Source organism: Apteryx mantelli, chromosome 4 (assembly GCF_036417845.1).
Source record: "Apteryx mantelli isolate bAptMan1 chromosome 4, bAptMan1.hap1, whole genome shotgun sequence".
Taxonomy (NCBI): domain Eukaryota; kingdom Metazoa; phylum Chordata; class Aves; order Apterygiformes; family Apterygidae; genus Apteryx; species Apteryx mantelli.
The window spans coordinates 13,802,955-13,874,722 of record NC_089981.1 but is presented as its reverse complement, the minus strand read 5'-3'; the positions used below and the strand labels follow the sequence as shown (position 1 = coordinate 13,874,722).

The following is a 71,768-nucleotide window of genomic DNA, read 5'->3' as shown; positions in this document are numbered from 1 at the left end:
AGAGCATCCCATTAGTCCGAGCTCTCCCAGGTGTAAACTTTCTGTCAGACAAACTCCATCTACTCTGTAATCTACTCAGCTAGGAAATGATGGCCCAGGGTGTCTGCAAGGCTGCTGGTCACCTGCTGCTGGAAGCAATTGTACCAAAGGCTTCCTTCCCCTTTACTTTGGAGTAAATGCCTTCTTAGGAGTACTGCATTGTCATATGCTGAATCCATGGGTTAGCAATTAAACTGCTGATCTTAGATGCTGGTTGGGTCATTTGCTGATGCAGATGATATGAGGAGAAGCTTCTCCCCTTCCCATTCCAGTGCAACTCTCTGCCTTTCTGCAGTAGTTCACCTATCACTAATGCCCTCCTTCCTAAACATCCCCTCTGCCCTTCATCTCTGCCTCAGATTTTGCATTTTACTGTTTAGACTAATAGAGAATCAAAGATCCAAGTGAAAGATAAATTGCTCACTGTAGGAAATTGTCGCCACCAAAGAAAGCATTTGGGGGCAAGGAAAGCATTGGGGGGCACAATTTTATGTGTCAGTGAAAAAAAAGAGTTATTCAGTAATAATTCCTGTACGCAGGATAACTCCTAGCCCAACAGGGCACATCTACAGGCCCAGGCAAAGGAAGGAACATGTATTCCAAGGGAATAGCTGGAGCAGCTACTCCTGCAGGAGGAAAGAGAAGAAATGTGAAGACGGAAGATTAAATCATCTCAGAGCCAGTCACAGCTGCCACAGGGAGGTTAGTTATAGCAGCTAAGGTTCTCCACAAGGCCAAAGGAGCCACGAGGAGCCACGGGACCCTGACTCCTACCTTGCCAGGAGGAAAAGAGCAAATGAGCTGCGTGAGGGAGAAAGACATCTGTGTAATGCACTGTGAAAGTAACTAAAGCACTTTCTTTTTTTTTTTCCCTCACTTCACGTTCCCTATAAACACTTGCTTGCACTTGTGTTGCACCTTAACGTGGCTTAAGTGTGATTCAAGATAAGAAGGTGTTCCCTGCACAGGAGAGCGGCACATCTACAGACCAAACCCTGGGACAATGTCAGAAATGCTCTGGTTCCCCAAATGTCCTCTGCTCTATGCAGGGGGTGGCAGAGTGGGTTCCCGTTTCACAGGCATGCACCAGTACACTGCGGACGTCTCAGTGTCTTCTCCTCACCGTGGTGGGTTATGTGGATGGCAGCCAGCAGGACGGAACTGGGATAAATCCTGATTCTCAAGGCTTAGAGGGATAGTGTCCCTCAGGCCTGGGCCAGCATGTCCCTCACCCAGCATTCACACTCTGTGGACACAGCTAAAGGTGGGACCAGCCCCACCTATTTGTAGCAGTCTAAATTCTTCATGCAATGAAGGACAGTTGTCTAGCTCAGCACCATTGTCAACAGAGAGGAACAGGCACCTTCAGAGGTTGGTCTGTCTCACCCGGGGTGGGGCAGGTAGAAAGACAGATGGGGCCCACTGACCCCCTTCATACTGAAACTGCTGAGGGGTTAGGGCACACGGCCAGTTCAAGCTAAGGCTTATAATTTAAAAACTGTTTTTTTTTTTTTAATGTTTTGGGGAAGAACGCCATGATTTTTCTGATTTCTCTTCCGGCTGCCGGATGCTAGCAGGCAACAGTGGGACCATAGCTTATGGAAGGCGTCAACAGCAACAACAACAACATTTGATTCCTCTACACATTGGCCCAGATTCTTATAATGACTTAATATGAGGACTAAACAGCTGCTTCTGTATTTTGCATTGCCTGAGTAAAAATACCTGGCAAGTAGTGAGGCCTGACCACAAACATTTTTAAAGTCTTGAAATAATTTCCTCGTTTACTTCTTGTTTCAAATGTGTACAGACCAGATGTCTAAGTGCCAACAGTCATATAGCACAGTTCTGATATTTATTTATGCTGCAAACATGCAATGGTAAGAGCAAGTTAATAAGAAATAAGAAAGCATATGTGAAATATTGGCTTGGAAGGGAAAAAATATCTGACACGTGTAAGAGTCATCTTTACGCAAAAAATGTTTGATTGCAAGGGCAATGTGAACACAAAATCTTGCAAATGGTCAGCCGTGACATTGATTTTAAATAGAAATGTTTCCAAAAGAAGCACATAGCTAATACTAAATGAAGTCCATTTATCTGGACAGCATTGGAAAGCAAGCAAGAACGCAAGCAAACCCCCCCACAATGTGACATGGTCTAGGTGATCATGCTCCAGAGTCACCCTGTAGAGATTACTCTAATAGCTGTCCAAAACATGTATTTTAGCTCCCCGTCCACTGATTCTTTCTGACAAAGAAAACTTCACATGCCTCTGCGATCTCATTGCTTCTGGTAAGCTTGTGCTTCTGCTGTGCAATTTACTTGAAATATTTCTGCCACAACTTCCCCATCTGGAGAGAGGAGAGAGAGAGAGAGAGAGAGTGAGCTGTTCTTGCAGATGCTCTTGGAAGTTGTTTTTGCAGAATGAGAAATGGAGCTAGACATTCAGGCTGTCCGTTTCATCCCCTGTAGTTTTCAGCCCTGGCAGAGGTGTGGACTGCTCTCGTGTCACATAAGAAGCAGCTTGGAACTGAGAGGTTTTGATGAAACTGCCTGAAATGGTCCGAGAGGTCATCAGAGGAGAATAGCAGGCAAACTGTTGGAGACTAGCAAATATAAACTGTGTAAGTTTGGGCCTCCCCACATTGCTTTCCCTCTGCCCATGGAGTGGCATGGAGATAGGGCTGGAGACACGAAAGAATATTTCCTCTGCTGCTGAAGTTTGAGGGTGGAAGAGGCAGAGATCTCATGAGAAAGAACTGATTGACCTGTGATTGTGGAACAGGATTAAGGTCCCAAAGGTCTTGACAGTATTGTGGACACTGTTATGCAGCTCTTGCCGTCTATCTTTTCAGTGTAGAAACTGAACACTAGTGATACTTGTGTACTGCACTAGAGTGCAGCAAAGGTGAATACAAGGGTGTTGGTGAGTAAAGGAGATTCAGCAGCGGTGTATTTATTACCCCAGTGGCATCACAGGTGTGTTTATGGGGGTTTCCATGCCCGGTCCAGAACTTGCCTGAGGTGTACAAAAACCTTACTAACACATCGTTAATGCAGATTATCTCCAGTATTCACCCATGTACTGTAGGAAAGGTGGTCTGAGGAAACACAAGCCTGCTCTTTTGGAGACTGAGGTCGCAACCCAGAAACTCATGAGCAATAACTGGAACCAATCCACACAAGATGTAGCCCAGTACAGCACATATAGGACAATGACTCTCCTGCTTCAGGTTTCCTGGCATGCCTTGAACATGGTCTGATTTCACTTAGGGCGCCTTAAAGACAGTTTGTGCCTAAAGGCACATCTCTGCTAAACAGACATGAGGTAGGTGTCCACTTTACCTCCTCGATAGTTGAAGTGATGTTAATTAGCCAGCTGCCTTGTGTCATGATGTGAATACTGACGGTTGCACAGAAATGCATGGACATTCTACCAGAGTCAGAGAGCAATAGCAAGGACTAGTTCTGTTGAATTCCTTCAGAGGGTTGAAACAGAAGGTACGTTCACTGCTTGAGCAGAATTCCTTAGGGGATGACTAGCGTGTTGAGACTCAAATGGTAACATGCACTATCCTTCTCAGTCGGTTTTTCATTTCCAAATCAACACAACAAAAGTGGATGTTTAGGCAACCTAGTGACTAGTCTTCCTTTTTAAAAGGGGCAAAGATCAGAAATATGAATCTGGAGGATATTTCCACCAACTCCCTCAAATCAATAAACGGAGCTCGCTATTACACACTTCAGTAATACATTCTGAGTTAGATATCAACTGTCACTCCTTGAGAGAAGCATTGACTTTGAAAGGAAACTTTCCCCAAAAGGCATAAAAGGGAATACATTGATATTGAACATACCGGTGATCGATATGGATGTGTACTGATAACACTGTGTTTCTAATGCCATCACAGGTGGCTTTATTCTGTGCTTCAGGTCCTGTCTACGTGACATATATGAAGAACAAGAACGCTGTGACGGAGTTTGTCTTCCAGGGACTCACACAAGATGATACATTAGCAAAAGGATGCTTCACATTCTTCTTAGTCTTCTATGCCACTGTCATTCTTGGAAACCTGCTTAGCATCATCACTATACAGAACAGTTAACAGCTGGACTCTCCCGTGCACTTCTTCCTGAGCTACTTGTCCTTTGTAGATATCAGTTACTCTACTGTCACAGTTCCCAAACTCATTTGTGACCTTCTTGCTGAAAAGAAGACCATCTCTTTTGTGGGCTGCATAGCACAGCTCTTTGGGGTCCATCTCTTTGCCTGCACGGAGATGTTCATCCTCATAGCAATGGCGTATGATCGTTACGCTGCTATATGCAAGCTGCTTCATTATACAAGAATTATGAACAAGCATGTGTGTGGCCGGCTGGTGGCAGCTTCGTGGGTGGGAGGCTGTGTGCACTCCCTGGTGCAGACCCTGCTGACCACTCAGCTAGTGTTTTGTGGGCCCAATGAGATCGACCACTACTTCCGTGATGTACACGCTTTGCTGAAGCTGGCCTGCACTGACACCTACGTGGTTGGTTGCATCGTGGTTGCCAATAGTGGTCTGATTTCCTCGGGCTCTTTTGTTGTTCTTGTTGTGTCCTAAGTCATTATTTTGGTCTCTTTGAGGACACGCTTTTCCAAAGGGCGTCTCGAAGCACTCTCTACCTGCACCTCCCATATCACTGTTGCACTTCTGTTCCTTGGGTCATGCATTTTCATCTATATGCGCCCTTCCACCATCTTCTCAGCAGACAAGAGTAGAACTGAAACTAAATTCAAGCTTTCATGTAGCTCTCATCTTTCTTTGGAAACTGTCAGTCACAAGGATGTGAGGATATTGTCACCAGTCAAACCCGAGCCTTTGGGGTGGTAGTGGGGCTTTTACCTTTAGACACCTTAGAGCTGTGTAAGTCTCAGGTCTAGGCTTCTCCTGGCATTAAGAGGAATAACTAAGTATTTTGAGAGGTTGTGCTTTCCCACTAGCTCCTACGAGCTTCGGAGAGTGGTGTCTGCTCACGTTTCCACACAAAAAAAGTGATGGTGGTGCTAAGCTTCCAAGAGAAAGCAAATCCTTCAGTGTGGCACAGCACAAGCAGGTTTCATCTCACATATATTGGTGTGCTGACATGAGGTGCCTCAACTTGAGAGAGCTGCTGAAGACAGCAAGAGATCTTTGAGGGGACTGCGATTCACTGCATGGTAAATAGGAGCATGAGAGGAGCAGGATGCTGTACTAGGTGTCTGCCTTACAGTGAAGGGTGACATACACTGTACTAGACTTTCCAAGGCTCCCAGGAACACTGATGGACACAGAGGCCATTTCCCAATGCCAGGCATTAACTCCGATTTTCATCAAACTGTGCCAGCCTGGTGTCTCTGGGAACGCTTCATTTAAAGGAGCTCTGTTAACACCTTTCCAAGGCCTTGACCTTATGTCATAGCTGAGCTTTATAATCTATCAGAGCAGCAATCCAAGCACAGTTAAATACCATAGTCAATGTTGGAGCCACAATCCAGTTCAATTGTCGGGACATTTTTCACCGCTTTATTTAGAGACTGGATTTGAAGAGACAGCAGCTCTTTAACATTTTAAATTCCCTAATTTTGTCTGGGTTTCTCGAGGTGGAGACTAAGGGATAGGTGAATGCAGGACTAAGATGAATGCGGGGCTTATGAAAATCTGTTCTTTTTGATGATATTTGTCAGAAAGCATATTTAGGTTTGAGATTGTGATTCTTGATTGAAACATGCTGCCAGTTCTGCTGATGCTTAGCTCTAGATGGCTTTGACTATCTTAAACATCAGCGCAGAGAGAGGTGTGCAGACATGACTCATTGCTGTGCAGGGAAGCTCTTTGATGGCGATCTACTAGACTTTCCAAGGCTCCCAGGAACACTGATGGACACAGAGGTCATTCCCCGATGCAAGGCATTAACTCCGATTTTCATGAGTCTGTGCCAACCTGGTGTCTCTGGGAACGCTTCATTTAAAGGAGCTCTGCTAACACCTTTCCAAGGCCTTGACCTTATGTCATAGCTGAGCTTTGTAATCTATCAGAGCAGCAATCAGTGCAGAGAGAGGTGTGCAGGCATGACTCATTGCTGTGCAGGGAAGCTCTTTGATGGCGATCTACCTGTCTTTTTCTGGAAGAGTAGTAGTGTACATTGCTCTTCCCAGAGACCTGTAAACATACACAGTAAAGTAAAATGATGCCTGTGGTTTCTTCTCAAGCTATTTCCTTCCTTTGAGCTGGGAGTCCACTGAAAGAGACAATTTTGGACAACTGAGAAATCTGGTTTAAAAATCTCTCATCTCTGTTCAAGATAAGGACAGCGCAACATTGATATGTGCAAAAACGGTGAACTTCACATATATGATGATACTTAATAATCAGAAACAAGAGATAAACATTGAGCTTCAGCCTCTGCAGCAACAGAAAGATGACAACTAGCACGACCAAAAGGCTACATTTTCACATTCTTTTTCCCGCTTTTTAGGACCGTCAGGCCAGTGGGATAATAGTGCATATAGTCCAAATGCTTTTACTACCCATGCATATTCTAATTTTAGCGTTACTGAGATAAACGGCTTCTGAGATAGTGATGGCCTTTAATCATCACTACTTGATCAAAATTCAGACTATAACATACTGAAGATAAGTTTTCTCCCCAGCCGTGTGTCTTTGGGCAAAAATAATGATGTTTCGCAGTCATATCACCTCTCTGTAAAATATGCTGGCAGCAGTTTGAAAGAAAGAGACTTGTAAAATCCTTCTTTAAGGTGCCATAGATGATCACAGGGACACAATCTTTGCTATAGTTATGCACAGCTTTAAGGAGAGGAAGTCAGGGGAAATAACAGCCCTAACAGGCTTGCAGTGAAATGCAAAGGGAATCCGCGAGACCTCTTTCCATCCCCCTTTGACTGTAAACCTTATGCAGAGGCAGGAACCTCTCACCTGTCTGAGATTAACCCCCTGCAGCAGTGGAGTTGCCAGAGGGCTCTGTGCCGTGTGAAACGGTACATCATAACATCACAGAAGAAGGCTGGAAACTGGTCACTGCTCGTGGGAGGAGAAAGGCTCCTACTCCTCCTGAAGACCTGAAGCTGAAGAACAGGTTTAGTGCCCTCCAGGATGAGGAGGAGATGGGCATGGCTGCCAGGGAAGTAACCGGGACAACAGACCCTGTGCCCTACCGGAACACCCGGAAAAAGCGGCGGGTGATTGTTGTGGGGGACTCCCTGCTACAGGGGACGGAGGCATCTATCTGCCGACCTGACCTCTTGTCTAGAGAGGTTTGTGGCCTGCCGGGGGCTCGTGTGAGAGATGTCATGCAAAGACTGCCAAGGCTTGTCCACGCTTCGGACTATTACCCACTGCTGCTCTTCCATGTGGGCGCCAATGACACCAAGGGCAAACTGGAGACCATCAAGCAGGACTTCAGAGCTCTGGGGATGGTGGTCAAGGGTCTGGGAGCCCAGGTCATCTTCTCCTCAATCCTGCCAGTGAGGGGGATGGATGAGAGGAGGAGGAGACGGACTTTCCAGGTTAACGACTGGCTGCGCCGCTGGTGTTGGCAACAGGGTTTTGGTTTCTACGACCATGGGACCCTGTTTGAAGATCAACAACTAATGGCGAGAGATGGGATCCACCTCACGAGGCGGGGCACACAGGTCTTTGCCAACAGGTTGGCCAACCTGGTAAGGAGGGCTTTAAACTAGGAAAGATGGGGGAAGGGGAGAGTTATAGTGACAGGGTAGTTGGCAAAAGACTGCTCAAGTCAGGATGCCTCCAACAGGTGAATGCAGCCAGGGAAGTGCGCATGGGATGTGGCTATGGAGGACCCTCTTTTAGCCCTCCTGGGAAAACTGCATGCTCGATCACCTCCCTGAAATGCCTGTACACCAATGCACGCAGCTTGGGGAACAAACAGGAAGAACTAGAGATATCTGTGCGGTCGCAGGGCCATGATCTCATTGCCATTACAGAGACATGGTGGGATAGCTCACATGACTGGAGTGCTGTCATGGATGGCTACGTGCTTTTTAGGAAAGACAGGCCAGGAAAGCGAGATGGTGGAGTTGCTCTTTATGTGAGAGAGCAACTGGAATGTATTGAGCTGTGCCTAGGGGTGGATGAAGAGCGAGTCGAGAGCTTATGGGTAAGGATCAAAGGGCAGGCTAATAGAGGTGACACTGTTTTGGGTGTTTACTACAGGCCACCTGATCAGGATGAGGAAGTTGATGAGGCCTTCTACAGACAGCTGGAAGTAGCCTCACGATCCCAGGCCCTGGTTCTCATGGGGGACTTCAACTACCCCGATATCTGCTGGAAAGACAACACAGCTAGGCACAAACAGTCCTGGAGATTCCTGCAGAGCATTGGTGACAACTTCTTGACACAGGTGGTGGAGGAGCCAACAAGGAGAGGTGTGCTGCTGGAGCTCGTACTAACAAACAAAGAAGGACTGGTGGAAGATGTGAAGGTTGGGGGCTGCCTTGGCTGCAGTGACCATGAGATGGTGGAGTTCAGGATCCTGCGAGGAGGAGGCAGGGCACAAAGTAGGATCGCAACCCTGGACTTCAGGAGAGCAAACTTTGTCCTCTTCAGGGACCTACTTGGAGGAATGCCATGGGTGAGGGCCCTGGAAGGAAGGAGTGTTCAAGAGAGCTGGTTAATATTCAAATATCACTTCCTCCAGGCTCAAGAGCGGTGCATCCCTATGAGTAGGAAGTCAAGCAAAGGAGGTAGGAGACCTGCATGGATGAGCAAGGAGCTCCTGGCAAAACTCAACCAGAAGAAGGAAGTCTACAGAAAGTGGAAAGGGGGACAGGCCACTTGGGAGGAATACAGGAACATTGTCAGAGTATGCAGGGATGCGATGAGGAAGGCTAAGGCCCGTTTGGAATTACATCTGGCGAGAGATGTCAAGGACAACAAGAAGGGCTTCTTCAAAGACATCAGTAGCAAGAGGAAGACTAGGGAAAATGCGGGCCCTTTGCTGAACGGGGAGGGTGCCCTGGTGAGGAAGGATGCAGAGAAGGCAGAGTTACTGAATGCCGCCTTTGCTTCAGTCTTTCCTGCTCAGGCCAGCCCTCAGGAACCCCAGACCCTGGAGGCAAGAGAGAAAGTCTGGAGAGAGGAAGACTTTCCCTTGGTGGAGGAGGAGTGGGTTAGAGATCATTTAAGCAAACTTGACACCCACAAATCCATGGGCCCTGATGGGATGCACCCACGAGTGCTGAGGGAGCTGGCGGACATTATTGCTAAGCCACTCTCCATCATCTTTGAAAGGTCATGGAGGACAGGAGAGGTGCCCGAGGACTGGAAGAAAGCCAGTGTCACCCCAGTCTTCAAAAAGGGCAAGAAGGAGGACCCAGGCAACTACAGGCCAGTCAGCCTCACCTCCATCCCTGGAAAGGTGATGGAGCAGCTCATCCTGGAAGCCATCTCCACGCATGTGGAGGAAAAGAAGGTGATCAGGAGTAGTCAGCATGGCTTCACCAAGGGGAAATCATGCCTAACCAATCTGATAGCCTTCTGTGATGGAATGACTGGCTGGGTAGATGAGGGGAGAGTAGTGGATGTTGTCTACCTAGACTTCAGCAAGGCTTTTGACACTGTCTCCCATAGCATCCTCATAGACAAGCTCAGGAAGTGTGGGTTAGATGAGTGGACAGTGAGGTGGATTGAGAACTGGCTGAATGGCAGAGCTCAGAGAGTTGTGATCAGAGGTGCGGAGTCTAGTTGGAGGCCTGTAGCTAGCGGTGTCCCCAAGGGGTCAGTCCTGGGTCCAGTCTTGTTCAACTTCTTCATCAATGACCTGGATGAAGGCACAGAGTGCACCCTCAGCAAGTTTGCTGACGATACAAAACTGGGAGGAGTGGCCGATACGCCAGAGGGCTGTGCTGCCATTCAAAGAGACTTGGACAGGCTGGAGAGGTGGGCAGAGAGGAACCTCATGAAATTCAACAAAGGGAAGTGCAGGGTCCTGCACCTGGGGAGGAATAACCCCATGCACCAGGACAGGTTGGGGGTTGACCTGCTGGAAAGCAGCTCTGCTGAGAAGGACCTGGGAGTGCTGGTGGACACCAAGTTAAGTATGAGGCAGCAATGTGCCCTTGTGGCCAAGAAGGCCAATGGTATCCTGGGCTGCATCAGAAAGAGTGTTGCCAGCAGGTCAAGGGAGGTGATTCTCCCCCTCTACTCAGCCCTGCTGAGGCCACATCTGGAGTACTGCGTCCAGTTCTGGGCTCCCCAGTACAAGAGGGATGTGGCACTACTGGAGCAAGTCCAGCGAAGGGCCACAAAGATGATTAGGGGACTGGAGCATCTCTCTTATGAGGAAAGGCTGAGAGAGCTGGGCCTGTTTAGCTTGGAGAAGAGAAGGCTGAGAGGAGATCTTATCAATGTGTACAAGTATCTGAAGGGAGGGTGTCGAGAGGATGGGGCCAGACTCTTTTCAGTGGTGCCGAGCGACAGGACGCGAGGCAATGGGCACAAACTGAAACACAGACAGTTCCATCTGAACATGAGGAAAAACTTTTTCACTGTGAGGGTGACAGAGCACTGGAACAGGTTGCCCCGAGAGGTGGTGGAGTCTCCTTCTCTGGAGATATTCAAAATGCGCCTGGATGCAATCCTGTGCAATGTGCTCTAGGTGACCCTGCTTGAGCAGGGGGGTTGGACTAGATGATCTCCAGAGGTCCCTTCCAACCTCAGTGATTCTGTGATTCTGTGATTCTGTGATTAATTCTGTCACTTTCAGCTCAATAAAGATTTCAACTCCTTCTGCCAACTGAGGGACAGCATTTGTAAACTCAGCCAGAAGGGATGAAACATCTATTAGCACTAGAACACCTATTCTTAGAGCTAGCTTAGCTGAATTGATAAAAGGATTCCAAAGCCTTTCCCAACTTTCTCATCTCCCAGAAATGATTGGTCATTTATTCTCAAAATCACATTGATGGCAGACATGTAGTTGGTAAGTCACCATCTTATTCCGTCATTCTTTTAAGTGAAAGAACACTGCAGCTTGATTAACTTTCAGATTATGTCCAATGTCCTTAAAATAACTACCAGTTCACTCAGTTGCCTCAAGTGGATTGCTGATATGTGGAGATGAAAAGCAGGAATAAGTTCTTGTTACTTCACAATGGTAGCAAAATTAGAAGTCAATCTTTTCTGCATTTCTGTAGTTTTTTCATGTTTCCAGGCAGAAGGGGAAAAAGGAGGTAGTAATGAGTGACAGAAGAGGGACATTTAACAGGAGAGGGACAGTTACTTTCGCTAGTGTTTGGGGGGTGAAAACACGGGTGTCTCTTCTCCAAGATTTCCTTTCCAGAACTTCAGGTTCTGTGTGTTGCACTGGAAGAGGCTACTCCTTTCAAATACTGAAGACGTAGCAGAAATGGCCATAAATTCAAATCACATTGCTTTTCTCCTCTTGAATGTCTCTGAAAGCTTTTTCTCATCTTGACGGACCGGTGGTTTTCCTACATGAGCAAACGTTCCTAAAAGAACAGAGAACTGCAACTCTGTGCCACGCACTCCTCAGGCAGGAGTCCTGTTTGTGCTTGGAACTTGCAAGTTAAAAGTCAGGATTCCTCCAGCTTTCAGCAGCAGAGGAACACAGTCTTTCAAGATAGAAGTTGCAGATACAACCAGTTAAAAGTCCACCTAAAATCCCTTCTAACAATTAAGTACCTTTCTGAATCTTACCCTTGGAAGCTGATCAAATCTTCCTTGGAAGTCCTACTCTTTGTACCAAGGTTTTGACAAATTTTCCCCAAACAAAGTTCTCTTTCTAACAAGTCTGCTGAAGTTTCTCTGATATGACCTAAAACTCTCCTCAGAGCATCCTTCACCTCCTTATTCCTTAGGCTGTAGCTGATAAGATTCAGCACTGCAGTCACCACTGTAGAGAACAGAGAGGCCCATTTATCTCAGTCCAATGAGTAGCTGGATGTTGGGCTACTGCACATAAAAATGGTGCTGCCATAAAACAAGAAGAGAGCTCTCAGATGGGAAGCACGGGGGGAGAAGGCTTTGCATCTGCGCTTGGAGGAGTGGATCCTCAGGGTGGTGGAGATGAGGTAGATGGAGGAGATGAGAATTGCCAGAGATGTGAAGATGCCACGAAACACACCAAAAATGTGAAGTACCGTCTCTTTGCTATAGGTGTCAGAGCATGAAAGCTGGATCGTAGGGGGATGTTACAGAAATAATGACCGATAATACCAAAGTCACAGAAAGAGAATGTGAAGGTGGAGATAGTTTGCGCAAGTGTGTGGACAAAGCCAGTGAAAGAGGAGATGATTACCATCTCTGTACAGGCTTTTGAGGACATGACAGTTGCATAAAGGAGAGGGTTACAGAGAGCCACATGCAGTCATATGCCATTACTGCCAGCAGGAGACACACAACACTAGCCATGAGGAGACAAGTGAATAGCTGTGCCACACAGGCACTGACCGAAGTGGCTCTCCTCACTGCTGAAGAGTTCACCAGCAACCTCGGGGAGATAGCTGAGGAGTAACAGAAATCCACAGAAGCCAAGTTACTGAGGGAAAGGTACACAGTGTGTGAAGCCGGGGGATCAACATTCATCTACATGATCCTTCCAAGATTCCCTATTAATGTGCTTAAAAAAAGCAGGTTACCTTCACCTCTTGGCTTTCTGTTAGTCCAGAGAGGATAAACTCAATGGCCACACAGTGATTCCTCTCAGGCATGTTGCTAGCACACTCATGTTATCTCCCGACAAGAAACTGGTTCAACACCTAGAAGTAATGGGAAACTGGCAACATACAATTGATTGTCTCAGTAGCCACAAGGAAGCACGGCGCATTTTCATCATAGCTTCTGACTAGACTTCTTTAATTACGCATTGAAATGACTTGTGAAACAAGGGAGTACTGTTCCTATTTTTCAGGTGAGAAAAGAAAGCGCAGAAAGATAAAATAATTTATCCAAAAGGCAGCAGCAGCACTGTGAAACACAAGTCCTAGTCTGGCACTACAATGGTTTTCGTGTGCCCTCTTTCTCCTCTTTTAAGGAAAAAAGTCTGCTTTTCTTGAGGACATCTATGGAGCACTCTTCTCCCCTCACTCGTGGCCACGGTTGGGTGTACAGGATCATCCAAATGGCCCACTCCAAGGGCAATGGCCCGCTTGTTCCTGAAGATACATGGTCTTGACACTAGTTCAGACATCATGCTTTCTGTATTGCAATCACCAATACATTTTTTGCCTACTAGCTAACTCCCCTGGGCATTGGTAGTAGGGTAGTTAGAGCTCAGTATGGGCCACAAAGTCCATTAAAAGGGCAAAGCAGCCCCTGTTCAGCCTTGCTGAAATAGGAATATAATGGTTAGGCTGCAGCTGTGCCAACTTGCTAAGATCTGCCTTAATTACATGGACCTCCACCACCCTGACCTTTGGGACTGCAACTCGTAAACATACAAATAACAAATCCACATCCTGGCAGAAGAAAGTAAGAGTTTCCTCTCTTGAATGAAAGGTGCCAAGCACTAAATGGCAACAGCAGCAGGAAAACCCAGCTTTGCATCTTCCCAAAGAGGAGCAGATACCACAAGATCCTCCAGGTTTGGCTGAGAAAGGATTTCTCATTTGCTTGCATCCCTGTTGTCAAGGAAAAGTGGCTATCTTCTGCTCAGGAATAAATTGGGAAGAGTCACCAAATGAAATACTTTCCATTTAGAGGGGGAAAAATCTCATGCTAAAAGGGAAGGAATCCTGAACAAAAAGGGAATCAGTCATCCCTGTAAAGGTTCTACCAGCTTCACCTAACATGAGAAATTATTGTTAATCTCTTGGAGGTTACCAGTAACCTGGCTGACGCTCTCAAAGCGGAGTTCTTATCATGTGGGTGACTGAATGGAGGTTTCAGTTCTTGCTGAGGTCTGTTTCTAGCATAGGCTTCAAGGTATTGCATATGTACAAAACTATTCTCTTACTGACCTGTTTCATCCAGAAAGGCAAGAGTAGATACTGTGGATACCAAGCCAGTTTATTCCCCCCTTGAGCCAAATCTTCAGAAGTACTTGCCCATTTCAAGAAGCAGACAGCAGGATTAAAACCAGCCTATAATGGTTAGGTACACAGTTTAAGTGAGCAAAATGCTTACCCTGCTTAGATGCACAAAAGACCAGACTGCCTTTACACACTGAGTTATCTTTGCATAGTTGGCTGTTGTTTATCTCCAACCTACCCAACCTTTTCTGCCCTAAAGCACAGCAGCTAGCCCAGTTAATTCTCAGAAAAGGGCTTCAATGAGCTTGCTATCAACAAGTTGCTCTCTTCCATGGACTACTTGGGAAACTGAAGGAGGAAATTTCCCTCTCCTGCCCCAACGTGAGTGATCAAACACTGGATTAGGTGCAAATTTGTACAATCTCCATCTGTGCTGACATTTAAAATTCAGCTGGATCGGGCCGGAGCAATCTGATCTGACTGAACCTGCTCTGAGGAGGAGGTTGGACTTGATGACCTCCAGAAATCCTTCCCAACCTAAATGATTCTATGATTCTATCTGCAGATTGAAAATGATCTTTTTGATCTCTAAAATGAAGAAATAGGCCTACCTTCCTTGCCTGAAGGTGCGAGATATTTTATGCCATATTGTTCCCAGAAATAAACTCTTATTTCAAAAGCTACAAACTTATGAGGCCTTCTACAGACAGCTGGAAGTAGCCTCACGATCCCAGGCCCTGGTTCTCATGGGGGACTTCAACTACCCTGAGATCTGCTGGAAAGACAGCACAGCTAGGCACAAACAGTCCCGGAGGTTCCTGCAGAGCATTGGTGACAACTTCTTGACACAGGTGGTGGAGGAGCCAACAAGGAGAGGTGTGCTGCTGGACTTCGTACTAACAAACAAAGAAGGACTGGTGGAAGATGTGAAGGTCGGGGGCTGCCTTGGCTGCAGTGACCATGAGATGGTGGAGTTGAGGATCCTGCGAGGAGGCAGCAGGGCACTGAGTAGGATCGCAACCCTGGACTTGAGGAGAGCAAACTTTGGCCTCTTCAGGGACCTACTTGGAGGAATGCCATGGGTTAGGGCCCTAGAAGGAAGGGGTGTTCAAGAGAGCTGGTTAATATTCAAACATCACTTCCTCCAGGCTCAAGATCAGTGCATCCCTATGAGTAGGAAGTCAAGCAAAGGGGGCAGGAGACCTGCATGGATGAGCAAGGAGCTCCTGGCAAAACTCAACCAGAAGGAGGAAGTCTACAGAAAGTGGAAAGGGGGACAGGCCACTTGGGAGGAATACAGGAACATTGTCAGAGTATGCAGGGATGCGATGAGGAAGGCTAAGGCCCGTTTGGAATTACATCTGGCGAGAGATGTCAAGGACAACAAGAAGGGCTTCTTCAAAGACATCAGTAGCAAGAGGAAGACTAGGGAAAATGCGGGCCCTTTGCTGAACGGGGAGGGTGCCCTGGTGAGGAAGGATGCAGAGAAGGCAGAGTTACTGAATGCCGCCTTTGCTTCAGTCTTTCCTGCTCAGGCCAGCCCTCAGGAACCCCAGACCCTGGAGGCAAGAGAGAAAGTCTGGAGAGAGGAAGACTTTCCCTTGGTGGAGGAGGAGTGGGTTAGAGATCATTTAAGCAAACTTGACACCCACAAATCCATGGGCCCTGATGGGATGCACCCACGAGTGCTGAGGGAGCTGGCGGACATTATTGCTAAGCCACTCTCCATCATCTTTGAAAGGTCATGGAGGACAGGAGAGGTGCCCGAGGACTGGAAGAAAGCCAGTGTCACCCCAGTCTTCAAAAAGGGCAAGAAGGAGGACCCAGGCAACTACAGGCCAGTCAGCCTCACCTCCATCCCTGGAAAGGTGATGGAGCAGCTCATCCTGGAAGCCATCTCCACGCATGTGGAGGAAAAGAAGGTGATCAGGAGTAGTCAGCATGGCTTCACCAAGGGGAAATCATGCCTAACCAATCTGATAGCCTTCTGTGATGGAATGACTGGCTGGGTAGATGAGGGGAGAGTAGTGGATGTTGTCTACCTAGACTTCAGCAAGGCTTTTGACACTGTCTCCCATAGCATCCTCATAGACAAGCTCAGGAAGTGTGGGTTAGATGAGTGGACAGTGAGGTGGATTGAGAACTGGCTGAATGGCAGAGCTCAGAGAGTTGTGATCAGAGGTGCGGAGTCTAGTTGGAGGCCTGTAGCTAGCGGTGTCCCCAAGGGGTCAGTCCTGGGTCCAGTCTTGTTCAACTTCTTCATCAATGACCTGGATGAAGGCACAGAGTGCACCCTCAGCAAGTTTGCTGACGATACAAAACTGGGAGGAGTGGCCGATACGCCAGAGGGCTGTGCTGCCATTCAAAGAGACTTGGACAGGCTGGAGAGGTGGGCAGAGAGGAACCTCATGAAATTCAACAAAGGGAAGTGCAGGGTCCTGCACCTGGGGAGGAATAACCCCATGCACCAGGACAGGTTGGGGGTTGACCTGCTGGAAAGCAGCTCTGCTGAGAAGGACCTGGGAGTGCTGGTGGACACCAAGTTAAGTATGAGGCAGCAATGTGCCCTTGTGGCCAAGAAGGCCAATGGTATCCTGGGCTGCATCAGAAAGAGTGTTGCCAGCAGGTCAAGGGAGGTGATTCTCCCCCTCTACTCAGCCCTGCTGAGGCCACATCTGGAGTACTGCGTCCAGTTCTGGGCTCCCCAGTACAAGAGGGATGTGGCACTACTGGAGCAAGTCCAGCGAAGGGCCACAAAGATGATTAGGGGACTGGAGCATCTCTCTTATGAGGAAAGGCTGAGAGAGCTGGGCCTGTTTAGCTTGGAGAAGAGAAGGCTGAGAGGAGATCTTATCAATGTGTACAAGTATCTGAAGGGAGGGTGTCGAGAGGATGGGGCCAGACTCTTTTCAGTGGTGCCGAGCGACAGGACGCGAGGCAATGGGCACAAACTGAAACACAGACACTTCCATCTTAACATGAGGAAAAACTTTTTCACTGTGAGGGTGACAGAGCACTGGAACAGGTTGCCCCGAGAGGTGGTGGAGTCTCCTTCTCTGGAGATATTCAAAATGCGCCTGGATGCAATCCTGTGCAATGTGCTCTAGGTGACCCTGCTTGAGCAGGGGGGTTGGACTAGATGATCTCCAGAGGTCCCTTCCAACCTCAGTGATTCTGTGATTCTGTGATTCTGTGATTAATTCTGTCACTTTCAGCTCAATAAAGATTTCAACTCCTTCTGCCAACTGAGGGACAGCATTTGTAAACTCAGCCAGAAGGGATGAAACATCTATTAGCACTAGAACACCTATTCTTAGAGCTAGCTTAGCTGAATTGATAAAAGGATTCCAAAGCCTTTCCCAACTTTCTCATCTCCCAGAAATGATTGGTCATTTATTCTCAAAATCACATTGATGGCAGACATGTAGTTGGTAAGTCACCATCTTATTCCGTCATTCTTTTAAGTGAAAGAACACTGCAGCTTGATTAACTTTCAGATTATGTCCAATGTCCTTAAAATAACTACCAGTTCACTCAGTTGCCTCAAGTGGATTGCTGATATGTGGAGATGAAAAGCAGGAATAAGTTCTTGTTACTTCACAATGGTAGCAAAATTAGAAGTCAATCTTTTCTGCATTTCTGTAGTTTTTTCATGTTTCCAGGCAGAAGGGGAAAAAGGAGGTAGTAATGAGTGACAGAAGAGGGACATTTAACAGGAGAGGGACAGTTACTTTCGCTAGTGTTTGGGGGGTGAAAACACGGGTGTCTCTTCTCCAAGATTTCCTTTCCAGAACTTCAGGTTCTGTGTGTTGCACTGGAAGAGGCTACTCCTTTCAAATACTGAAGACGTAGCAGAAATGGCCATAAATTCAAATCACATTGCTTTTCTCCTCTTGAATGTCTCTGAAAGCTTTTTCTCATCTTGACGGACCGGTGGTTTTCCTACATGAGCAAACGTTCCTAAAAGAACAGAGAACTGCAACTCTGTGCCACGCACTCCTCAGGCAGGAGTCCTGTTTGTGCTTGGAACTTGCAAGTTAAAAGTCAGGATTCCTCCAGCTTTCAGCAGCAGAGGAACACAGTCTTTCAAGATAGAAGTTGCAGATACAACCAGTTAAAAGTCCACCTAAAATCCCTTCTAACAATTAAGTACCTTTCTGAATCTTACCCTTGGAAGCTGATCAAATCTTCCTTGGAAGTCCTACTCTTTGTACCAAGGTTTTGACAAATTTTCCCCAAACAAAGTTCTCTTTCTAACAAGTCTGCTGAAGTTTCTCTGATATGACCTAAAACTCTCCTCAGAGCATCCTTCACCTCCTTATTCCTTAGGCTGTAGCTGATAAGATTCAGCACTGCAGTCACCACTGTAGAGAACAGAGAGGCCCATTTATCTCAGTCCAATGAGTAGCTGGATGTTGGGCTACTGCACATAAAAATGGTGCTGCCATAAAACAAGAAGAGAGCTCTCAGATGGGAAGCACGGGGGGAGAAGGCTTTGCATCTGCGCTTGGAGGAGTGGATCCTCAGGGTGGTGGAGATGAGGTAGATGGAGGAGATGAGAATTGCCAGAGATGTGAAGATGCCACGAAACACACCAAAAATGTGAAGTACCGTCTCTTTGCTATAGGTGTCAGAGCATGAAAGCTGGATCGTAGGGGGATGTTACAGAAATAATGACCGATAATACCAAAGTCACAGAAAGAGAATGTGAAGGTGGAGATAGTTTGCGCAAGTGTGTGGACAAAGCCAGTGAAAGAGGAGATGATTACCATCTCTGTACAGGCTTTTGAGGACATGACAGTTGCATAAAGGAGAGGGTTACAGAGAGCCACATGCAGTCATATGCCATTACTGCCAGCAGGAGACACACAACACTAGCCATGAGGAGACAAGTGAATAGCTGTGCCACACAGGCACTGACCGAAGTGGCTCTCCTCACTGCTGAAGAGTTCACCAGCAACCTCGGGGAGATAGCTGAGGAGTAACAGAAATCCACAGAAGCCAAGTTACTGAGGGAAAGGTACACAGTGTGTGAAGCCGGGGGATCAACATTCATCTACATGATCCTTCCAAGATTCCCTATTAATGTGCTTAAAAAAAGCAGGTTACCTTCACCTCTTGGCTTTCTGTTAGTCCAGAGAGGATAAACTCAATGGCCACACAGTGATTCCTCTCAGGCATGTTGCTAGCACACTCATGTTATCTCCCGACAAGAAACTGGTTCAACACCTAGAAGTAATGGGAAACTGGCAACATACAATTGATTGTCTCAGTAGCCACAAGGAAGCACGGCGCATTTTCATCATAGCTTCTGACTAGACTTCTTTAATTACGCATTGAAATGACTTGTGAAACAAGGGAGTACTGTTCCTATTTTTCAGGTGAGAAAAGAAAGCGCAGAAAGATAAAATAATTTATCCAAAAGGCAGCAGCAGCACTGTGAAACACAAGTCCTAGTCTGGCACTACAATGGTTTTCGTGTGCCCTCTTTCTCCTCTTTTAAGGAAAAAAGTCTGCTTTTCTTGAGGACATCTATGGAGCACTCTTCTCCCCTCACTCGTGGCCACGGTTGGGTGTACAGGATCATCCAAATGGCCCACTCCAAGGGCAATGGCCCGCTTGTTCCTGAAGATACATGGTCTTGACACTAGTTCAGACATCATGCTTTCTGTATTGCAATCACCAATACATTTTTTGCCTACTAGCTAACTCCCCTGGGCATTGGTAGTAGGGTAGTTAGAGCTCAGTATGGGCCACAAAGTCCATTAAAAGGGCAAAGCAGCCCCTGTTCAGCCTTGCTGAAATAGGAATATAATGGTTAGGCTGCAGCTGTGCCAACTTGCTAAGATCTGCCTTAATTACATGGACCTCCACCACCCTGACCTTTGGGACTGCAACTCGTAAACATACAAATAACAAATCCACATCCTGGCAGAAGAAAGTAAGAGTTTCCTCTCTTGAATGAAAGGTGCCAAGCACTAAATGGCAACAGCAGCAGGAAAACCCAGCTTTGCATCTTCCCAAAGAGGAGCAGATACCACAAGATCCTCCAGGTTTGGCTGAGAAAGGATTTCTCATTTGCTTGCATCCCTGTTGTCAAGGAAAAGTGGCTATCTTCTGCTCAGGAATAAATTGGGAAGAGTCACCAAATGAAATACTTTCCATTTAGAGGGGGAAAAATCTCATGCTAAAAGGGAAGGAATCCTGAACAAAAAGGGAATCAGTCATCCCTGTAAAGGTTCTACCAGCTTCACCTAACATGAGAAATTATTGTTAATCTCTTGGAGGTTACCAGTAACCTGGCTGACGCTCTCAAAGCGGAGTTCTTATCATGTGGGTGACTGAATGGAGGTTTCAGTTCTTGCTGAGGTCTGTTTCTAGCATAGGCTTCAAGGTATTGCATATGTACAAAACTATTCTCTTACTGACCTGTTTCATCCAGAAAGGCAAGAGTAGATACTGTGGATACCAAGCCAGTTTATTCCCCCCTTGAGCCAAATCTTCAGAAGTACTTGCCCATTTCAAGAAGCAGACAGCAGGATTAAAACCAGCCTATAATGGTTAGGTACACAGTTTAAGTGAGCAAAATGCTTACCCTGCTTAGATGCACAAAAGACCAGACTGCCTTTACACACTGAGTTATCTTTGCATAGTTGGCTGTTGTTTATCTCCAACCTACCCAACCTTTTCTGCCCTAAAGCACAGCAGCTAGCCCAGTTAATTCTCAGAAAAGGGCTTCAATGAGCTTGCTATCAACAGGTTGCTCTCTTCCATGGACTACTTGGGAAACTGAAGGAGGAAATTTCCCTCTCCTGCCCCAATGTGAGTGATCAAACACTGGATTAGGTGCAAATCTGTACAATCTCCATCTGTGCTGACATTTAAAATTCAATGGGATCGGGCCGGAGCAATCTGATCTGACTGAACCTGCTCTGAGGAGGAGGTTGGACTTGATGACCTCCAGAAATCCTTCCCAACCTAAATGATTCTATGATTCTATCTGCAGATTGAAAATGATCTTTTTGATCTCTAAAATGAAGAAATAGGCCTACCTTCCTTGCCTGAAGGTGCGAGATATTTTATGCCATATTGTTCCCAGAAATAAACTCTTATTTCAAAAGCTACAAACTTATGAGGCCTTCTACAGACAGCTGGAAGTAGCCTCACGATCCCAGGCCCTGGTTCTCATGGGGGACTTCAACTACCCTGAGATCTGCTGGAAAGACAGCACAGCTAGGCACAAACAGTCCCGGAGGTTCCTGCAGAGCATTGGTGACAACTTCTTGACACAGGTGGTGGAGGAGCCAACAAGGAGAGGTGTGCTGCTGGACTTCGTACTAACAAACAAAGAAGGACTGGTGGAAGATGTGAAGGTCGGGGGCAGCCTTGGCTGCAGTGACCATGAGATGGTGGAGTTGAGGATCCTGCGAGGAGGCAGCAGGGCACTGAGTAGGATCGCAACCCTGGACTTGAGGAGAGCAAACTTTGGCCTCTTCAGGGACCTACTTGGAGGAATGCCATGGGTTAGGGCCCTAGAAGGAAGGGGTGTTCAAGAGAGCTGGTTAATATTCAAACATCACTTCCTCCAGGCTCAAGATCAGTGCATCCCTATGAGTAGGAAGTCAAGCAAAGGGGGCAGGAGACCTGCATGGATGAGCAAGGAGCTCCTGGCAAAACTCAACCAGAAGGAGGAAGTCTACAGAAAGTGGAAAGGGGGACAGGCCACTTGGGAGGAATACAGGAACATTGTCAGAGTATGCAGGGATGCGATGAGGAAGGCTAAGGCCCGTTTGGAATTACATCTGGCGAGAGATGTCAAGGACAACAAGAAGGGCTTCTTCAAAGACATCAGTAGCAAGAGGAAGACTAGGGAAAATGCGGGCCCTTTGCTGAACGGGGAGGGTGCCCTGGTGAGGAAGTATGCAGAGAAGGCAGAGTTACTGAATGCCGCCTTTGCTTCAGTCTTTCCTGCTCAGGCCAGCCCTCAGGAACCCCAGACCCTGGAGGCAAGAGAGAAAGTCTGGAGAGAGGAAGACTTTCCCTTGGTGGAGGAGGAGTGGGTTAGAGATCATTTAAGCAAACTTGACACCCACAAATCCATGGGCCCTGATGGGATGCACCCACGAGTGCTGAGGGAGCTGGCGGACATTATTGCTAAGCCACTCTCCATCATCTTTGAAAGGTCATGGAGGACAGGAGAGGTGCCCGAGGACTGGAAGAAAGCCAGTGTCACCCCAGTCTTCAAAAAGGGCAAGAAGGAGGACCCAGGCAACTACAGGCCAGTCAGCCTCACCTCCATCCCTGGAAAGGTGATGGAGCAGCTCATCCTGGAAGCCATCTCCACGCATGTGGAGGAAAAGAAGGTGATCAGGAGTAGTCAGCATGGCTTCACCAAGGGGAAATCATGCCTAACCAATCTGATAGCCTTCTGTGATGGAATGACTGGCTGGGTAGATGAGGGGAGAGTAGTGGATGTTGTCTACCTAGACTTCAGCAAGGCTTTTGACACTGTCTCCCATAGCATCCTCATAGACAAGCTCAGGAAGTGTGGGTTAGATGAGTGGACAGTGAGGTGGATTGAGAACTGGCTGAATGGCAGAGCTCAGAGAGTTGTGATCAGTGGCACAGAGTCTAGTTGGAGGCCTGTAGCTAGCGGTGTCCCCAAGGGGTCAGTCCTGGGTCCAGTCTTGTTCAACTTCTTCATCAATGACCTGGATGAAGGCACAGAGTGCACCCTCAGCAAGTTTGCTGACGATACAAAACTGGGAGGAGTGGCCGATACGCCAGAGGGCTGTGCTGCCATTCAAAGAGACTTGGACAGGCTGGAGAGGTGGGCAGAGAGGAACCTCATGAAATTCAACAAAGGGAAGTGCAGGGTCCTGCACCTGGGGAGGAATAACCCCATGCACCAGGACAGGTTGGGGGTTGACCTGCTGGAAAGCAGCTCTGCTGAGAAGGACCTGGGAGTGCTGGTGGACACCAAGTTAAGCATGAGGCAGCAATGTGCCCTTGTGGCCAAGAAGGCCAATGGTATCCTGGGCTGCATCAGGAAGAGTGTTGCCAGCAGGCCGAGGGAGGTGATTCTCCCCCTCTACTCAGCCCTGCTGAGGCCACATCTGGAGTACTGCGTCCAGTTCTGGGCTCCCCAGTACAAGAGGGATGTGGCACTACTGGAGCAAGTCCAGCGAAGGGCCACAAAGATGATTAGGGGACTGGAGCATCTCTCTTATGAGGAAAGGCTGAGAGAGCTGGGCCTGTTTAGCTTGGAGAAGAGAAGGCTGAGAGGAGATCTTATCAATGTGTACAAGTATCTGAAGGGAGGGTGTCGAGAGGATGGGGCCAGACTCTTTTCAGTGGTGCCGAGCGACAGGACGCGAGGCAATGGGCACAAACTGAAACACAGACACTTCCATCTTAACATGAGGAAAAACTTTTTCACTGTGAGGGTGACAGAGCACTGGAACAGGTTGCCCCGAGAGGTGGTGGAGTCTCCTTCTCTGGAGATATTCAAAATGCGCCTGGATGCAATCCTGTGCAATGTGCTCTAGGTGACCCTGCTTGAGCAGGGGGGTTGGACTAGATGATCTCCAGAGGTCCCTTCCAACCTCAGTGATTCTGTGATTCTGTGATTCTGTGATTAATTCTGTCACTTTCAGCTCAATAAAGATTTCAACTCCTTCTGCCAACTGAGGGACAGCATTTGTAAACTCAGCCAGAAGGGATGAAACATCTATTAGCACTAGAACACCTATTCTTAGAGCTAGCTTAGCTGAATTGATAAAAGGATTCCAAAGCCTTTCCCAACTTTCTCATCTCCCAGAAATGATTGGTCATTTATTCTCAAAATCACATTGATGGCAGACATGTAGTTGGTAAGTCACCATCTTATTCCGTCATTCTTTTAAGTGAAAGAACACTGCAGCTTGATTAACTTTCAGATTATGTCCAATGTCCTTAAAATAACTACCAGTTCACTCAGTTGCCTCAAGTGGATTGCTGATATGTGGAGATGAAAAGCAGGAATAAGTTCTTGTTACTTCACAATGGTAGCAAAATTAGAAGTCAATCTTTTCTGCATTTCTGTAGTTTTTTCATGTTTCCAGGCAGAAGGGGAAAAAGGAGGTAGTAATGAGTGACAGAAGAGGGACATTTAACAGGAGAGGGACAGTTACTTTCGCTAGTGTTTGGGGGGTGAAAACACGGGTGTCTCTTCTCCAAGATTTCCTTTCCAGAACTTCAGGTTCTGTGTGTTGCACTGGAAGAGGCTACTCCTTTCAAATACTGAAGACGTAGCAGAAATGGCCATAAATTCAAATCACATTGCTTTTCTCCTCTTGAATGTCTCTGAAAGCTTTTTCTCATCTTGACGGACCGGTGGTTTTCCTACATGAGCAAACGTTCCTAAAAGAACAGAGAACTGCAACTCTGTGCCACGCACTCCTCAGGCAGGAGTCCTGTTTGTGCTTGGAACTTGCAAGTTAAAAGTCAGGATTCCTCCAGCTTTCAGCAGCAGAGGAACACAGTCTTTCAAGATAGAAGTTGCAGATACAACCAGTTAAAAGTCCACCTAAAATCCCTTCTAACAATTAAGTACCTTTCTGAATCTTACCCTTGGAAGCTGATCAAATCTTCCTTGGAAGTCCTACTCTTTGTACCAAGGTTTTGACAAATTTTCCCCAAACAAAGTTCTCTTTCTAACAAGTCTGCTGAAGTTTCTCTGATATGACCTAAAACTCTCCTCAGAGCATCCTTCACCTCCTTATTCCTTAGGCTGTAGCTGATAAGATTCAGCACTGCAGTCACCACTGTAGAGAACAGAGAGGCCCATTTATCTCAGTCCAATGAGTAGCTGGATGTTGGGCTACTGCACATAAAAATGGTGCTGCCATAAAACAAGAAGAGAGCTCTCAGATGGGAAGCACGGGGGGAGAAGGCTTTGCATCTGCGCTTGGAGGAGTGGATCCTCAGGGTGGTGGAGATGAGGTAGATGGAGGAGATGAGAATTGCCAGAGATGTGAAGATGCCACGAAACACACCAAAAATGTGAAGTACCGTCTCTTTGCTATAGGTGTCAGAGCATGAAAGCTGGATCGTAGGGGGATGTTACAGAAATAATGACCGATAATACCAAAGTCACAGAAAGAGAATGTGAAGGTGGAGATAGTTTGCGCAAGTGTGTGGACAAAGCCAGTGAAAGAGGAGATGATTACCATCTCTGTACAGGCTTTTGAGGACATGACAGTTGCATAAAGGAGAGGGTTACAGAGAGCCACATGCAGTCATATGCCATTACTGCCAGCAGGAGACACACAACACTAGCCATGAGGAGACAAGTGAATAGCTGTGCCACACAGGCACTGACCGAAGTGGCTCTCCTCACTGCTGAAGAGTTCACCAGCAACCTTGGGGAGATAGCTGAGGAGTAACAGAAATCCACAGAAGCCAAGTTACTGAGGGAAAGGTACACAGTGTGTGAAGCCGGGGGATCAACATTCATCTACATGATCCTTCCAAGATTCCCTATTAATGTGCTTAAAAAAAGCAGGTTACCTTCACCTCTTGGCTTTCTGTTAGTCCAGAGAGGATAAACTCAATGGCCACACAGTGATTCCTCTCAGGCATGTTGCTAGCACACTCATGTTATCTCCCGACAAGAAACTGGTTCAACACCTAGAAGTAATGGGAAACTGGCAACATACAATTGATTGTCTCAGTAGCCACAAGGAAGCACGGCGCATTTTCATCATAGCTTCTGACTAGACTTCTTTAATTACGCATTGAAATGACTTGTGAAACAAGGGAGTACTGTTCCTATTTTTCAGGTGAGAAAAGAAAGCGCAGAAAGATAAAATAATTTATCCAAAAGGCAGCAGCAGCACTGTGAAACACAAGTCCTAGTCTGGCACTACAATGGTTTTCGTGTGCCCTCTTTCTCCTCTTTTAAGGAAAAAAGTCTGCTTTTCTTGAGGACATCTATGGAGCACTCTTCTCCCCTCACTCGTGGCCACGGTTGGGTGTACAGGATCATCCAAATGGCCCACTCCAAGGGCAATGGCCCGCTTGTTCCTGAAGATACATGGTCTTGACACTAGTTCAGACATCATGCTTTCTGTATTGCAATCACCAATACATTTTTTGCCTACTAGCTAACTCCCCTGGGCATTGGTAGTAGGGTAGTTAGAGCTCAGTATGGGCCACAAAGTCCATTAAAAGGGCAAAGCAGCCCCTGTTCAGCCTTGCTGAAATAGGAATATAATGGTTAGGCTGCAGCTGTGCCAACTTGCTAAGATCTGCCTTAATTACATGGACCTCCACCACCCTGACCTTTGGGACTGCAACTCGTAAACATACAAATAACAAATCCACATCCTGGCAGAAGAAAGTAAGAGTTTCCTCTCTTGAATGAAAGGTGCCAAGCACTAAATGGCAACAGCAGCAGGAAAACCCAGCTTTGCATCTTCCCAAAGAGGAGCAGATACCACAAGATCCTCCAGGTTTGGCTGAGAAAGGATTTCTCATTTGCTTGCATCCCTGTTGTCAAGGAAAAGTGGCTATCTTCTGCTCAGGAATAAATTGGGAAGAGTCACCAAATGAAATACTTTCCATTTAGAGGGGGAAAAATCTCATGCTAAAAGGGAAGGAATCCTGAACAAAAAGGGAATCAGTCATCCCTGTAAAGGTTCTACCAGCTTCACCTAACATGAGAAATTATTGTTAATCTCTTGGAGGTTACCAGTAACCTGGCTGACGCTCTCAAAGCGGAGTTCTTATCATGTGGGTGACTGAATGGAGGTTTCAGTTCTTGCTGAGGTCTGTTTCTAGCATAGGCTTCAAGGTATTGCATATGTACAAAACTATTCTCTTACTGACCTGTTTCATCCAGAAAGGCAAGAGTAGATACTGTGGATACCAAGCCAGTTTATTCCCCCCTTGAGCCAAATCTTCAGAAGTACTTGCCCATTTCAAGAAGCAGACAGCAGGATTAAAACCAGCCTATAATGGTTAGGTACACAGTTTAAGTGAGGAAAACGCTTACCCTGCTTAGATGCACAAAAGACCAGACTGCCTTTACACACTGAGTCATCTTTGCATAGCTGGCTGTTGTTTATCTCCAACCTACCCAACCTTTTCTGCCCTAAAGCACAGCAGCTAGCCCAGTTAATTCTCAGAAAAGGGCTTCAATGAGCTTGCTATCAACAGGTTGCTCTCTTCCATGGACTACTTGGGAAACTGAAGGAGGAAATTTCCCTCTCCTGCCCCAATGTGAGTGATCAAACACTGGATTAGGTGCAAATTTGTACAATCTCCATCTGTGCTGACATTTAAAATTCAGCTGGATCGGGCCGGAGCAATCTGATCTGACTGAACCTGCTCTGAGGAGGAGGTTGGACTTGATGACCTCCAGAAATCCTTCCCAACCTAAATGATTCTATGATTCTATCTGCAGATTGAAAATGATCTTTTTGATCTCTAAAATGAAGAAATAGGCCTACCTTCCTTGCCTGAAGGTGCGAGATATTTTATGCCATATTGTTCCCAGAAATAAACTCTTATTTCAAAAGCTACAAACTTATGAGGCCTTCTACAGACAGCTGGAAGTAGCCTCACGATCCCAGGCCCTGGTTCTCATGGGGGACTTCAACTACCCTGAGATCTGCTGGAAAGACAGCACAGCTAGGCACAAAAAGTCCCGGAGGTTCCTGCAGAGCATTGGTGACAACTTCTTGACACAGGTGGTGGAGGAGCCAACAAGGAGAGGTGTGCTGCTGGACTTCGTACTAACAAACAAAGAAGGACTGGTGGAAGATGTGAAGGTTGGGGGCAGCCTTGGCTGCAGTGACCATGAGATGGTGGAGTTGAGGATCCTGCGAGGAGGCAGCAGGGCACTGAGTAGGATCGCAACCCTGGACTTGAGGAGAGCAAACTTTGGCCTCTTCAGGGACCTACTTGGAGGAATGCCATGGGTTAGGGCCCTAGAAGGAAGGGGTGTTCAAGAGAGCTGGTTAATATTCAGACATCACTTCCTCCAGGCTCAAGATCAGTGCATCCCTATGAGTAGGAAGTCAAGCAAAGGGGGCAGGAGACCTGCATGGATGAGCAAGGAGCTCCTGGCAAAACTCAACCAGAAGGAGGAAGTCTACAGAAAGTGGAAAGGAGGACAGGCCACTTGGGAGGAATATAGGAACATTGTCAGAGTATGCAGGGATGCGATGAGGAAGGCTAAGGCCCATTTGGAATTAAATCTGGCAGAGGATGTCAAGGACAACAAGAAGGGCTTCTTCAAAGACATCAGTAGCAAGAGGAAGACTAGGGAAAATGCGGGCCCTTTGCTGAACGGGGAGGGTGCCCTGGTGATGAAGGATGCAGAGAAGGCAGAGTTACTGAATGCCGCCTTTGCTTCAGTCTTTCCTGCTCAGGCCAGCCCTCAGGAACCCCAGACCCTGGAGGCAAGAGAGAAAGTCTGGAGAAAGGAAGACTTTCCCTTGGTGGAGGAGGATCGGGTTAGAGATCATTTAAGCAAACTTGACACCCACAAATCCATGGGCCCCAATGGGATGCACCCACGAGTGCTGAGGGAGCTGGCGGACATTATTGCTAAGCCACTCTCCATCATCTTTGAAAGGTCATGGAGAACAGGAGAGGTGCCTGAAGACTGGAAGAAAGCCAATGTCACCCCAGTCTTCCAAAAGGGCAAGAAGGAGGACCCAGGGAAATACAGGCCAGTAGTAGAGCCTCACCTGCATCCCTGGAAAGGTGATGGAGCAGCTCATCCTGGAGGCCACCTCCAAGCATGTGGAGGACAAGAAGGTGATCAGGAGTAGTCAGCATGGCTTCGCCAAGGGGAAATCATGCTTAACCAATCTGATAGCCTTCTGTGATGGAATGACTGGCTGGGTAGATGAGGGGAGAGCAGTGGATGTTGTCTCCCTTGACTTGAGGAAGGCTTTCGGCACTGTCTCCCATAGCATCCTCATAGACAGGCTCAGGAAGTGTGGGTTAGATGAGTGGACAGTGAGGTGGATTGAGAACTGGCTGAATGGCAGAGCTCAGAGAGTTGTGATCAGAGGTGCGGAGTCTAGTTGGAGGCCTGTAGCTAGCGGTGTCCCCAAGGGGTCAGTCCTGGGTCCAGTCTTGTTCAACTTCTTCATCAGTGACCTGCATGAAGGGACAGAGTGCACCCTCAGCAAGTTTGCTGAGGATACAAAACTGGGAGGAGTGGCGGATACCCCAGAGGGCTGTGCTGCCATTCAGAGAGACCTGGAGAGGCTGGAGAGGTGGGTGGAGAGGAACCTCCTGAAGCTCAACAAAGGCAAGTGCAGGGTCCTGCACCTAGGGAGGAATAACCCCATGCACCAGGACAGGTTGGGGCTGACCTGCTGGAAAGCAGCTCTGTGGAGAAGGATCTGGGAGTGCTGGTGGACACCAAGTTAAGCATGAGGCAGCAATGTGCCCTTGTGGCCAAGAAGGCCAATGGTATGCTGGGGTGCATGAGGAAGAATGTAGCCAGCAGGTCGAGGGAGGTGATTCTCCCCCTCTACTCAGCCCTGCTGAGGCCACATCTGGAGTACTGCGTCCAGTTCTGGGCTCCCCAGTACAAGAGGGATGTGGCACTACTGGAGCAAGTCCAGCGAAGGGCTACAAAGATGATTAGGGGACTGGAGCATCTCTCTTATGAGGAAAGGCTGAGAGAGCTGGGCCTGTTTAGCTTGGAGAAGAGAAGGCTGAGAGGAGATCTTAATAACGTGTACAAGTATCTGAAGGGAGGGTATCAAGAGGATGGAGCCAGACTCTTTTCAGTGGTGCCCAGCAACATGACGCGAGGCAACGGGCACAAACTGAACACAGACAGTTCCATCTGAACATGAGGAAAAACTTTTTCACTGTGAGGATGACAGAACACTGGAACAGGTTGCCCAGAGAGGCTGTGGAGTCTGCTTCTCTGGAGATATTCAAAATCCGCCTGGACGCGATCTTGGGCAACTGCTCTAGGTGACCCTGCTTGGGCAGGGGGTTGGACTAGATGATCTCCAGAGGTCCCTTCCAACCTCAACCATTCTGTGATTCTGTGAAATGGCTTCAGGAATACTGTTACCCCACAGAATTAAAATGAACAAAAGAGAAAAGTTTTGACCCCTGTTAGTTCTTTGAATGTTCTGGTGCAGACATTTTCCCTTCTTTCTCTGCTTTCAACTTAATTTCAAAAAATCAGATTTAGATCCATTCCTTTTAAATCCAGCCCTTCATTTGCTCACAAACTGTTTTAGTGTTAATTCAATCCATGCACCAGCCAACCCAGAAAGAGAGTAATGGAGAAACAAAGGAGGGAAGGATTGAGGGCAGGAGCCAAAAAAAACAAAAAAGAAATAGAAAGTCTGGAGAGCTAGATGGAGAGGCAGAGAAATGCCCTTTCAGCCCTGCAGCAAGAGGCAAGTGCCAGTGCCAGGAAGAGAGGTGACCCTCCCAGCAGCTACTGGGAAGACAGTGAGATAAGGTGCTGTGGCTGGGAGCTGAAAGCTTTCTCAGAAGCACTAGGGTGAGAGGCCTTGCATGGCACTGCGTAAGGGGAGCGAGGCATCCCCAGTGTGGAGCGAGACGGTGGTGGGGAAGAGATTTGGCACAGGGACAGGAGGGTGGTTGATGGCTCAGCAGCAGCTGTGTGCTGCAGCCACATAGGGAAGGGAAAAGCTCCTTACAAGCACCTTTCTCTCCACTGCCTGTACAGGCAGCCTAGGGCAACTAACTCATCTGGAGATGGCCATCTTGGGCGAAAGCTGGGAGAGATGAGTTGAGATGTCCTCTGGGGACAGCGATGGAGAGGCTCAGGCTGTAGGTGAGGAATTGGTGCTCTTTTTTACACACACAGAAGCACCATGCATCACTCCAGGACCCCTGTGTGTTGACCAGAGCAGCCATGGCACCAGCTGAACGGTCCCCTAGGTGTTCAGGCCTGAAGGATGCCACTTCATACTATCTTTCAGCACAGTCCCTCACCACACCTCAGGCACTTCTGATTTCACAAACTCCTCGAAGACAGCCCCTGGTCATGTAGCATCCATTTCAAGTTTCACAACTTCCCTCCACACCGTGCCTTGTCCCCATCCTGCCCATCATCAAATTCACAATGCACATTCACCATGGCTCTATCAACAACCCCCTTGCCAGTATTCACTATCCAGCTGCAAAACCTCATTCATCTCACCATGCACAGTCCCTCCTTGTCCAAATCACAGCTCCCCTGAGCATGACCTGCTGCCATAGTGGTGTCCAGAGCCAGGAGCCGAGGTAAGTGGAATGAAAATGGAGAAAAGACCTTTCTCCTTTGCTGGCACTAAGCGCACCCCAACGGGGAATTATTTTGCAGCAGGAGGTAGCAGCAATTCTTCATTTGGACTTGTGCATTAAGTCACCTCTGGTAGTCCATTTGGCTAGGGAAACAAAAGGACATGAATGTGATGCTAGCCAAGTTGCTGCCATGTGTGCCACTGGGTACAGAAAGTGGCAGGCTGACTCATACTAGGTTAGCAGGCCAGATGCTATTGGCCTGATCTCTGGCTTCTGTCATCTGTTGCTCCTCTTCCTTTCCCAAAGACTGTAAGACTTTGTTTACCTTCTTACCCAATACTCTTGTTTCCTGTAGTGACTACTGTTAACCCTCATTAAGCTGCCCAAGACTCCAGGCGACAGTAAAAGGACATTTAAGTTAGGGGACTATTTTCACCAAGGCATTTCTTTACCAGTATTTATTCTCATTAACTGAAGGATTTCTGTTTTCACTGTGGAGATCGCTGGCATTCTGTGCAGAGGAGATGGAGACATTAACTATGTTGCTATCAGGCCATTCCACATTTCCAGAAATTTCAGCAAAACAAAGGAAAGGACAGTAGCTGAGACAATGTCTTTCCTGACATCCATGAGGCATAAGCTACAAATACACAGTAAAGTTCAGAGCCATGATGAATTTGACTTGGGCCTTGGTTGAGATGATATGCTGCTATAAATCAGCATGTCTATTTGCTTCGTTTGTTTCATTTCATAGGTTCACCTTTGACTGCAGCTGCTCGGGTTAGGAAAGATGGGGCCCATCATGACAGTTGAGAGTTGTCCGCCCTAAGTTATTTTGTTTAAAAGCTAGATGTCTATTTCAGACCTAATCGCATCCTAAAATCAGTTCTGAGGAAGATCAGATGCATCTGCCTCCAGAGACATTCATTTTTTTCCGCAGAAGAGCCTAGAGTGACTAAGTCAGGGTTAAATTCGCTGACTTCCATCTGCATTAAATAGGTGACGTCCTCCCTCAGTTTCCCAATTCGTAAATGAAGGATTTTTTTGGTTGACTTGGTAATTCACTGACCTCTGTTAAAACATGCAAAATCTTGCAAAGAGGCTTTATTCACTGGATTTCCAGAGATAGGACTTGGAGGGTCATCAAGAGGTCACCCAGGACATCTTCTGTCCCTATAAAAACTTCATCGTAACCACTCGTGAGAGAAATGAGCCCAACCTGTCCTTAAAAGACTCCTGTGATAGGAATTCTTTACTATCCCTGGAGGATGGTGACTCTTCCTACAGCTTGAGGTTTCTTTCTTTTTTTCCTTTAATGAAGATTTCTCTTTTACATGTGTTTTGGAATACACAGAAGTGAAAAAAGGAGAGAAAATATCTGGATTACAAATGGACTCTTTTAGCATTCACAATGCTAGGAAGCCAGAGCAGTGGACCTAATGGCCCTTTACACATGGGAAATCCATACAACTATCAGCTTGGAGTAAGGAAGAACTCCAAGAAGCATTAACTGCATAGGTCCATGCATATGCTTGTCCAGTTGAATACTCAGCTACTCCTTTGACTGTTATTTCTTATGGAGAAACCCTGAAATGCCTTTGTGATATCATTATAAAAGCATTGACTGACAACTGTTTCTTTAAAATATATTTACTTAAACTTTTCAGTCAAGACAGAACTCATTCTCCTCCTTTGCCCCTTTCTTTCACGCCTTCCCTTCACTAAGCCTCCACCCCTCCCTCCTCCAGCCCCAAGAGCCCTTCAGGTGGAAGATTTCCTGGGAGAGGGTTAAAGGTTGGTACTTAAATGGTTTTCTTCTCAGCCCTGGGATATGAAAGCATCATTCAGCACACCCAGGTCACATCATCCACACAGCCTATTAAACCACTTCTCACACAGGCAGGAAACATCAAGATACACTTGTGACACACGAAAGCAAGTAATAAATTAGATGGGATTGGATTATACACTAACAGCCACCTCCTGAGCAAGTTTTGGAAGCTTTCCAGAAGCCATTCTATGTTCTTTAAAGGTGCTGTGCTCTAACACATTCATACCAAGGAAGACAGAAGTTGAGGAGATAAAGTTGTACAGCCCTTACACAAAAAATTAGATCTCTAAACACAGGCGAGGTAAGTTTTGCAGCTTCTCTGGCTTCTCGCTTTGCTTCGCTTTGTTTGCTTTGCTTTGCTTTCCTCTTCCTTTTCCTTTCTTCTTGAACAAATGTGAAAATACAGAAAGGAACTTCCACTGAAGTTATCAACTGTCTCTAGTTATCTTTGGCTAGAATCATATACAGAGCTAGTTCTACAGCCGCAGATTCGATTGCTTCGATATTATTCTTTTGTTTCCCATAACCACCCGAGATTTTAGGGAAGAATGCATGCAGTAAGGAGATGGTGCAATTTCTCACCCTTTTTGAGATGTTAAGAGTACACATGAGATTCATTTTATTTTGCAGCTGATTGCATTATGTCATATAGCTCAGGTCTACCCCTGCAAAGGCACTTGAAGAGATAAGCCATAACTGGTGGCAATCCTACTGAATTAGTCATTCTAGTAACCCTCTTGGAGTCAACGGTCTAGAAACGGGTACCTGCAGCACATGCTTCATCACATCTACAAGTAGACTGGTCAGGTGTAATATGCCTAGCTTAGGTACAGATGCCTACCTTGCTTAGGTCGATGAGATCAGATCAGACAGATGGGTAGTTTGTTAAATGCAGTTTGGTGGTGATGGAAAGGACCTTATCAAGCAAGACACATAGCTGAGCTGTCTGAATTGTGAATAGGTCCTTTTGTAGATGCACATCTTGTTTTTAGCTCAGGAATTTGCCATCTGCTGGTATTCAGGCATATAGTTTCTCCTGACCATTTCTCTCTTGGTCACTCCTTTCTGACTGCCTAAATATGGCCCTGCGATTGCTGTGGTATGCTTCCAGTCCTGCTCTGGCTTGGATGGAGACCAGCTATTTCTTTTGGACTGGGTACTGCACAGCCATAAAGGTGTGCTCATTTCATCCCTGTCATTTATTTTGTTGAGAAGTCTACGTCGTTGCTCAGTAGAAGGAAGAGGGGTAGAAAGGATCACGACCTGGTAAGACGAGGGAGAAACTGACCTCCCGTTGTTCTTACTGATCCTTTTCCTTGTAGAAATATCTGAAGGGGAACCATCCATGTAAATTTTACCCTTCTGCTTGAAAAACTTTCATCTAGTGTAAGTACAACTGTAAGCATAGGAAAAGTCCCTACCTTTGCCCACTTCCTCTCTCGGCTTCACTTTGTGGGTTTGAAAGGAATCTTGGCTTTTCTCAGTTTCAGTGTTTCCTGTGGATGCTTGATCACTTTGTGCCTGCACGAGAATTTCTGATTATGTTGCAGATTGAAGTAGTTGGTAGATAACTTGGCTTAACTGAATCATTCTGCCGATTTGCTCACAGATCACCAATACAAATGAGAAGACCTGGTTGTGATGGAATTCTGCAGGACTTAAAATGGTGCATTTTAACACCAGCTGATGGGGAATGTTTTGATCCTAGAAGGAAGCCCATACAGTGGATATTTTTATTAAAAGAGTGCCTGCTTTTGGCTGACCTTAAACTCTCTGTGAAGAGTTTCATCTGGTGGTTCCCAGACTTCTTTGACCAAGGGAACTCTGGTGGTCTGGGTGCATAACGGCAAGCTAGAAGCGTTACACTCTTTCTAAAGATGTAGGCTACTCATTTATTAGTGACATGTAATGCTCGATGGGTTGTAGCTGGAATGCAGGGTGAACCAAAGAAGTCCCATGTTTATGCTGGAATGTGACCTTGTCTCGAATGAGAAACTGTATGGATGTAGAAATGCCTAGGGACAAGGAGCTCAGCCATAACCTGAAAAAGGTGGATGGCATTGCAAAAAGCTCTGAGCTACTTTCTGGCACCAAAAGGGATTATTCTCTAAAGGTCATTCTAACCTGGTGGTGCTAATTTGCTTAAGCTCCTCATAGTGAATGGAGGAAAAAAGGGTTCTGCAAAGGACCCTCATTTAGTCATTCTGAATCAGCCTATGAATCAGACTTATACTGGCGGTTGAAGGAGTTTAGTTAGATTAGCTTCATTAAGCTAAGTTAACCCTTGAAAGCATCACGCAGAGTGTATCAAAAATCATACTAGGTAAAATCAGCACAATGCTGGGACAGAAGATCTCACAAGAGTCTTTCATTCTTCCTTCCTCTGATAGAAACAATGCTGAGATTTAGAACAATGTGAAATACTACATTAAGTCATAGGTGCAATTTTTTTCCCCTCCATGATAGATAACCTTCCCAGAACTCATTTTTCCACCTGTGACATTTCATATTTACGTTTCAAAATGTATATACACAAGAGAGTTCTTTTCTCTGCATGTGGTTACATTTCCCTTCTAAACAAGAATTCAAAGATCATGTGTACTTATAAAGCCAATCATCATTCTGAGCAATATTTCCAGGTATTCTTAAAGACACCCATTTTACAAAGATTGCTGTCAGGGACTTTGTATCCCCTGAGGGCAAACATACTGCATTATCTGCCTCGTAGTGCCCAAGGTGAACACTCTGGCCTTGTCCTTAGTGCATGGAAGGCTACCAGCCGTGGAGACAATCCTTCAAAATCCTGGAGGACCAGGATTAAGGAACATATCACAGAGTGCACCTATCTCCGTGCCACCAAAGCCATGGCAGAAGTTTTGTACTGTGGAGAATTAAATAGCCGTTAAAAAAAATTACATGACAGAAACTAAACACTTCATAAGCTTAATACTAATGCTATATCTTTCTTGGTTTGTATCCACTTCTGATATAGAACTCATTATTAATAATGAAAAAAATGCTGATGAATCATGTGTCTGTCTTTGTTTTCCCAGGTGTATAAGCTGTATATTGCATATTGCCACCTGACTGATCAACATGGAGAACGTAAGCAGTGTGAAGGAATTCATTCTTCTGGGCCTTTCAAAGAACCAAGGGGTGCAGAAAATATGTTTTGTGGTGTTTTTGTTCTTCTATATTGTTATTGTGGCAGGAAATCTGCTCATTGTTGTCACTGTAGTTAGCAGTCAACGTCTGAACTCCCCCATGTATTTCTTTCTCTGCCACCTGTCCATTGCAGATATTTGCTTCTCTTCTGTCACAGCTCCCAAAATGATTGCTGACTTCCTTGTTGAGAAGAAAACCATTTCCTTTGGGGGTTGCATGGCACAGCTATTTGGGTTTCATTTCTTTGGCTGCGCTGAGATCTTCATCCTCACAATGATGGCCTATGATCGCTACTTTGCCATATGCAGACCCCTGCACTACACCACCCTCATGACCAGGCGTGTGTGTGGCTGGATGGTGATGGGTTCATGGGTGGGGGGCTTTGTGCACTCCCTGGTGCAGACCCTCATAACTGTTAGCCTCCCTTTTTGCGGCCCCAACAAAATTGACCACTACTTCTGTGATGTCCATCCCCTACTACAACTGGCCTGTACAGACACCTATGTTGCGGGTATCATTGTTGTTGCCGATGGTGGAATGCTTTGTTTGGTCTCTTTCACAATCCTGGTCACGTCCTACATTGTCATTTTGTTATCCTTGAAAAGGCGAACGTCCCAAGGGAAGAACAAAGCCCTCTCCACCTGTGGGTCCCACATTACTGTGGTGATTCTCTTCTTTGGGCCATGCACATTCACCTACATACGCCCATCCAGCAGTCTCTCGGAGGACAAGAGGGTAGCTGTCTTTTACACTGTCATCACATCCATGCTGAACCCACTCATCTACACGCTGAGAAATGAGGAGGTGAAAAGTGCCATGAGAAAACTGTGGAATAGAAAAGTCTGGAGTGAAAAGGGTGAGGTGTAGAACTGTGGTAACATTTTCTCAGGAGCTGAGAAAATCAAGTCTCTCTCACTATAATTCCATTTTGGAAAATTTACTGAAAGCTCCCTTTTGAAGAAAAGCTTGGTTTTAGCTGTTGCAGTAATTAGGAAGACGCTGAAAGTTCATGTTTTGATTGGAATGGCATTGTAAACTCTGTGACTAGCAGGGATTCCCTTTATGTTCTCTTTTTGAATAGCACAGGCCCAGGACTGGGGCTTCCAAGCACTGTCGAGACACCAGCAAATAAATAAATGAATGCTATCAAAAATATTAAAATGTGTTCCAGGCAGAGCATCCCATTAGTCCGAGCTCTCCCAGGTGTAAACTTTCCGTCAGACAAACTCCATCTACTCTGTAATCTACTCAGCTAGGAAATGATGGCCCAGGGTGTCTGCAAGGCTGTTGGTCACCTGCTGCTGGAAGCAATTGTACCAAAGGCTTCCTTCCCCTTTACTTTGGAGTAAATGCCTTCTTAGGAGTACTGCATTGTCATATGCTGAATCCATGGGTTAGCAATTAAACTGCTGATATTAGATGCTGGCTGGGTCATTTGCTGATGCAGATGATATGAGGAGAAGCTTCTCCCCTTCCCATTCCAGTGCAGCAACTCTCTGCCTTTCTGCAGTAGTTCACCTATCATTAATGCCCTCCTTCCTAGCCATCCCCTCTGCCCTTCATCTCGGCCTCAGATTTTGCATTTTACTGTTTAGACTAATAGAGAATCAAAGATCCAAGTGAAAGATAAATTGCTCACCGTAGGAAATTGTCGCCACCAAAGAAAGCATTGGGGGGCAAAGAAAGCATTGGGGGGCAAAGAAAGCATTGGGGGGCACAATTTTATGTGTCAATGAAAAAAAAATTTCTTTGGGAATAATTCCTGTACTCAAGGTCTGTATGCCTTGTAGCCCAACAGGGCACATCTACAGGCCCAGGCAAAGGAATAAACATGTACTCCAAGGGAATAGCTGGAACAGCTACTTCTGCAGGAAGGAAGAGATGTGAAGACGGAAGATTAAATCATCTCAGAGCCAGTCACAGCTGCCACAGGGAGGTTAGTTATAGCAGCTAAGGTTCTCCACAAGGCCAAAGGAGCCACGAGGAGCCACGGGATCCTGACTCCTACCTTGCCAGGAGGAAAAGAGCAAATCAGGTGCGTGAGGGAGAAAGACATCTGTGTAATGCACTCTGAAAGTAACTAAAGCACTTTCTTTTTTCTTCCTTCACTTCATGTTCCCTATAAACACTGGCTTGCACTTGTGTTGCACCTTAACATGGCTTAAGTGTGATTCAAGATAAGAAGGTGTTCCCTGCACAGGAGAGCGGCAGATCCACAGACCAAACCCTGGGACAATGTCGCAAATGCTCTGGTTCCCCGAATGTCCTCTGCTCTATGCAGGGGGTGGCAGAGTGGGTTCCCGTTTCACAGGCATGCACCAGTACACTGCGGACGTCTCAGTGTCTTCTCCTCACCGTGGTGGGTTATGTGGATGGCAGCCAGCAGGACGGAACTGGGATAAATCCTGATTCTCAAGGCTTAGAGGGATAGTGTCCCTCAGGCCTGGGCCAGCATGTCCCTCACCCAGCATTCACACTCTGTGGACACAGCTAAAGGTGGGACCAGCCCCACCTATTTGTAGCAGTCTAAATTCTTCATGCAATGAAGGACAGTTGTCTAGCTGAGCACCATTGTCAACAGAGAGGGACAGGTGCCTTCAGAGGTTGGTCTGTCTCACCCGGGGTGGGGCAGGTAGAAAGACAGATGGGGCCCACTGACCCCCTTCATACTGAAACTGCTGAGGGGTTAGGGCACACGGCCAGTTCAAGCTAAGGCTTATAATTTAAAAACTGTTTGTTTGTTTGTTTGTTTAATATTTTGGGGAAGAACGCCATGATTTTTCTGATTTCTCTTCCGGCTGCTGGATGCTAGCAGGCAACAGTGGGACCATAGCTTATGGAAGGCATCAACAACAGCAACAACAACATTTGATTCCTCTACACATTGGCCCAGATTCTTATAATGACTTAATATGAGGACTAACCAGCTGCTTCTGTATTTTGCATTGCCTAAGTAAAAATACCTGGCAAGTAGTGAGGCCTGACCACAAACATTTTTAAAGTCTTGAAATAATTTCCTCGTTTACTTCTTGTTTCAAACGTGTACAGGCCAGATGTCTAAGTGCCAACAGTCATATAGCACAGTTCTGATATTTATTTATGCTGCAAACGTGCAATGGTAAGAGCAAGTTAATAAGAAATAAGAAAGCATATGTGAAATATTGGCTTGGAAGGGAAAAAATATCTGACACGTGTAAGAGACATCTTTACTCAAAAAATGTTTGATTGCAAGGGCAATGTGAACACAAACTCTTGCAAATGGTCAGCCATGACATTGATTTTAAATAGAAATGTTTCCAAAAGAAGCACATAGCTAATACTAAATGAAGTCCATTTATCTGGACAGCGTTGGAAAGCAAGCAAGAAAGCAAGCAAACCCCCCCACAATGTGACATGGTCTAGGTGATCACACTCAAGAGTCACCCTGTAGAGATTACTCTAATAGCTGTCCAAAATATATATTTTAGCTCCCCGTCCACTGATTCTTTCTGACAAAGAAAACTTCACATGCCTCTGCGATCTCATTGCTTCTGGTAAGCTTGTGCTTCTGCTGTGCAATTTACTTGAAATATTTCTGCCACAACTTCCCCATCTGGAGAGAGAGAGAGAGAGTTGTTCTTGCAGATGCTCTTGGAAGTTGTTTTTGCAGAATGAGAAATGGAGCTAGACATTCAGGCTGTCCGTTTCATCCCCTGTAGTTTTCAGCCCTGGCAGAGATGTGGACTGCTCTCGTGACACATAAGAAGCAGCTTGGAGCTGAGAGGTTTTGATGAAACTGCCTAAAGTGGTCCTAGAAGGTCATCAGACAATAGCAGGCAAACTGTTGGAGACTAGCAAATATAAACTGTGTAAGTTTTCTGATCTTGCTTCTTTGTTTTGTTCAAGCATGACTATGAAATCCTCCCTTTGAAAAGAGGCATCACTGTCGAGTGACTTTTGTGAGGTGCATTTTATGAATTAGAAAGAACTCAATTTTTTTTACCCTTTGTTTTAATTGGTGTCTTCTTTGCTTATTTTTCAGTTATATGCCATTTCCAGAAATATCTGTCAAAAGGAAGTTTCTGGTGTTACAGAGTCAAGGAGTCAATAGGTAGCTGCAGCACTGCCTATGTACTCAATCTTAACTTTGGGATTAAGATCCCAGAGGACTTGCCAGTATTGTGGACATTGTTATGCAGTTCTTGCTGTCTATCTTTTCAATGTAGAAACTGAACACTAGTGATACTTGCGTACTGCACAGAGTGCAGCAAAGGTGAATAGAAGATGTAGCCCAGTACAGCACATATAGGACAATGACTCTCCTGCTTCAGGTTTCCTGGCATGCCTTGAACATGGTCTGATTTCACTTAGGGCGCCTTAAAGACAGTTTGTGCCTAAAGGCACATCTCTGCTAAACAGACATGAGGTAGGTGTCCACTTTACCTCCTCGATAGTTGAAGTGGTGTTAATTAGCCAGCTGCCTTGTGTCATGATGTGAATACTGACGGTTGCACAGAAATGCATGGACATTCTACCAGAGTCAGAGAGCAATAGCAAGGACTAGTTCTGTTGAATTCCTTCAGAGGGTTGAAACAGAAGGTACGTTCACTGCTTGAGCAGAATTCCTTAGGGGATGACTAGCGTGTTGAGACTCAAATCAAAACATGCACTACCCTTCTCAGTCAGTTTTTCATTTCCAAATCAGCACTTCAAAAGTGGATGTTTAGGCAACCTAGTGACTAGTCTTCCTTTTTAAAAGGGGCAAAGATCAGAAATATGAATCTGGAGGATATTTCCACCAACTCCCTCAAATAAATAAACGGAGCTCGCTATTACACACTTCAGTAATACATTCTGAGTTAGATATCAACTGTCACTCCTTGAGAGAAGCATTGACTTTGAAAGGAAACTTTCCCCAAAAGACATAAAAGCGAATATATTGATATTGAACATACCGGTGATCGATATGGATGTGTACTGATAACACTGTGTTTCTAATGCCATCACAGGTGGCTTTATTCTGTGCTTCAGGTCCTGTCTACGTGACGTATATGAAGAACAAGAACAATGTGACGGAGTTTGTCTTCCAGGGACTCACACAAGATGATACATTAGCAAAAGGATGCTTCACATTCTTCTTAGTCTTCTATGCCACTGTCATTCTTGGAAACCTGCTTAGCATCATCACTATACAGAACAGTTAACAGCTGGACTCTCCCGTGCACTTCTTCCTGAGCTACTTGTCCTTTGTAGATATCAGTTTCTCTACTGTCACTGTTCCCAAAATCATTTATGACCTTCTTGCTGAAAAGAAGACCATCTCTTTTGTGGGCTGCATAGCACAGCTCTTTGGGGTCCATCTCTTTGCCTGCACGGAGATGTTCATCCTCATAGCAATGGTGTATGATCGTTACACTGCTATATGCAAGCTGCTTCATTATACAAGAATTATGAACAAGCATGTGTGTGGCCGGCTGGTGGCAGCTTCGTGGGTGGGAGGCTGTGTGCACTCCCTGGTGCAGACCCTGCTGACCGCTCAGCTATTGTTTTGTGGGCCCAATGAGATCGACCACTACTTCCGTGATGTACACGCTTTGCTGAAGCTGGCCTGCACTGACACCTACGTGGTTGGTTGCATCGTGGTTGCCAATAGTGGTCTGATTTCCTCGGGCTCTTTTGTTGTTCTTGTTGTGTCCTAAGTCATTATTTTGGTCTCTTTGAGGACACGCTTTTCCAAAGGGCGTCTCGAAGCACTCTCTACCTGCACCTCCCATATCACTGTTGCACTTCTGTTCTTTGGGCCATGCATTTTCATCTATATGCGCCCTTCCACCATCTTCTCAGCAGACAAGAGTAGAACTGAAACTAAATTCAAGGTTTCATGTAGCTCTCATCTTTCTTTGGAAACTGTCAGTCACAAGGATGTGAGGATATTGTCACCAGTCAAACCCGAGCCTTTGGGGTGGTAGTGGGGCTTTTACCTTTAGACACCTTAGAGCTGTGTAAGTCTCAGGTCTAGGCTTCTCCTGGCATTAAGAGGAATAACTAAGTATTTTGAGAGGTTGTGCTTTCCCACTAGCTCCTACGAGCTTCGGAGAGTGGTGTCTGCTCACGTTTCCACACAAAAAAAGTGATGGTGGTGCTAAGCTTCCAAGAGAAAGCAAATCCTTCAGTGTGGCACAGCACAAGCAGGTTTCATCTCACATATATTGGTGTGCTGACATGAGGTGCCTCAACTTGAGAGAGCTGCTGAAGACAGCAAGAGATCTTTGAGGGGACTGCGATTCACTGCATGGTAAATAGGAGCATGAGAGGAGCAGGATGCTGTACTAGGTGTCTGCCTTACAGTGAAGGGTGACATACACTGTACTAGACTTTCCAAGGCTCCCAGGAACACTGATGGACACAGAGGCCATTTCCCAATGCCAGGCATTAACTCCGATTTTCATCAAACTGTGCCAGCCTGGTGTCTCTGGGAACGCTTCATTTAAAGGAGCTCTGCTAACACCTTTCCAAGGCCTTGACCTTATGTCATAGCTGAGCTTTATAATCTATCAGAGCAGCAATCCAAGCACAGTTAAATACCATAGTCAATGTTGGAGCCACAATCCAGTTCAATTGTCGGGACATTTTTCACCGCTTTATTTAGAGACTGGATTTGAAGAGACAGCAGCTCTTTAACATTTTAAATTCCCTAATTTTGTCTGGGTTTCTCGAGGTGGAGACTAAGGGATAGGTGAATGCAGGACTAAGATGAATGCGGGGCTTATGAAAATCTGTTCTTTTTGATGATATTTGTCAGAAAGCATATTTAGGTTTGAGATTGTGATTCTTGATTGAAACATGCTGCCAGTTCTGCTGATGCTTAGCTCTAGATGGCTTTGACTATCTTAAACATCAGCGCAGAGAGAGGTGTGCAGACATGACTCATTGCTGTGCAGGGAAGCTCTTTGATGGCGATCTACTAGACTTTCCAAGGCTCCCAGGAACACTGATGGACACAGAGGTCATTCCCCGATGCAAGGCATTAACTCCGATTTTCATGAGTCTGTGCCAACCTGGTGTCTCTGGGAACGCTTCATTTAAAGGAGCTCTGCTAACACCTTTCCAAGGCCTTGACCTTATGTCATAGCTGAGCTTTGTAATCTATCAGAGCAGCAATCAGTGCAGAGAGAGGTGTGCAGGCATGACTCATTGCTGTGCAGGGAAGCTCTTTGATGGCGATCTACCTGTCTTTTTCTGGAAGAGTAGTAGTGTACATTGCTCTTCCCAGAGACCTGTAAACATACACAGTAAAGTAAAATGATGCCTGTGGTTTCTTCTCAAGCTATTTCCTTCCTTTGAGCTGGGAGTCCACTGAAAGAGACAATTTTGGACAACTGAGAAATCTGGTTTAAAAATCTCTCATCTCTGTTCAAGATAAGGACAGCGCAACATTGATATGTGCAAAAACGGTGAACTTCACATATATGATGATACTTAATAATCAGAAACAAGAGATAAACATTGAGCTTCAGCCTCTGCAGCAACAGAAAGATGACAACTAGCAGGACCAAAAGGGTACATTTTCACATTCTTTTTCCTGCATTTTAGGACCGTTACGCCAGTGGGATAATAGTGCATATAGTCCAAATGCTTTTACTACCCTGTGCATATTCTACTTTTAGCATTACTGAGATAAACGGCTTCTGAGATAGTGATGGCCTTTAATCATCACTACTTGATCAAAATTCAGACTATAACATACTGAAGATAAGTTTTCTCCCCAGCCGTGTGTCTTTGGGCAAAAATAATGATGTTTCGCAGTCATATCACCTCTCTGTAAAATATGCTGGCAGCAGTTTGAAAGAAAGAGACTTGTAAAATCCTTCTTTAAGGTGCCATAGATGATCACAGGGACACAATCTTTGCTATAGTTATGCACAGCTTTAAGGAGAGGAAGTTAGGGGAAATAACAGCCCTAACAGGCTTGCAGTGAAATGCAAAGGGAATCCGCAAGACCTCTTTCCATCCCCCTTTGACTGTAAACCTTATGTAGAGGCAGGAACCTCTCACCTGTCTGAGATTAATTCTGTCAATTTCAGCTCAATAAAGATTTCAACTCCTTCTGCCAACTGAGGGACAGCATTTGTAAACTCAGCCAGAAGGGATGAAACATCTATTAGCACTAGAACACCTATCCTTAGAGCTAGCTTAGTTGAATTGATAAAAGGATTCCAAAGCCTTTCCCAACTTTCTCATCTCCCAGAAATGATTGGTCGTTTATTCTCAAAATCACATTGATGACAGACATGTAGTTGGTAAGTCACCATCTTATTTCGGCATTCTTTTAAGTGAAAGAACACTGCAGCTTGATTAACTTTCAGATTATGTCCAATGTCCTTAAAATAACTACCAGTTCACTCAGTTGCCTCAAGTGGATTGCTGATATGTGGAGATGAAAAGCAGGAATAAGGTCTTGTTACTTCACAATGGTAGCAAAATTAGAAGTCAATCTTTTTTGCATTTCTGTAGTTTTTTCATGTTTCCAGGCAGAAGGGGAAAAAGGAGGTAGTAATGAGTGACAGAAGAGGGAGATTTAACAGAAGAGGGACAGTTACTTTCCCTAGTGTTTGGGGGGCAAAAACACGGGTGTCTCTTCTCCGAGATTTCCTTTGCAGAACTTCAGGTTCTGTGTGTTGCACTGGAAGAGGCTACTCCTTTCAAATACTGAAGACGTAGCAGAAATGGCCATAAATTCAAATCACATTTCTTTTCTCCTCTTGAATATCTCTGAAAGCTTTTTCTCATCTTGACGGACCGGTGGTTTTCCTACATGAGCAAACGTTCGTAGTAGAACAGAGAACTGCAATTCTGTGCCACGCACTCCTCAGGCAGGAGTCCTGTTTGTGCTTGGAACTTGCACGTTAAAAGTCAGGATTCCTCCAGCTTTCAGCAGCAGAGGAACACAGTCTTTCAAGATAGAAGTTGCAGATACAACCAGTTAAAAGTCCACCTAAAATCACTTCTAACAATTAAGTACCTTTCTGAATCTCACCCTTGGAAGCTGATCAAATCTTCCTTGGAAGTCCTACTCTTTGTACCAAGGTTTTGATAAATTTTCCCCAAACAAAGTTCTCTTTCTAACAAGTCTGCTGAAGTTTCTCTGATATGACCTAAAACTCTCCTCAGAGCATCCTTCACCTCCTTATTCCTTAGGCTGTAGCTGGTAAGATTCAGCACTGGAGTCACCACTGTAGAGAACAGAGAGGCCCATTTATCTCAGTCCAATGAGTAGCTGGATGTTGGGCTACCGTACATAAAAACGGTGCTGCCATAAAACAAGAAGAGAGCTCTCAGATGGGAAGCAGAGGTGGAGAAGGCTTTGCATCTGCCCTTGGAGGAGTGGATCCTCAGGGTGGTGGAGATGAGGTAGATGGAGGAGATGAGAATTGCCAGAGATGTGAAGATGCCACGAAACACACCAAAAATGTGAAGTACCATCTCTTTGCTATAGGTGTCAGAGCATGAAAGCTGGATCCTAGGGGGATGTTACAGAAATAATGACCGATAATACCAAAGTCACAGAAAGAGAATGTGAAGGTGGAGATAGTTTGCACAAGTGTGTGGACAAAGCCAGTGAAACAGGAGATGATTACCATCTGTGTACAGGCTTTTGAGGACATGACAGTTGCATAAAGGAGAGGGTTACAGAGAGCCACATGCAGTCATATGCCATTACTGCCAGCAGGAGACACACAGCACTAGCCATGAGGAGACAAGTGAAGAGCTGTGCCACACAGGCACTGACTGAAGTGGCTCTCCTCACTGCTGAAGAGTTCACCAGCAACCTCGGGGAGATAGCTGAGGAGTAACAGACATCCACAGAAGCCAAGTTACTGAGGGAAAGGTACACAGTGTGTGAAGCCGGGGGATCAACCTTCATCTACATGATCCTTCCAAGATTCCCTAATAATGTGCTTTAAAAAAGCGTGTTACCTTCACCTCTTGGCTTTCTGTTAGTCCAGAGAGGATAAACTCAATGGCCACACAGTGATTCCTCTCAGGCATGTTGCTAGCACACTCATATCATCTCCCAACAGGAAACTGGTTCAACACCTAGAAGTGATGGGAAACTGCCAACACACAATGGATTGTCTCAGTAGCCACAAGGAAGTACGGCGCATTTTCCTCATAGCTTCTGACTAGACTTCTTTAATTACGCATTGAAATGACTTGTGAAACAAGGGAGTACTGTTCCTATTTTTCAGGTGAGAAAAGAAAGCGCAGAAAGATAAAATAATTTATCCAAAAGGAGCAGCAGCACTGTGAAACACCAGTCCTAGTCTGGCACTACAATGGTTTTCGTGTGCCCTCTTTCTCCTTTTTTAAGGAAAAAAGTCTGCTTTTCTTGAGGACATCTATGGAGCACTCTTCTCCCCTCACTCGTGGCCACGGTTGGGTGTACAGGATCATCCAAATGGCCCACTCCAAGGGCAATGGCCCGCTTGTTCCTGAAGATACATGGTCTTGACACTAGTTCAGACATCACTCTTCCTGTATTGCAATCACCAATACATTTTTTGCCTATTAGCTAACTCTCCCGGGAATTGGTAGCAGGGTAGTTAGAACTCAGTATGGGCCACAAAGTCCATTAAAAGGGCAAAGCAGCCCCTGTTCAGCCTTGCTGAAATAGGAATATAATGGTTAGGCTGCAGCTGTGCCAACTTGCTAAGATCTGCCTTAATTACATGGACCTCCACCACCCTGACCTTTGGGACTGCAACTCGTAAACATACAAATAACAAATCCACATCCTGGCAGAAGAAAGTAAGAGTTTCCTCTCTTGAATGAAAGGTGCCAAGCACTAAATGGCAACAGCAGCAGGAAAACCCAGCTTTGCATCTTCCCAAAGAGGAGCAGATACCACAAGATCCTCCAGGTTTGGCTGAGAAAGGATTTCTCATTTGCTTGCATCCCTGTTGTCAAGGAAAAGTGGCTATCTTCTGCTCAGGAATAAATTGGGAAGAGTCACCAAATGAAATACTTTCCATTTAGAGGGGGAAAAATCTCATGCTAAAAGGGAAGGAATCCTGAACAAAAAGGGAATCAGTCATCCCTGTAAAGGTTCTACCAGCTTCACCTAACATGAGAAATTATTGTTAATCTATTGGAGGTTAGCAGTAACCTGGCTGACGCTCTCAAAGCGGAGTTCTTATCCTGTGGGTGACTGAATGGAGGTTTCAATTCTTGCTGAGGTCTGTTTCTAGCATAGGCTTCAAGGTATTGCATATGTACAAAACTATTCTCTTACTGACCTGTTTCATCCAGAAAGACAAGAGTATCTACTCAATACTCTAGATACTATAGATACTGTCTGTACTGTAGATACCAAGCCAGTTTATTCCCCACTTGAGCCAAATCTTCAGAAGTACTTGCCCATTTCAAGAAGCAGACAGCAGGATTAAAACCAGCCTATAATGGTTAGGTACACAGTTTAAGTGAGCAAAATGCTTACCCTGCTTAGATGCACAAAAGACCAGACTGCCTTTACACACTGAGTTATCTTTGCATAGTTGGCTGTTGTTTATCTCCAACCTACCCAACCTTTTCTGCCCTAAAGCACAGCAAGTAGCCCAGTTAATTCTCAGAAAAGGGCTTCAATGAGCTTGCTATCAACAGGTTGCTCTCTTCCATGGACTACTTGGGAAACTGAAGGAGGAAATTTCCCTCTCCTGCCCCAACGTGAGTGATCAAACACTGGATTAGGTGCAAATTTGTACAATCTCCATCTGTGCTGATGTTTAAAATTCAATGGGATCGGGCCGGAGCAATCTGATCTGACTGAACCTGCTCTGAGGAGGAGGTTGGACTTGATGACCTCCAGAAATCCTTCCCAACCTAAATGATTCTATGATTCTATCTGCAGATTGAAAATGATCTTTTTCATCTCTGAAATGAAGAAATAGGCCTACCTTCCTTGCATGAAGGTGCGAGATATTTTATGCTGTATTGACCCCAGAAATAAACTCTTATTTCAAAAGCTACAAACTTATGAGGCCTTCTACAGACAGCTGGACGTAGCCTCACAATCCCAGGCCCTGGTTCTCATGGGGGACTTCAACCACCCTGAGATCTGCTGGAAAGACAGCACAGCTAGGCACAAACAGTCCTGGAGGTTCCTGCAGAGCATTGGTGACAACTTCTTGACACAGGTGGTGGAGGAGCCAACGAGGAGAGGTGTGCTGCTGGACCTCGTACTAACAGACAAAGAAGGACTGGTGGAAGATGTGAAGGTCGGGGGCAGCCTTGGCTGCAGTGACCATGAGATGGTGGAGTTGAGGATCCTGCGAGGAGGCAGCAGGGCACTGAGTAGGATCGCAACCCGGGACTTGAGGAGAGCAAACTTTGGCCTCTTCAGGGACCTACTTGGAGGAATGCCATGGGTTAGGGCCCTAGAAGGAAGGGGTGTTCAAGAGAGCTGGTTAATATTCAAACATCACTTCCTCCAGGCTCAAGATCAGTGCATCCCTATGAGTAGGAAGTCAAGCAAAGGGGGCAGGAGACCTGCATGGATGAGCAAGGAGCTCCTGGCAAAACTCAACCAGAAGGAGGAAGTCTACAGAAAGTGGAAAGGGGGACAGGCCACTTGGGAGGAATACAGGAACATTGTCAGAGTATGCAGGGATGCGACGAGGAAGGCTAAGGCCCGTTTGGAATTACATCTGGCAAGAGATGTCAAGGACAACAAGAAGGGCTTCTTCAAAGACATCAGTAGCAAGAGGAAGACTAGGGAAAATGCGGGCCCTTTGCTGAACGGGGAGGGTGCCCTGGTGAGGAAGGATGCAGAGAAGGCAGAGTTACTGAATGCCTTCTTTGCTTCAGTCTTTCCTGCTCAGGCCAGCCCTCAGGAACCCCAGACCCTGGAGGCAAGAGAGAAAGTCTGGAGAGAGGAAGACTTTCCCTTGGTGGAGGAGGATCGGGTTAGAGATCATTTAAGCAAACTTGACACCCACAAATCCATGGGCCCCAATGGGATGCACCCACGAGTGCTGAGGGAGCTGGCGGATGTTATTGCTAAGCCACTCTCCATCCTCTTTGAAAGGTCATGGAGAACAGGAGAGGTGCCTGAAGACTGGAAGAAAGCCAATGTCACCCCAGTCTTCCAAAAGGGCAAGAAGGAGGACCCAGGCAACTACAGGCCAGTAGTAGAGCCTCACCTGCATCCCTGGAAAGGTGATGGAGCAGCTCATCCTGGAGGCCACCTCCAAGCATGTGGAGGACAAGAAAGTGATCAGGAGTAGTCAGCATGGCTTCACCAAGGGGAAATCATGCTTAACCAATCTGATAGCCTTCTGTGATGGAATGACTGGCTGGGTAGATGAGGGGAGAGCAGTGGATGTTGTCTCCCTTGACTTGAGGAAGGCTTTTGACACTGTCTCCCATAGCATCCTCATAGACAAGCTCAGGAAGTGTGGGTTAGATGAGTGGACAGTGAGGTGGATTGAGAACTGGCTGAATGGCAGAGCTCAGAGGGTTGTGATCAGTGGTGTGGAGTCTAGTTGGAAGCCTGTAGCTAGCGGTGTCCCCCAGGGGTCAGTCCTGGGTCCAGTCTTGTTCAACTTCTTCATCAGTGACCTGCATGAAGGGACAGAGTGCACCCTCAGCAAGTTTGCTGAGGATACAAAACTGGGAGGAGTGGCGGATACCCCAGAGGGCTGTGCTGCCATTCAGAGAGACCTGGAGAGGCTGGAGAGGTGGGTGGAGAGGAACCTCCTGAAGCTCAACAAAGGCAAGTGCAGGGTCCTGCACCTAGGGAGGAATAACCCCATGCACCAGGACAGGTTGGGGCTGACCTGCTGGAAAGCAGCTCTGTGGAGAAGGATCTGGGAGTGCTGGTGGACACCAAGTTAAGCATGAGGCAGCAATGTGCCCTTGTGGCCAAGAAGGCCAATGGTATCCTGGGGTGCATCAGGAAGAATGTAGCCAGCAGGTCGAGGGAGGTGATTCTCCCCCTCTACTCAGCCCTGCTGAGGCCACATCTGGAGTACTGCGTCCAGTTCTGGGCTCCCCAGTACAAGAGGGATGTGGCACTACTGGAGCAAGTCCAGCGAAGGGCTACAAAGATGATTAGGGGACTGGAGCATCTCTCTTATGAGGAAAGGCTGAGAGAGCTGGGCCTGTTTAGCTTGGAGAAGAGAAGGCTGAGAGGAGATCTTAATAATGTGTACAAGTATCTGAAGGGAGGGTATCAAGAAGATGGAGCCAGACTCTTTTCAGTGGTGCCCAGCGACAGGACGCGAGGCAACGGGCACAAACTGAAACACAGACGCTTCCATCTGAACATGAGGAAAAATTTCTTCACTGTGAGGGTGACAGAGCACTGGAACAGGTTGCCCAGAGAGGTTGTGGAGTCTGCTTCTCTGGAGATATTCAAAACCCGCCTGGACGCGATCTTGGGCAACTGCTCTAGGTGACCCTGCTTGGGCAGGGGGTTGGACTAGATGATCTCCAGAGGTCCCTTCCAACCTCAACCATTTTGTGATTCTGTGAAACATTTCATGTACCTTCATAATAGCAAGTTGTTTCCTGTTCACTACAAAGACATCTTACTGAAACAAATCAGAAGATTTATCTAAATAGAAAAACTTTAGGACTTCACACTTGCAGTAGAGCCCCTCCCCGCTCCAGATAAATGCCCAGATAAACGTTCTTTGCTTCGATGTTTGCAGAAGTATGCAATTCAGTACTGCCTTTGGAGCAACAGCTCATTCTTTTCCCTGTATGTTGCAGCTGACCTGCAGCCTGGGCGTTGTGAAACATTAGTGGAGTGACACGCTGAGAAACAACTTCAATATGAAATGTGATATTCTAAATGTGGTATTCTAACACTCAGCTTGCCGCTTTGGAATTCTTTCTTCAGAAAAATGGTGTTACTGAAGTACTTTAGTGTATTTATGACTCTCGATGCAGTTTAATGTCTGTAAATTAGATCTCCTGCAAGACACCAGGCCTTAATCAGGAGTCTCAGCAGGTGCACTGTAATGAAGAATCTTTCTATGAATTAATTTCCCCTACCCTTGGTTAGGGGTCTAGTCAACATCTATTCTAGGCTCCCCCTGTAGACAAAGGGAGCAATATCATCTTCAAAGGACAATTCATCCCATCTTAAGATAAGTGTGATAAGCAGAAGGAATCATCCTCTAAGGGTGTCTTTGTTGTCATTGATCATAGGACATGCCCATCTCATTCCCTGCCCTTACTACTTTTTACTAGTGAAACTGATGACATAAGTGTCCTAGCAAATTCAGTGAACCCTGGTCTGTCCCTATCAGCTCACAAACAAAGCTTAACAAAGCTTTAGACTGCAAACTTTAATACAAATTTTTTTAATAATAACAAGACCATATTCATGTAAATAGCAGTACAGTGTAAGATATCAGAGGAATCAGTTCTGCTTATCTGACTCTGAAGAGCTGCAGTGCAACTCTGTGGAGTTTAAGTATGCCATCTGAATGTGAATCCATCTCTGTTACTAATTATGATCAAACTTGATAATTCTTCCTCTCATTAAAATGCACAGTCCTGATACACAGTTAGCTGGTTTTTCCACAGAAGACTCCTGTTGTCTCTAATAACACATCTACCCTTGGACTCGTGTCCTTTGTTAGATAACCTCTTTGGCTCATGGACCATCTAGTTTCAGGCAGCCTGCTCATCTGTGGAGCAGATATTTTGCTGTGATAACCTGTTCATCTGTGGACCATCCAGGCTCAGATTATGTGTCCATCCATTTTTCTTCAAATGCAGATAGAAAATTCTTCAAGTAGGTGATCGCTGGTGATTTGCTTAGAGTTCTGGTGCCTCTGCCTTAACACTGCCTTTGCACTTTCACCTAATCCCACATATAATTTTCTTCTAAGGTCCTTGAATAATTAACTCTTTTGAAGAAAAGAAAAATAATGGTCTATTGGAAGATGTTGACATAGATATCATGCTTTAGTAAACAGTTTGCCATTAACCTCTCTCTGTTCTTGCAATATCACTGGACACTTATTGAAATTACTTTACGATAAGATGATGAAGACAGCTGTTCTGCGAAGCTGAGGAGCCTTTGAGACATATGAACAAAGACCCTTCCCCTGATTCTGGCAGGAGTTTAAGGACATCTCTACCTGCCAGAAAAGCTAGCTTACTTGTGCTACTTCGAGGGCTTAGAGGTTGTTCGACAAACTGTTGGCCTTCAGAGCAGAGAGCTGAATTGGGTTACTCAGCTGAAGAGTGATCTGCTCTGACTGTCCCTAGCAGGGAAAGTCATCAGTGGGGCTTAGGCAGGCAGAAATGTCCCAGGTAACGCAGCCTTGGTTAGACTGTGCTTACAGTGGCTGCTCGTGTTGTGGAGTGGGGGCGACTCCCAGGACAATGAATGTGCAGTGCCATGTGTAAGATGATGAGTGAGGGAAGCTCGTCTGTTTGGGCTGCACCATGAGGTCTGCAATGTATTTGCATTGGACCGAGTCCTCTTCCAGACTGCATTAGACTGGCAATGTAATGGCTTCTGGAGTTCTCGTCTAGACTATGTGAAAGCCGTGGGTGTTCAGGAGATAGCTGGGTTAAAAGTGGATCAACAGGTATTGCTTGTCTGGGTTATTTATCTTTCTTTGCTGTAGTCCTCTCTCACAGTTTAGTCAGGAATATCTGAAACCTCCATGGTATTCTAGGAAGCATGAAAATGTTTGCTTGCAGAAAATTTGTACTTCTAGATGCTGCCAGAGTTGCTCTGGGAACTGACTGGTTATTGTTTAATAACACCTGTCAGTCTTAATGATAAAGCTATGGCTATGGAAGAGTGGAACATATTTCTTCCTCAGACACTACGTTTACACATTAAGGGGTCTAAGTGGTTCAGGATGGGCAGAATGGGTTGCTCTGAGTGATGACCCCCAGTGAGAGGGAGTGTAGCTTTTTATGGGACCTTTACTTGCAGTCCTTCCTAAGGATAGGGAAAAATGGTCTTACACCCATTTGTCTAATAACTCTGTGTATTGAGGCAGTGTTATAGCAGGTTCCGTTTCCTTCTCTGTGCTACTTCCATGGCCAAAGCAGCTGAGACTGAAGTCTTTCCCTAATGAAGCCAGTGGCTTTTTGTTCTCTGAGAGCCAGCTCCCTGAGTCAGATGGAATGTGATACAAAACCAGAACTCAGGGCAGCATTAAGCTGCATTAACGTGGACTTGAAATAATTCCATAAACCTGAGCTGGTCACTCTACACTCTTCCTGTAATTCATAGATATAAATATAGACCTTTCAAGGGAGACAGAGACAGGTGTGATCAAACTATGGAGGCAAACAGACTTTTATTTGCCTTCATGAGCTATAGAAAGAGCCTACAAGTTTGGTTTATGCTTTGGCAGCACATTAACAGAACTCTAAACTTAGGTTAGATGAATCCCAGTCTCATTTTTAGCCTGACTGTGAGTCAGGAAAAAAAAGACTACAAGGATGTATGAGGTAAGGGAATGGAAACAGAACATGGAGGTGATACTGCTGAACTGGTACTAGTTAGCAACAGTTGAAAACAAAGCTGGGATATCTTCAAGGCATCAAACTTGAAAGTAAAAACTTAGGTGAAACTAATGGCCTTCAAAAGTATCACAATTGTACTTTCTCACAGTAAAGCTGTAGCTCTTGCTATTACAGAAAAGCTTTAAATATTACAGTTATTTCTTTCTTCGCTTCTGCATTCACTTTTCTCCTACTTCTGTTGCATAACGAGCAATTATTTCAGAATAAATTCATCCATGAACAGCTGTACTCATCATTTCAATTTTTTAAGCACCTGTTTTTTAAGCACCTGTTCCAACTCCTTTGGAGGTTTTATTGACTGACAAACAATTTTCTCCATGTAACAGTCTGTTCATTTACCTCCTTGGTCCTCAAGCTGTAGACTGTGGGGCTTACCATTGTATAAAACACAGACATCACCTGGTCTTGGTCAGGCAAGGAGCCAGAGCTCTGGGGTGTGTAGCTGCAGTGCCAAAGGATATGGCAAAAACTATCAAGTGCACAGGATGCACAGGTGGAGAAGGCTTTGTGCCTTCCCTCGCTGGAGTGACACTCCAGGATGGCAGAGATGATGTAGATGTAGCAAAATGCGTACCTGCAGTATGACAAAGATGTCACCTAAGATGCAAAATGCTGCGAGGATGATCTTGTTAACCCTGATGTCAGAGCAGGAGATACCAGAGATCAGGGGTACCACACCACAGAAGTGACTGGCGATGCTGGAATGGCAGAAGGACACCCAAAAGGCACAGCTGCTGTGTATCATTGAGATTAGAGACCCACAAGAGTAAGAACCAAATCACAGCTGGATGCTGAGGCTTCATGACATGACACCTTTGTATAGCAGTGGTTTGCAGCTAACAGGCCTTAATGGGCCTGATCATCCTCGCCTGAGGCAGCCACTTGCACCTCCTGCCCCATGGGCCCAGGAGCCCCATTTAAGCTCAACCCTGGGCCTTCAGTTTCTGTCTGAGCTTCCCTAGAGGAGCACTGATCTCCAGCTCAGCTCAGCTCAGCTCAGCTCAGTGTGCAGACTCCATTGCTCTGGACCCTGCCCTGTGGACTGACTTCCCAGCTTGACCCTGGACCTATCTTGTCACTTTGGGCCTGCCCAGTAGGCACTGGACTCTCTCTGTCCCTGGTTACCCTCACCAGGCCTGATCCTGGCTCTGACCCGCAGGCTGACTTCTCAGCTTGACCTCATACCTGCTTCATCACCAGGAACTCTCCTGGTCATCTGGACTCTTGGTTGAACTCGGCTACCATCTCCAGGTCTTCTCTGCCCACCTGGCTCAGGGACAGAGGGACAGGCCCTGGCTGCAGCCTCCTGAGCTTATCATTCTACACATCCTGAATAGGGAAAAGGAAGGAAAAAATGGGCACTTCTATGGCATAACTCATCTCATCATGTAGCAGATGTCTAAGATGAACCATTCTGTAAAAATACCTGTTACTTTTTTTTCCTCCCCCTCCCTATTGAGAAGAAACTAAGATGGAAGACAGAAACGAAGGCATGCTTAAAGGTATATCTCTAGGTGAGATGAATTCCATAAGCAGGCATATGCATGCAGAGCTACTCCAGATTTTATTACAAATAAAACAACTATTCCTTCACTGCCATATTTATAACTGTGATACTAATTTTTTTTGTATTCAGAAAAGGATATAAAAGTCCGCTGGTTGGATTCCAACTGTTTCCAGTCAACTTGATGGCATTCTACTAGACAAATGTCTGATAGAAAACACTCTTTGATTAATTCTGCTCATTCCTGCACCAAACCAAGCTCCATTCACACTCATAACAAACTGACTGTCTGACTAGTAGGTACATGGACGTATGAATTCCTGAGCTGACTTTTGAAGGTGTGCAGCATATACAAAGTTACCTGTGAAGACAGAAATGGATGGTCAGCATCTCTGGGGAAAATAAGGTTTCAAATGCATTTGTTTGCATGGGATTACAATGATATTCCAGAGTAGATGTCAACTGCACTTAAACTCCACAACTATGAAAAGAGTTAAATTCATATCCATTTTCACTTATCATGTCTTTATTAAACCAAAGGTAAGTACCTGCAATTTGTTTGCACGGAAGAATACATCACTACAGTCTGCTGCTGCTGTATCAATTCTATCAATAATTTGGACATACAAGCCACAAAGAACACGTGTGAAAATGAGGCTATTCTAGGATTCCTAGACTGTAACCTTCTAGTTCCACATTGTCCTGAAATGATGTTTTGCTAAATTTCAGTCTACTTTTAAATATAAACAGACTTTATCTCTGTTATTTCTGTTTTGTATAACAGAGGTGGTCTCTTTCCAAAATGTTGAGAAGATTTGGATTTATTCCACTCTTGGTAATACCCAGCACTCTGAAAAAGAAGGAGAACAGGATTTTATCTATCTGGTTAACGATGGAGCTTCTATATGTGTGTATAGACATCTGGAGATCAAGGGTCTATAAGCAAATCTGGTAAATAATCCAGTCCTTATTGGGGAAAAAAAAAACAAAACTTACAAGCAATTACATAGCAACTTATGCTTGGATCATACAAGAACTTCCAAAGTGAACACAGATGTTACTTCCCAGTTGAGAAAGCAAGCAACTCAACCTGTGTTGAAGTCCAGTGTTATAGCAGGCAGGATTAAGCAGTGGGTGTAAGAAAATGAATGGCCATCCTTCATAGCAAAGAAACTAGAGATGGGAAATAGATCTTTCAGCTACTAATTTCTAAGGCCAGGAAAATGGAAATTTCATACTATCCAGTGTAACTAGTAAATTCCCTCCTACACAATGTAAGAGTTAGAAAAAAGAAAAAGAGAAGTATTTTTTTTTTAATTTGATCTTAGTATGTAATATGGCTCAGATATCTTTCTCAGCTCCAATATTTCAGGATACATGAGAAAGTAACCGGGTTCTAATTACACTCACTGACTTGGATTCCCCAGTTTGAAGGACAAGATGTGAGGTTTTTGCTGTCTGCGCTTTGGCTGTCTATGATGTAAGAGATATGATCTCAGAAGTAATCGCCTTCACCTAAGCTCTGCATCTCGTGTTCTTCATAGTTTACAAAGAAGATTCATGGATCCCGGGCTATGAAGATGTCTCTTCTAAGAAAAGATGAACAGTGCCCAAGAAGTGCCCTTTTTTTTTTACACCTTAAAGCAAGATTAGATTGATGAGGTCAGATGGACTCAAATCTGCTGCAGAGGTTTAAATTTGGGTAAGACAAATCCATGTGCTCAGCTATAACTGGAATAAGCTGGGACAGCCTTTTGCTGACGCCTGTGACTAGATGCATAGTCAACTATCTGAAAAGAGCATGTCGGATATTTTTGTGCCACAACACTCAGACATGATGCAATGCAATGTTGGTCAGTACAATATAATACAAGATAATACATTAAAACAAGTAGCAGCAGTAAACAATAAGTATCACCTATTTACAAAATAGAAGCTCTCCAAATGATGTGTGTATATAACTGATGGTATTATCAACAAACATTGAAAAACGGAAACTTTCTCAACCATCTTACTTATTTCGAATTCTCATTTTCAAACAAATAGATAGGGTCCAAAAACTTTCTCAGCTCTGTGGACACGCTATGATCGTGCTTTGCCACCAGATGGCAAAGGCACAAACCTCAGTGTGTATAAATGAGTATACACTGGTGCTGATGTTTTCTGGTAAGTTGAAGATGGCTATTTTATTTGTTGGATTTTCTTTAGCCAGAGTAGGGCGCTATATTTTAAAAAACTTTTCTGAAAATTGTCATAATTCTCCTGCACAAGTTAATTATGAAAAGTCATACAAGGGGACATCCATAGGTAAAGGAGGAAGTGACACAATCCAGTATTATATCTGGGGAGGCAGCACAAGTATTTGGGGAAGCAGAGTAAAGGGAAGACAAGAGGATTTTCTTCTGTGAGGTGAACTGAATAACTGTGAAACTTCCACCTTGCAGTAATTAAGTTACTGTGCTCCTTCAGCAAATTATCCATTATGAATGTATTAATTATGTGACCAAATACATCAAAAGTTCAACATCTGGCAACAAGAGAAATAAAGGGAGTTACATTATCTGTTTGTGTTAGAGTAACTGACTCTTAGGATTCAGTTCATCCGCCTAAATTCAGGCATCCTACTGAAGTACCTCATGCTGGTGCCTAGGAGGTTGGAGATCTCCCAGTAGAGATAAAAGGGAGAAATTAGGGAGGGTTGTGGGTGAAAACACTCATGTCATCTACCAGGAAGCACGTAAAAGCTTTGTCTGAATCTAATCTAGTCATCTAAACCCCCTCTGGACTCAACAGAGAGAGACAAGCAGCTCCTGGAGATGATTCAACCCTTCCTAAGGAAGAAGCGCTCTGTGAAGATGCTAACTTCTTTCTCTCTGATGAACACAGAGGAAGCCTGATTAGCTTTAAATAGGTCACTTGCATACAGCTAAAGCTCAGTAAGGAAGTCTTCCCATATGTTTTCCCCAAGTATTTCACACCCATGAGCATTTGAAAGAGTAATCATGGAGCCTGGCCTCCTGCATTGCTGTGGTATGGAAATATGGTGTGATGGCATGGCGCAGAGCTGCAGGCTTGGGAGGGTAAGGCTGGTGGATTTCCAGGGCAGGAGTTTTGTTTTTTTACACATGCACGTGCAATTTCACACATGCTTTCTCCATGTCATGTTGATTAGGCTCCATGCATCCCAGGTTTCGGGATGTGCATAGTTTACCGTGCACATAAAGACAGTCAGAACAGCACACGGTGCAGCTCAGTGTGATATTTCAGAGAATGTGAAATGCATCTCCTGGACATAGCTGTGCAGTAGATCCAGACCCATCATGGATCTTGAGCACATGCCACATGTCTATACAGCAGATGGGATTCATCTCCCTGCAGTTAATCTATTTAAAAGTTAGGTGACTGAATCTAATCTAGTTGTCTAAGCTGCCTTTGTAGTAAAGGAAGGAGACAGGCCATTCAAGAAGATAATTCATCATCTCTCTCTCTTGCAAACTCATCTTACAGGGACGTGGGACATTTTCCATTTCCACTCATTTCCTGCTGGTATTTTAAATGCTATCTTAAATTTGCCCTCACTCCCACACCTGCAGAAAGAGAAGGAAGATCAGAAGCAGTGGGGGAGTCATTGGTATTCCTGGTGGAGGCTGCTCTCCAAAGATCTCCCATCTTTAGGCAAATAGTGTTTCTCTTCAATGGTGAATTCCTACTTCTCTAATCTTCCTTTTGCATGAGAGAGCAATGTTGAAACACTGAAATGTCTTCTGGGTCAATTATGCTAAATTTCAATTGGGAAAAATCAAAAAGCTTCATTTTGAATCATTTAACTTCAACAAAGAAATTATTAGACATTTCAGAATGTATATCATAAACATTGCGATACAGTCATATAATATGTAATAATAGAGTGTGTTTTGAATTAAATGAAGCTTCACAAGAAAGTAGGTATGAAAAATGCTTTGGAAACTGGAAGTGCTTCTCCATCTCAAATGTAAGGATGGATCAAAGTCAAACTATACCAGCTGACTAGCTGGGCAGTTGGTTTAAAAGGAAGTGCTAAAAACCTGGGAATAGGAGCACTTACAGAGATGATTTATTTATTTATTTATTTATTTATTTATTTTTCCTTGGGAGATGTTGTGCTGGAAGCAGGAAGGGGACCTGTGGGAAGATGGAGGCACTGTGGGATGCATGGAGGAATACCGGGGCTATTAAGGTAGTGGGAATTCTGCATGTGTGTCCATCGCATGCACCTCTAAGCACACGAGGTTTATCAACTGGAAATAACTGAGTATGTAATTACCTCACAGGAACAGCTTTTGGGAAAGAGGTCTTCAGATATGCATGGGGGTGAGGGCCGACTGAAATAGCAGCAGGTGGCTATGGCCCAGAAGTGAAGGGGCTCAGCTGGACTTCAGGGAGAAATAACAGAATGGTGGAAACAGTGAATTTAGGAGCAGAGTTAGCCAGCTACAAACGAGGGACATGTCTGCAGAGGATGCGCAAATGACTTTTTTGCAATTGCTGATCACCTCACAGCCTGTCTTTGCTTGAAACAAGGTAAACCCTGGCCTCAGCTCAGTTCTGCCATTACGAGCATTCACAGTCTGTGTCATTACCTGTGGAGGCTAGGTTGAGTGCCAGTGTGGACTTCCAGCTGCTTGAGCTTATCTAGGTAGTGCCCTGAACTGCGCTTCTCACGCTCGCTTCTGTCACTTGCTCCAATTACTCATTTCTTCTCCTCCTGCTACGCTGAGCCATGTCTCCTTTTAGTCCTCTCCTCCCTTCCTTTGCTTTCCCTCCATCCAGAGTCAGCGTCCTCACGCACAGCCTAACCAGGCCACCACAGCGGGACCATTCTTTCCCCAAACAGCCCCTGGAGTCTTCCTCAGCTGAGTCCCTTGCTCCAGGAGCTCAGCCAGACCTTGGCACTTACTTCACAGACCCCCTCCGTGTTGGCTGTAGCCTGTGCGGCCACCAACACATACAGGTTCCCCCACCCCCTGGACTCTACCTTCTTCAGCCATGGCCTTGCAACAGCAGCCAGCTTATCCTCAGTGCTGAGTTCTTCAGTTTGAAAGGCATTGCGCTATAATAAGGTGGGGGGTAAGTGGTATGATCACGGGTGGGGGCAAGTGGTATGTCTGCATGGTCTGACATTGTGTGAAAATAGTCTGGGATGCCAAAGGTCTTTGCAGGACAGGGGACTGAACTCTCTATTTCCAAGTCTGTAGGTAGCAGCCCTCACCTGGGTCTGTGAGTTGACACATATGGCGGAGGTGGGCTCAAGGTATTCTTGATCTTTGATCTCGTAGGGAACATGGCAGTGGAAAACAGGATTTGGGATCCTTAATGGAACTATGGGGTGCTTGTCAGGTAGGGTTTAGGATAAGAGTTGCACTGGCAGACTTGAAGGGTTGGCTGACAGGCTTCTCGGCAGTTGAATTTTGTTGCCAAACCCAAAAGGAGGCCACAGAGTTGTGCAGGGACAGCCCTGAAGAGCTGGAATTTACTGCCCGCTGCTAAGGATACAGAAGAAAACAAGGACACAGTTGCCAGTTTGGGGAGGGGGCTGTTCTTCCTTCCCTGCCCCACTCCTTCAGTGACCACCTCCATTTATGCCCCACTGAAATTTTCCAGGATTCTGCTGTGTTGGGGTCTTGGCAATTTTGCCGCCATTACTTAGAAACACAATTTTTCATTTAATTTTAGAACAAAGAACATTCTGAGGGAGCCTAGCAGGGAGGATGGAGCCCACCTGCAATGTGAGCTGCAGGGAGGGATTATTCCCTTGCAACAGAACTACCTCAGAGCATCTTGTCTCTATGTCTGAAACACAAATGGCCATGAAAGAAAAAAGGATCGCTCTCAGGCCCATGTCTGAAGGCAGCAGCTAAGTCTGTAATTGGCCTGGGCTCATAACGAGCATCCTTAGTTGGACAGCTCAAGACCTGACAAAGCTCATTAATCCCACTATTAGTCAAAATCAGATTGCTTTGATCGCATTACTCCAGGAACATAGTCCTGGTGTGGCATGAGAGGCCTGAACAAAGCCCTTCTCCAGACAAACACTTGCCCCTCTGCTGCCTACTTAAACCCCATAGTGACGGCTCCTCAGGTATAAGGCCAACGACCCTCGGTGGAAGCACCAGTCTGCAGGGTTACACAATGCAGTAGCATGCACGGGCAAAGAAGAGGCCTAAACAAATCTCAACAGCAGTATGGCATGCATAAAAAGACTTTTCCTCTCCTTCCGAGCTTTCTATTTGCTTTGAGATCCAAAGCTAGGATCAAACGAGGCAGGGGCTGCCTGACACAAAGCTTCGTTAAGCCAAAAGGCATCCTCCCAGGACTCCCTTTGGCTCCTGCATCTGCAGAGCTCTGGGGATACCCATGAACAGACAAGCTCTGCTGTGAACACTGCGGCTCTCCAGATTTCATATGGGCAGCCCCCTTTGCCCACAACACTCCTTGCCTGCTATTCAGGAGCAATGAACTGCTAAGAGGAACAGTGCTGGCTGGTGCTCAAATGGGTGTAAAGGCTGCCAGGTGAAAGCCAGTCTGCTGGTTTTGGAGACCACAAGTCATCACTTTGACTGGGGGCTGAAGGACGCAGAAGTGCACCCCTGCACACTGGCGCCATCTGGTCCCAGCTGTCTACATGCTCGCCTCTCAGCCCCACTCCCCCCTGCAAACCTGGCCTTGCTCATGTCACGCTGCACACTCCCTGCACGGGCTTTTCACAGAGGCCACGGTGGCAATGCAGTAGGCAATGTGGGCATGCCTGAAAACCGAGGGGTGCCTCTCCTTCCACTTCCCACCCCCGGGCTGGAGACTGCCATTCCTGACAAGCATGAAGCCTGAGCACTGTGCCATGGCGTCCAACCCTGCCACGTGACATGTCCCCACGACTCACCAGCAAGTGCCAAAGCACATGCTGGTGGGCCAGAGGAGGATGAGGGAATTCCTGCTTTTGGGGCACAATTCCTCCTCCGCCAGCTTCTTCCTGCCCAGGCACCTCCTTCGCACCGCAGAGCATCTGCAGCTCCTGGGGCCCCAGCCAGTGCTTCAGGCAGAAGGTCCTGCCTCCTCTGCAGAGAGGAACAGCAGGGGCTGACGTGGAGGCTGCTTTCTTGGGGGCCGTGCTGGCAATCCCCCTGGCAGAGCCTTGGGAACAGAGGCCAGAGTGCACGGTGCTCGAAATCTGCCACAGTCACTGCCCCTGTGGGCACCTGCTGTGGAGGTTCGAGCTGGGGCCATGGGGCAGGAGGTCTCTGTGTTGGGCTCTGTGGGGCACTGGGACAGAGCTGGGGCCTTGGGGCAGTGAGTGGCAGCTGGGGCCATGGGCCAGGAGGTCTGGGCTGGGGCTGTGGGGCAGGGGGAAAGAGCTGGCCCCCGGGGCTCCACAGGGGCAGGGGCCGCGTCTCGCCGGGCTGAGCCGTGGTGCCCCATAGCAGCCCTGCTCCCAGCATGCCGTGGGGATGCCCCAAGGCATGCTGGGAGTGTGGCTGCCGCCAGCCCAGCCCTGGTGTGGCAGAGCCGAGGTGCTGGCACCCTGAGGGCGCTGCCTTCCTGCCAGCTTAAAGCCATGGGCTCTATGCAGCCAGTGCGTCGCTGTCTGCTTTCCGGGGGCGTGCAGTCGTGTGCCTTGCAACCTCCTCAATCGCCTCCTTGGCACACTCCAGGCTCCTTTGTGCGACCTTAGATCCCTTCTCCATGCATGCTCTGATGCTCTGGTCCCCTCACACCTGCTAAAGTCTCCTCCAGTCCTCTCCCTGCATCCTCAGGTTCCTTCTGTTTCCCTCCGTGAGCATCTCAGCCCCCTGCTTTCCCCACCCTCAGCACTCTCCTCCCTTCCATTTCCCCCAAGGCTTCCTCTGATCCCCTCCGTTGCTCGCCACGCGCACCCTCAGCCCCTCCATTCCCTTCCCTCTGTGCTCCCGTCCCCTCCATTCACCTCCCGGCACGCTCGCATCCCCTCCCTTTCCCCCACTCACGCTCACTTCCCCTCTACAGCTTCTCTCTTCTGCAGGAAGTGCTGCTGCCGAAGGCACCGTGCCCCTTCCACAGACCTCTGCAGCTGTACAGTTGGGGCAAGGGGCGTCAATAGGAACTCAGCTCTGCTCCCACTGTCTCGCTCACTCCATTGCTTCCTTTGAGGCTCCCTCAGATTTGCAGGGCGGAAAATAATGTGCAGGGGATGCCTTTCAGGCACTCGGTGTAAAGCCACTCTGCTTTCCATGCAGCCATCTCAGCTATCTGTTCTGCTTCTGCAAGGGGTCTCTCAGCCTGCAGTGCTTACCAAGCAGGTGAGAAAGGAAAGACCTCAGGCATCGTTTCCTTCCGAAGAGGCCAGAGGGCCGGCCGCTCCTCGGACCACCCTCAGGGCAGACTGAGAAGTAACCAGAGAGGGTCACCAGAATGTACTGCGTGCAGGCATTATTCCCATGCCTCGTTCGGGTGTGTGATACTGCGTTGTCACGCTGTAGATGGGAAGCTGCTCTCAGTCTCCTCCACTGGGAACCCAAGCGGTGGGATGGCACTGCAAGTGTTGCAGGCTCCATCTGAGCATCACATTTTTCTTCTGCAAAACCAGTGACTTTAGAAGGGAAATGGGCTTTTGGGGCTCCAGTGATAATCTCCACCTGGTGCCAACCTTCTTTTGGTTTTGCCCTGTTAGGATCACATCTTCAAAACCCCCCCAATTAGAACCCACCCCAAGACCAGGATTCACAGACATCATCTCTAATGCAGAGAGAATTTAGTGCCGAGGGAAAGAAATGACCTTTCTGATAAGCGCTTTTATTTTTCTTGATTTTCCCAGGCTTTGACACCCTTTGGAGGCATTCATGGTGGATTTGCCTTAACACAGTTTTCAGGGTGAGAGAGCAAACCCCTCTGCTCCTTCACTAGGCCATGCCATCTCCATGCCTGTGGCCTAGGGAAGCAACAGCTAGGAGTTGGCCCTTCCTCCCCAGAGGCTGAGAGAGTGCAGTCACAGTTTTCCTCTTCATTCATCCACTTGCTCATTTAGGCCTTCCTTCCTGAGCAGAGCCTCTCCTTGCCAGCAGTTGTAGCCCCGCAACCCTGATCTGGGGACATTGCGGGAGTGGCATGCCTGAGGTGAGCTCCAGCCTGGGGGACCCCTCCTGTGGCTCCCCGTGCCCCCTGTTGTCCTTGGGGAGTGGGCAGTGAGGTGGGGGCAGCTCCCTAAAGTGCCCCAGGCAGCTCCCCTTGCCCTTGCAGGGCCCACCTTGGCAGCACCTGGGGGGTCAAGGAGTCCCTGCAGCCCCTCTGTGACATGGCCTGGGGCATCATGCAGTGCATCGCAGCAACAGCTGCGCCCTCCCCATATGGCCCTGGCAGCCTGAGCTGAGCCCAGGCGCTTGGGGCTGCTCTCGCCACGACTCTGCCCTGCCTTGCCCTGTTCTGCTCTGGAGCAGCTGCTGTGCAGCAAGCGGGAGAAGGCGAGAGGAGGTGGTGGGACAGTGCGAGACGCTGTTTGGTGACCTTCCCAGCAGGTCGTTGGAGAGGAGCGTTTCTTCCTGCCACAAGAGCTCTTTGGACTAACTCGGTAGGCTGGGAATTCCCTCTGTGCCCCTAGGGAAGTCCTCGGTGCTGCTGGGAATTGCTGCCTGCGGGAGCCCTCCATAATATGGCGCTGTCAGGGCTGCAGAACTTGCACATTTAGAATCTTTGCTCCCCGGCAGTGCGTCCACCCCCGTGTTACTAGTCCCTTGTCAGCTGCGGTCATAGGACCTTTGGTCCTCGCTCCAATAACTCTTTCCTCCTTTGCCGCTGTCACACCTGTGGTCCTTGGCACTGTGGAGCCAACCTGGTTTGACAGGAGTGTTTTGGAGGTGGACAGTCATGGCTACTGGAGTCTTTGAGCACTGGGAAGGTGCATGAGAGGAGCACTTGTAAAGGTGCTTCATGTCTGAAGAATTTGCAGACGGCTCCTGTGTATTTCCCTGTTGCTGCTGTCTTCGGTTTTGGATCATCTTTCCAACCAGACCTTCCAACTTCTGCCCCTCATGTCTGTGGGCTCAGTAATTTACGTATTCTCTTGTGAACCAAACGCTTGCTTCACTTGCAGGAGATTTACCTTGTCCTCTTCAGCAATTTTCTTTGCCTGAGAAACTTCTCCAAAAGTAAAGAGCTTCACTTCCATGCTTACAAAAGTCCATTTGTGGTTCATATGCTCTTTGAGTTCAGGTTCTGAGGAAGAATGGACCTCAGGCAGACTGAGCGAGTCCTTGCAGAAGTCAAAATGACTTTACCTTACTCCTTTTCGGTAAGTAATGGATTTCACACAGCACAGTGATGCCAGTGCACTTTTCGCTCAGCTGAGAAGAACTTCCTCCAAAGTGTGCCACAGTCTAAAAGAACCTGCATCTTTGCTCCCTATAGGCACGCTATAGCGTGAGAGAAAGGAAGCCTGTTGTATGCTATCAAGCTCCACTGGAAAGTAGGTTATAGGCACAGCTTCTCGGAAGGGCTAATCTCTCGTGTAGAAGGGGGATAGAAGATGTTAAACGAAAATGTAGCTACGCACAGCGCAATCAGAAACTATGTCTAGGTTCTGTAATTGTAGGGCCATCAAAGGCCGGTGGACACCAAGAAGGGGAAGATGGCCAAGATGCTCACAAGGAGTATAACCTTTGGCGCAGGAATACTGTTGTCCAGTATCAAGAGCCTTTGGAATGTGGGTTACGCGCGCAGTTTGTCAGAAGGGCTGATTCCTTGGGCTTAAGGGTGGAGCTATAAGTTCTTGAATGAAAATGTGCATATGCAGAGACAAACAAGAAATGATGACTTGGTACTGTAATGACAGGGTCCTCAGAGGACGATGAAGAGCAGGAAGAGGATGACGGCGAAGATACTCCAAAGCCATCTAACCTTCGGCAAACTGCTGAAGACACTCAAGCCCCACTGGAAGGTAGGCTACATGCAGAGCCTCTCTGAAGGGCTAATTTCTTGTGCAGAAGTGGCATACAGGGTGTTGAATGAAAAGCTATACGCGCACAGACAAATAAGAAGTTCTCGCTAGGTTCTATAATCACAGGGGCAACACAAGAAGGTGAAGGCCGAGAAGGGGAAGATGGCAAAGATCCCTGCAAGGAGTATAACCTTCGACCCAGGAAGACCATCACGTACTTCCAGGATCCACTGGAAAGTAGGTTCCGTGCACAGTTTCTCGGAAGAGCTGATTTCTTGTGGATAGTGGGCTAGAGGTTGCTAAATGAAAAGACATACACCTCCCACCCCACCCCCCCTTCATTTAAATTCCTTGCCTTCATTCTGCAGGTAAAACTCTCCCTTTGGGATCGAGATGCCTGTATCCTGCGCACACTGCAGTTCTTGGCCAGTGTGCATGCTCACTGCTGCTTTTCATTTCTTCAGGGCCATCTTCTCCTGACAGGCAAAGGGCTGCTTCTGCCCTTGCTCCGTCGCAAAGCCCATGCTGCAGAAGAACAAACAGGTTGTTGTACAGATAGTGATAGTTCTCAGGGATCCATAGCGGTGCCACTCCCATCACTCAGTAATGCTTGAAAAGATTTTCCGATTGATGGCCGTGATGGGAAAATCGCAGCATTGTAGCTGGCACAGCTGGAGGGTCTAGAGGAAGCAAGGCTTTTCCTTTGGGAGAGAAGATAACTTTCATTAGCCCACAGCTTTTAAAAAGGCAGGATTTGGGGGTCAGTGATGAGATGACTGCGGATTGTCCTGGCTGAGGTTGGGGATCTGCAATTCTTCTGTTCTGCACTTGAAGCCAGAATCCCCTTCCATTTCATCGTGCAGTATAAAAATGCCCACCTGCCTTTCTTCACGCTTGCAGAGTGAACGCCAATCTAGTCTAGGGAATATTTCATGGTTTGGGAAGTTTATGCCAGTGTATAAGCGCTTCTGCACTCACTTGCCAACATGAAAACCACAGCAATCCCGCTAACTGCATGTTCAGTTAGAAAGCCCCTTTCCCCTTCTCCTCCATTCACATCTGGTGTCTTCCCCAAAGCTCTGGGAAAGACGAATTCAAGGCAAAGCACGTGGATGGAAGGAAAACCGGAAGCACCCTGCCGGAAGCTGATCCAGTGCAAATCCAGAGTTCGGTAAGCAGTGGTAACTCATTGTGTCAGTGGGGACTTTTCCAGGGGTCATGAAAACCTTCCCTACTGTGCTGCCGACAGCTCCCGGGCTTTACACTTTCCTCTCAGGGAACTTCAAGATCGTCCTGAGCCTTTCCTTTGTGCTGGCATAGGAAAAATTTGGAGGAAGCCTTTTTTTTCCAGGTGGCAGCTTTCTCTGGCCTCTGACATGTCTTCTGTTGCATGTCTCTTTAGGTATGCTTTGATGGTGTGGGTGGTCTCTCTCACCACATTTCAGCCTTAAAGGAGATGGTGCTGTTCCCACTGCTTTACCCAGAATTCTTTCAGAGATTCCAAATCCGACCCCCCAGGTAACGGGCAGTGCATTTGAACTACAGAGCTAACTGCTGCAATTATGCTTTTCAACATGAAAAGTATCCTCCTTTTTTTTTCCTTCCCCCTTTTTTTTTTTTGGAGGGGCAATATCTCAAGACGTAGTGGTTAGCTTTATATATTCTTGGCCAACAAAGCTTGACTCACTGGATGTTGAAATATGACTTGAAATCCTTCCCTTTCCATACCTTTAAAAGTGTGCAAATCTTCAGATGCTTTGCTGCTTTGGTCACAGGAATTCCCTTTTCTGGCTGATGTTTTAAGTAGGGTGTGGAAACACAGAAGACCGTTTTTGGCCTCCCAGCTGAAGACTTCCTCCCCAGTGCTTCCAACAAATTCTGGGAGGCACAGTCCAAGAGACTCCAACTGTGGCAGGGAGAAAGACAGGCTTTGCTCTCAAATCTGTCTAAGACGGGAAGTGTTCTGGTTAGGAGGGAAGGCCGCTTTGCTTTCACAACGGGGGCTGTCGTGGGCACTTTTCCATGTTTTTGTTGTAGCTACGTATATCTCTTTTTTTCATGTTGCAGAGGCTGTCTGTGCTATGGCCCACCAGGCACTGGAAAGACACTGGTGGCTCGAGCGCTCGCAAATGAATGTAGGCAGGGAGACAAGAGAATAGCGTTCTTCATGAGAAAAGGTGCCGACTGCCTCAGTCAATGGGTGGGAGAATCCGAGCGACAGCTGCGCTCATTATTTCGGCAGGTAAGGAAGAAATGAGCAGTAGGTTGGGTCAGAGTTGGACCTCTACTTTTCCAGGGTGGACGCCTTCCAGGAGGACTTGGCCTCTTGGGCAGTTTGGCAGTGTCTCCTGTTGAAAAGGGAACATCAGTGTTTCCTGTTCCTGTGCCGTGCTGCTTTGCCTGAGGGGCTGGAAATCTTGCAGATGTTGGGTCCAGCACAGTGCCAGTGCCTTTGCAGCCATAATGTTTATCCTGCATGTTCTCGCTGCATGGTGCTCTGTTTCACATACGTCAGTATGCCTGCATCTGTACTTCCCTTCCAGGCCTATGAGATGCGGCCTTCGATTATTTTCTTTGATGAGATCGACGGTCTCGCTCCTGGGCGCTCCAGTCGCCAAGACCAGATTCACAGGTACTTCCTTTCGCTTCCATCTCCATGTCATCTGCTTCATCTCTAGGAAAAGAAGACCCACCTGCTTCCCTTTATAGGACACACCCCCATACACCCACACTCTGAACTCCTCAAGTACAATGACACAGAGCTTCACAGCAGTTTAAAGGCAGGAGTTGAAATCAGGTCACTAAGCTTGGTGTCCGGACAAGGTCTCTCTCGAGACCTTGCCTCGCTTTTTCTGTCTTACCATGAGTCCTTTCGCTAACAACAGCTCATCCAGAAAAGCTTCTCCTTTCTGAGCGACGTGACTTTGGAGAAAGTCATGCCAAAGGTAACAACAGCTACTAACGCAGGGAATCCAAACAACATTTTTTTGGTAGTTCTATTGTCACAACACTCCTGGTGCTTATGGATGGCTTAGACAGCAGAGGAGAGATCGTGGTCATTGGAGCCACCAACAGGCCAGACTCCCTGGATCCTGCTTTACGAAGGCCTGGACGCTTTGACAGGGAGTTCCTTTTCACCTTGCCAAACAAAGAGGTAAGGCTGTTTCGGCAACCTTCCTGCTACTGGCACAGAGCCTTGCTTGACAAGAAAACCGGCTTACCCCACAGCATCTCCGAGAGCGAGCAAGGAAACAAGTGGCATACGTGCTCCACACCTCCGGTTCCCCACACAGAACTGGCAGGAAGGCTGCAAACAGGAGTTTCACTCCGCCTGGAGCACATGGACATTCTTCCTTGCCCAAGGGCTTGCTCTTTGCTTAGTTAGTGAGTCCACCTAGGCTCTTGCCTTCTGAGGTTGCCGCCTTGTTCTCAGTTCTCCAGTTGGGAAAGCCTCGGGGGAAAACTTGGGCTTGAGTGTGGCCGGGCTGGGAATCCTGGGAGCCGCCCAAAAGCATTTAGGGAGCTGACATTGTTACTGGTATTAGCAGGGAGCTCCGGTTCTCTTTCTTTTTCTTTTTCTTTTTCTTTTTCTTTTTCTCTTTTTTTTTTCTGGCTACCCCAGATTCTTTTGTCTTTAGTTCGCATTTTGTGGGGAAAAGGAGAAAAAGGTTATTGGACTGAAGGCTAGGAAAAATGCACAACACACTATACTGGACAGAAACAGGAAACACTTCACTGAAGCTCTGGCAAAGAGCAGCCATGAACATAGGCACAGCTTGACATTTGCTCGTTCAAGGACAGCAGCTGGAGTCAGAATTCTTGCTCCTACTACTGTACTTACTCTTCCTATCTACTTGAAAAGTACTGAGCTTTGAAAAGCAGGCAGTGTGTTACTAGAATGTAAACATTTCTTAATTTTAGCAGAGGAAGACAAGCAATTACGGGAATGTGACGGAGGGAGGGGGACTGCGCATTGCTTATTTTCTTTTTGAGAAAGAGGCTTAAGACAAACCACAGTGTGACCACCTCGTTTGTAGGCTCGAAGAGATTTTCAAGATCCACACCAGAGACTGGAGCCCTAAGCCCCTGGACGCACTGCTTGAGGAGCTTGCTGAAAAATGCGTCGGTAAGATGAAAAAACGCACCGAGTTCCTGCCTGTGCCTGGCTCCTGACAGCGTCTGAGCTTGTGCCAGGCAGTACCCAAGCTGCTTCTGTCTCCTTGCCTTCCCTTGCCTCTGAGAACATGGAAGGCTCTGGGGGGCGTCTTCCTCAGGAGCTAAGGTTGGCTCAGAGGCCTACTTCCGAAGCACAGGCTGTAGGGCGCTGGGCCTCCCGTAATGCAAGCTCCCCATCAGGGCACTCCTCTGCAGTGCAGGAACTCTTTTGCCATTGCCCATGAAACTCTTCCCCTTTGGGCCACATGCAAAGACTTTGAGAGTGTCCCTCAGCAAAGCCTGTCCTTGACTCCTTTCTGCTGCCTGAGACTGACATCCCTTTGGATTCTGCTCTTGTTGCTCAGGATACTGCGGGGCCGATATTCAAGCCCTCTGCGCTGAAGCTGCCCTCTGTGCTTTGCATCGACACTATCCGCAGATCTACACAAGCAGTCACAAGCTGCACATCGATGTTGCTGCCATTGAAATCACAGCAACAGATTTTCTTGTGGCTATGCAGAAGACTGCACCAGCTTCACAGAGGGCTGTGGCTTCCCCTGGACAACCACTGCCACCCCTTTCCAAGCCACTGCTTCAGAACACGCTACAGAGACTCCTAAAAGCCATGCAGAGGGTATTTCCCCACGCAGCACTTGCACTCCAGCAGGACCAACAGCCAGGTTGGGCTTCACTGCCTTCACCGCCGTAAAACTCTCCCAAAGCAAACACTGCTAGTTTGTGCAAGCAACAGAAACAAACCTTTCAGTCAGGATGAGGTGAAACTGAATGGTAGAGAGGGCAGAGCCGGGAACTCCTCCCACTTCACACTACAGAACTCTATGTTCTCCACTCAAGCATCCAGTTTCTGAAGGTTGTCAGCATCATCTTTCCCGTTTGCAAGGAGAAAAGGAGCTTTCACCGCTAGCAAAACATAGCTTGCGCAAATCCAGACACTTAGGAGAGCTCTGTAGAGACTGAAGGCTTTGGAAAATGGCATTCAGCGTATGCTCCTCAGACGAAGAAATACAAGGCCCCGGGTTTCAGCTCACATTTAGAAGCTGTCTTAGCACAAGAGAAGGTTGCAGACTCTTTGGGAAAGTCAACAAGCGTCTTTTGCCTTCTCATGGTACCACTCATTTCTTAGAAAATGACTGCATGGACTGTGATGAGGAGTCACCTTCTGGTCCTGAAGATGAGCCGTTTCCTCCAAGGCCTGGCCAGCAAAAGCAAACCTTCCTTAACTGTAACAGGTAACTGCCCGTGTCCTTTCATTGAAATTCTTCTGATTGCTGGGGCTTTCCAAGCTGTCGTG

At 46.7% G+C, this 71,768-nt stretch overlaps 1 protein-coding gene across 1 annotated transcript; it reads left to right on the top strand.

The window, feature by feature from the left end:
• Positions 1-36,245: 36,245 nt before the first annotated feature.
• Positions 36,246-37,169, top strand: LOC136991946 (olfactory receptor 4S2-like; the record flags this gene model as incomplete). The annotated part of the gene is made up of 1 exon (XM_067295444.1): positions 36,246-37,169. A coding segment is annotated over exon 1 (924 nt), but the record flags the coding sequence as incomplete, so codon positions are not given.
• Between the last annotated feature and the right edge of the window lie 34,599 nt (positions 37,170-71,768).